General features: G+C 42.0%; 2 long non-coding RNA genes across 2 annotated transcripts; one reads left to right on the top strand and one right to left on the bottom strand.

Moving 5' to 3' along the window:
- The first annotated feature begins 11,097 nt into the window (after positions 1-11,097).
- LOC125455800 (uncharacterized) lies at positions 11,098-15,818 on the top strand. The gene is made up of 3 exons (XR_007248316.1): positions 11,098-11,196; positions 12,757-12,836; positions 15,401-15,818. It is a non-coding gene; the product is annotated as an uncharacterized LOC125455800 (long non-coding RNA).
- Positions 15,819-18,458: 2,640 nt separating this feature from the next.
- On the bottom strand, positions 18,459-50,109 carry LOC132210091 (uncharacterized). The gene is made up of 5 exons (XR_009446283.1): positions 49,860-50,109; positions 44,331-44,828; positions 34,019-34,135; positions 19,756-19,801; positions 18,459-18,479 (listed from the first exon to the last, which is right to left on the bottom strand). It is a non-coding gene; the product is annotated as an uncharacterized LOC132210091 (long non-coding RNA).
- Positions 50,110-72,089: the final 21,980 nt, after the last annotated feature.

The following is a 72,089-nucleotide window of genomic DNA, read 5'->3' on the forward strand; positions in this document are numbered from 1 at the left end:
AATAAATCATACGTACTACATCATATCAGTCATAAAATGTTGTTCTCTGTTTCATATTCACATTGGCTTTTTTCACCAACATTAGCAAACAGAAGACGATATCTGCTTAAAAACTATTTGCAGTACTTAATAGAGTCAGTGAACCAGTCTCAGTTCAGTTCAAACGAACTGCAACCCACTGAAGTGGAAGCAAGTTGGATTAAGCATATTAAAAGAAGATGACGCGCGCTATAACCCTTTAATCGAATACCGTCTACTCTTGGCAATTTAAAGTTGCTTTTTGCACTAGAAAATTGAATTCTCCAGTAACTTAAGTCAAGCAATGTAAATAACACACCAAGTAGGACTGTAAAGTTGAAATTAAATCATCATATGGTATGAAATAAATTTTGAATTAATCCTAGGCTGTGAAACTGTATTGACTATATATTACTGACATTTGTGGGGCTCTGTGATAGTCTCAAAGTATATAAGCATACACTATTTAGCTTTCTATTGTCCAGAAGGATTGAGGGCCATCGGGAATAATAAATTCCACTTACTTTCATTCCTGTGCAATCACTTTGAAAACTCAACCATGAAATGGCACTATGGGTTCCCATTAAATTCCATTCTCTGCTATTCTGTTGGCGATATTAACGAAACTACATTGGGCTAACACCCTCACTAAAATATGAAGGGATAAAACTTGAAACAAAAGTACTGAGCATTCAAGAGTTCACAGTGCAGAAAGTGGTTATTCAAATCACTCATCCGTAAATAACTCTTTGCTAGCATAATCATAAACTGGTCTGAGTCTCCTGTACTTGCCCACATTACATGGCAGCTTCCTTTGTGATTCTACAGCGTAATAGATTTATATAAAACTTTTCAAATTTTATTGACAAAATATTATTCTACAAGTTTGATGGGTCATTTTTTCAGATAAAATGTGTTGATGCCCTAATGTTTAAAATGATTACATCTTTGACTTGATACAAAATTTGGCTCTCACGTTGAAACTTCTGCTGATATTTACTGAGTAAAAAACATACTGGCAGATGAATAAGTTATACGTCTACTTAATAAAATCAATATTTAATTCAATAACAAGACTTTTCCCCTTCTATTCCATTTCCATCACGACCACCATATTCTGAAGATTAATGAGGTTTTACCACATTAACTAATCATCCTCTCTGCACCATGTCAGGTGCAGACAATAGTCATCTGCTGAGTGGAATTGAAGAGGAGGCTTAATTGCATTGCACTTACAGGGACGTTAATTGCTTAACTAAATCCTAATTTTCTCCACAAAATCTATCTCACCAATCATCATTTTGTCTTATCTCTGGAGCCTGAAATCGCTGTCTCTGATGCAATGTAGTATTGAATAGCTTTCTGCAGAAAGTCAACGTGAGTTAAGCACCAATGATTTTTGCTATATTTACCCCAATTTGTTTCTTTTTATCTCCCCTCTTGGACAGAATGGCTTGTGTTGAGCTATATTTCTAAGGATACAGCTGTTTACAATCTCTCATGAAAATTATCCATTTTTCTGTCCATAAAATGAGATTCCAAAAGGCCAAACTGCTGAAATAATTTTCCAGCAAGCAACTTGCTTGATGCAAATAAGCATTGGTGAGTAGCAATAAAGCTTCACTTCTGTGAATTGATGTCCTAACTATACAGCATGACCTTCAATTGTTTTGTGTTTGTTTGTGAGAAAAAGTATCGAGACCCCGTCTGATTTTGTCAGCAAGCAATATCTATACATAATTGTTAGAGCAATCAGTAATCCTTGGATGATTTTCCTTCTAGGCTAATTTGTCACTTTGCAAGCCCAGGGGTAGTGGGACAATTTTTTTCTAATTCAAGGTCAACCTGCCATCTCAGTGTTACAGCTACAGGTTAAGAATGACAGAACAGGGGCAAAAAAGAACCTGCAAGCAGAATTCTCACTGTCTCTGAACAACATGGACAATGGTAATTCATTCCGGAAAATATGGTGAGATCTGAAAAATGCAATTGTTGTCATCAAGGAAATAAATCCAATTTTTTCACTTAATGTTTGAAGAGTGAGGTGAAAATATAGCAAGTGAATGGTTGGAGGCTTGTTTGCATGCACGTTCCTCTAATTACCAGCTCCCCCCTCATTTGCTTGTAGTTTGCTATTTTCCCGCATGGTGGAGAGAAACTAGATAGTGAAAACGCCTGACATGGAAATCAGAAGGGGAACCTGTCAGTACCAGCTCGCTACCTCCTCTTCCAGGTCTCGGCATCTCAGGGCATGAGCAGTGACTGTGGGCATTCATCTGTAGAGATTGGCACTGGACACATATCATCTTCACCACATCATCATGGCGCATTTTTGAATCACTTGGAATGCAGTTCTACATTTCACTTCTGCAATTTGAATGCTTCACTCCCTGTTTTGCACATTGAGAAAGGCACCCAGCTCGTGGAATGCGGCAGCATGCTCCTCCGGGCTCGTTACTTGTTTTCTGGTTGCACACTCATTTTCTGCCTGATTGGCTGCTCATATCAGCTCTTACTTTATTTTGCCTTTGTGTGCTTTACTATCTCATTCAAAACTTATAGGCTCCCAGTATATCTGTGTTGCCTTTCCTTTTAGTGAAGACACAAAACTTTTCATGGATGTCAGCAGTGATCAGTCAATGGGGTGGACATGATGCTGCATGGCACCATGCTATGTCACTGGCACACCTAGAGCATATGCCAGCACCTTATACAGCAAACACACTGCACCAGCTTCAGCCAAAAGTTCATGTCTCAATGTCTGAGTCCTCATTCAAATTGTGGGGGACTGTATTCAGTCAATAGGTCAAGTGCATTGTGTGATATCACTGTCGGGAGTTGGGCCATGGTCAGTTCTGCAGATCCTGCATCACTAAGCCAGGGATTAGCTGCAGAGAGATAATGGAAACTGCAGATGCTGGAGAATCTGAGATAACAAAATGTGGAGCTAGGCCCAAAACATCAACTTTTGTGCTCCTAAGATGCTGCTTGGTCTGCTGTGTTCATCCAGCTCTACACTTTGCTCTCAGGGATTAGCAATAAATCAGTCAGAGATCTGCACCGAGATCAATCAGGTGTGCGCTTATTCATCACTCGGGCTGTCTTTATAATTTGGTCAGGGGTTGGGCCATAGTTAGCCTGGGGTGTTTGCTCAATGAAAGCCAAAGAGGAATGGTGGTTAGTAGGGTGAACTGCTGTGTTTGGCCCACTGGGGAAATCAATTGTGGCTATTGGAGGCTGCATGCTGGGCAAGGAAGTCAAGGATAATATAGAGGCAAAAACTAGGGCATATCATACTGCAAAAGTTAATGGGACTCTGGAAGATTGGAAGAACTTTAAATGTCAGCAAAGGCTTACAAAAAATGACATTAAAAGAGCTAAGATGACCTACAAAAGGAAACTAACAGAAAACATTAAACCTGGAAACCAATAGCTTCTATGGTATATAAAAAGGAAGAGAATAATAAAACAATTGTTGGCCCTTCAGAGGAAGAAAATGGTGAGTAATAATGGGAAATGCAGAAATGGCAGAGGCACTGTATCAATTTTTCACTTTCAAAGTGAAAAAAAAATTCTTCCCAAAAGCTGCAGCTACTAATGAGGAACTTAGCGAAATTGCTATTACTCGGGAGAAGGCATTAAGTATATGATGGGATTAAAGGCAAATAAGTCCCTGGGGCCTGAATACCTGCATTCTAAGTCATTAAAGCAGGTGGCAGCCGAGATAGTGGATGCATTAGTTATAACTCTGGAAAGGTACCAATGGGTTGGAAACATGCCGATGTGACATCCCTACACAAAACAGGAGATAGGCAAAAACTGGGAAACTAGAAATCAGTTCATTTGCCCTCTGTAGCAGGGAAGTTGCTGGAGTCAATCACGAAGGAGAAAAGGACTGAACACTTGGAAAAGCAAAGCTCAATTCACCAGTCTTAGCACAACTTCACAAAGAGAAAGTCATGTTTTGCAAACTTCATTGAACATGTAACGAGCTAGGTACATAATGGGGATCCAGTGGATGTGGTATACCTACACTTCCAAAAGGTATTTGAAAAGGTGCCACATAAAAATCTGATCCAGAAGGTTAGATCTCTGGGGGTTAAGTGTCAAGTGTCAGCTTATTTAGAGTATTGGCTGACTGACAGAAAGCAGAGGGTTGAGATGAATGTGTCCTTCACTGGACAGTGAACTGGAACTACTGAGATGTCACCTGGGTTCAGTTCCCAGATCTCAAATATTGACAATCTATATAAATGATCTGCAGACAAGGACAGAATGTAACATAGCAAAACTTGCAGATGATACTAAAAATGTTGGGAAAGCAGGCAGTGATGAGACATAAAGCGTTTTCAGATGGATGTTGATAGGCTCAGAGAATGGGCCAGAGTCTGGCAGATGAAGTTTAATGTGGATAAGCATGAGGATGTCCATTTTGGCTGAAAAAAAATAAAAGGGCAAATCATATTTGAAATCGGAAGCAGATTCAAAACAGTCAGTACAGAGGGATCTGAGCATCTTTGTGGATGAGCTGCAGGTAATGGGTTGGCTGGTGTAGTAAATAACAGGAAAGGCAAATGATATCCTGGCATTTATTGCAAAAGGACTGAATTATAAAGTGTTGTTACAATTACATAAGGCATTAATGAGACATCTGAAATATTGTGTTCAGTTTTGGTCTCCCTTCTTGAGGAAGGATGTGGTGTTACTGGAGCCAGTTCACAGGAAGTTCACCAAGTTGATTCTAGGGATAAAAGGGCTGTCTTATGAGGAAGAGTTGAATAGCTTGGGATAAGACTCCCTGGAATTCAGAAGAACAAGGGAAGGATCTGATTGAGGCTTATAAACTGCTAAGGGAATTGATAAGTTGGATGATAAATAGATGTTCCTCCTTGTGGGACAGTCTCGAACAAGTATCATAGATATAGAATGAGAGGAGTTAGGTTCAAACCTGAGATGAGGAAAAGCTAGGGCGGCACTGTGGCTCAGTGGTTAGCATTGCTACCTCACAACACTAGGGACACGGGGTGGATTCCACCTGTGGGCAACTGTCTGTGTGGAGTTTGCACATTCTCCCCGTGTCTGCGTGGGTTTCCTCCAGGTGCTCCAGTTTCCTCCCCTAGTCCAAAGATGCACAAGTTAGGTGGATTGGCCATGCCAAATTTCCTGTAGTGCTCAGTGTTGTGTAGATTGGGGATATGATTCTGGGTGGGATCCTCTGAGTGTCAGTGTGGACTTGTTGGGCCAAAGGGCCTGTTTCCACATTGCGGGGATTCCATATACTTCCCTGAGAGGGTGTGAATCCAAGCCCAGAGTGCAGTGGAGGCAGAATCGATCAAGAAAGAATTGGGTACATTTCTGATGAGAAGCAACATAAATCGCTAAGGGAGTCAGACAGAGAAGTGGAGTTGAGACCAGGATAAGATTAGCCATGATCATGTTAAATGGTGGAGTGGGGCTGAGGGGCTGAATTGCCTTCTCCTGATCCTAATTCCTACTTCCCTATGTTCCAATAAGAATGTTTCTTGCTGTTTATCATACAAACTCATGGGAGGTCTGAAGGCAGTTATTCTGGTCCTGAGAAGTGCACAGAAATAAAGTTGCTGGAAAAGCTCAGCAGGTCTGAGCAAGAGTCACTGCACCCGAAACATCAACTCTGTGTTTTTCTTCAAAGATGCTGCCAAACCTGCTGAGCTTTTCCAGCAACTTTGTTTTCGTTCCTGATTTCCAGCATCTGCAATTCTTTTGTTTTTTTTACTGAGAAGTGCATAATCTACTCCAAATTACCCTGGAAGGTAAGATAACACAAATGTTTGAGCAACACCTGAAGAAGAGGTTTCATGCTGCAGCTATGCTGTAGTAACATGATAGTAATTACCACCAATAAAATGCTGCATTCAAACCAAAAGATCAGTGTGTCTATTATGTGGTAAATGATGCCAAGTATATCGGCAGTGCATCTTAAAGCCTGGCATATTGTACTAGAGATAATGGGAACTGCAGATGCTGGAGAATCCAAGATAACAAAGTGTGAGGCTGGATGAACACAGCAGGCCAAGCAGCATCTCAGGAGCACAAAAGCTGACGTTTCGGGCCTAGGCCCTTCATCTAACCAGTTTATCCCTTCAGCTGTTAACAAACAAACAATGTACTGACCATATCCAACCAATCAGCACTTGCAATACTCTCAATGTAATGTGTAATATTTGATGGGATTTTTCAAATTGGATAACATTCACTGCATAATCCTGGGCAGGCCAAGAATTGCAGTGTTAGGGCCCATAATCTGGTAGACCTGCATGTACTGAAAACAATCTATATTGATAAACACAACCCTGTTCTTTGCAGACAGAATATGTGCATGCACTGTGTCTTTTCAACTCAGCAAAACAGGTGACAACCATTCACTGATAATAAAATGTGAGGCTGGATGAACACAGCAGGCCAAGCAGCATCTCAGAAGCACAAAAGCTGACATTTCGGGCCTAGACCCTTCATCAGAGAGGGGGATGGGGAGAGGGAATTGGAATAAATAGGGAGAGAGGGGGAGGCGGACCAAAGATGGAGAGTAAAGAAGATAGGTGGAGAGAGTATAGGTGGGGAGGTAGTGAGGGGATAGGTCAGTCCAGGGAAGACGGACAGGTCAAGGAGGTGGGATGAGGTTAGTAGGTAGCTGGGGGTGCGGCTTGGGGTGGGAGGAAGGGATGGGTGAGAGGAAGAGCCGGTTAGGGAGGCAGAGACAGGTTGGACTGGTTTTGGGGTGCAGTGGGTGGGGGGGAAGAGCTGGGCTGGTTGTGTGGTGCAGTGGGGGGAGGGGACGAACTAGGCTGGTTTAGGGATGCAGTAGGGGAAGGGGAGATTTTGAAACTGGTGAAGTCCACATTGATACCATTAGGCTGCAGGGTTCCCAGGCGGAATATGAGTTGCTGTTCCTGCAACCTTCGGGTGGCATCATTGTGGCAGTGCAGGAGGCCCATGATGGACATGTCATCTAAAGAATGGGAGGGGGAGTGGAAATGGTTTGCGACTGGGAGGTGCAGTTGTTTGTTGCGAACTGAGCGGAGGTGTTCTGCAAAGCGGTCCCCAAGCCTCCGCTTGGTTTCCCCAATGTAGAGGAAGTCGCACCGGGTACAGTGGATGCAGTATACCACATTGGCAGATGTGCAGGTGAACCTCTGCTTAATGTGGAATGTCATCTTGGGGCCTGGGATGGGGGTGAGGGAGGAGGTGTGGGGACAAGTGTAGCATTTCCTGCGGTTGCAGGGGAAGGTGCCGGGTGTGGTGGGGTTGGAGGGCAGTGTGGAGCGATCAAGGGAGTCATGGAGAGAGTGGTCTCTCCGGAAAGCAGACAGTGGAGGGGATGGAAAAATGTCTTGGGTGGTGGGGTCGGAATGTAAATGGCGGAAGTGTCGGAGGATGATGCGTTTTATCCGGAGGTTGGTAGGGTGGTGTGTGAGAACGAGGGGGATCCTCTTAGGGCGGTTGAGGTGGGGGCGGGGTGTGAGGGATGTGTAGCGGGAAATACGGGAGACGCGGTCAAGGGCGTTCTCGATCACTGTGGGGGGAAAGTTGCGGTCCTTAAAGAACTTGGACATCTGGGATGTGCGGGAGTGGAATGTCTTATCGTGGGAGCAGATGCGGCGGAGGCGGAGGAATTGGGAATAGGGGATGGAATTTTTGCAGGAGGGTGGGTGGGAGGAGGTGTATTCTAGGTAGCTGTGGGAGTCGGTGGGCTTGAAATGGACATCAGTTACAAGCTGGTTGCCTGAGATGGAGACTGAGAGTCCAGGAAGGTGAGGGATGTGCTGGAGATGGCCCAGGTGAACTGAAGGTTGGGGTGGAAGGTGTTGGTGAAGTGGATGAACTGTTCGAGCTCCTCTGGGGAGCAAGAGGCGGCGCCGATACAGTCATCAATGTACCGGAGGAAGAGGTGGGGTTTGGGGCCTGTGTAGGTGCGGAAGAGGGACTGTTCCACGTAACCTACAAAGAGGCAGGCATAGCTGGGGCCCATGCGGGTGCCCATGGCCACCCCCTTAGTCTGTAGGAAGTGGGAGGAGTCAAAAGAGAAGTTGTTGAGTGTGAGGATGAGTTCAGCTAGGCGGATGAGAGTGTCGGTGGAGGGGGACTGGTCGGGCCTGTGGGACAGGAAGAAGCGGAGGGCCTTGAGGCCATCTCCATGCGGAATGCAGGTGTACAGGGACTGGACGTCCATGGTGAATATGAGGTGTTGGGGGCCAGGGAATTGGAAGTCCTGGAGGAGGTGGAGGGCGTGGGTGGTGTCACGGATGTAGGTGGGGAGTTCCTGGACCAAAGGGGAGAAAATGGAGTCCAGATAGGTGGAGATGAGTTCGGTGGGGCAGGAGCAGGCTGAGACGATGGGTCGACCAGGGCAGGCAGGTTTGTGGATTTTGGGAAGGAGATAGAAACGGGCCGCGCGGGGTTGGGGAACAATGAGGTTGGAGGCTGTGGGTGGGAGGTCCCCTGAGGTGATGAGGTCGTGAATGTTGTTGGAGATGATGGTTTGGTGCTTGGGTGTGGGGTCATGATCGAGGAGGGGGTAGAAGGTGGTGTCGGAGAGTTGGCGTCTGGCCTCGGCGATGTAGAGGTCAGTGCGCCATACTACCACTGCGCCACCCTTGTCTGCGGGTTTGATGGTGAGGTTGGGGTTGGAGCAGAGGGAGCAGAGGTCTGCCCGTTCTGCGGGGGAGAGGTTGGAGTGGGTGAGAGGGGTGGAGAGGTTGAGGCGGTTAATATCTCGACGGCAGTTGGAGATGAAGATGTCGAGGGAGGGTAGGAGGCCTGGGGGTGGTGTCCAGGAGGAGGACTTGTGTTGGAAGCGGGTGAAGGGGTCAGTGGAAGGAGGGTTAGGTTCCTGGTTGAAGAAGTAGGCATGGAGGCGAAGACGGCGGAAAAACTGCTCTATGTCCAACCGTGACTGGTATTCGTTGATGTGTTGTTGTAGGGGGACAAAGGTGAGCCCCTTGCCTTCCTGGACCTCTCAGTCTCCTCCTCAGGCAACCAGCTTGTAACTGATGTCCATTTCAAGCCCACCGACTCCCACAGCTACCTAGAATACACCTCCTCCCACCCACCCTCCTGCAAAAATTCCATCCCCTATTCCCAATTCCTCCGCCTCCGCCGCATCTGCTCCCACGATAAGACATTCCACTCCCGCACATCCCAGATGTCCAAGTTCTTTAAGGACCGCAACTTTCCCCCCACAGTGATCGAGAACGCCCTTGACCGCGTCTCCCGTATTTCCCACAACACATCCCTCACACCCCGCCCCCGCCTCAACTGCCCTAAGAGGATCCCCCTCGTTCCCACACACCACCCTACCAACCTCCGGATACAAAGCATCATCCTCCGACACTTCCGCCATTTACATTCCGACCCCACCACCCAAGACATTTTTCCATCCCCACCCCTGTCTGCTTTCCGGAGAGACCACTCTCTCCGTGACTCCCTTGTTCGCTCCACACTGCCCTCCAACCCCACCACACCCGGCACCTTCCCCTGCAACCGCAGGAAATGCTACACTTGACCCCACACCTCCTCCCTCACCCCTATCCCAGGCCCCAAGATGACATTCCACATTAAGCAGAGGTTCACCTGCACATCTGCCAATGTGGTATACTGCATCCACTGTACCCGGTGCGGCTTCCTCTACATTGGGGAAACCAAGCGGAGGCTTGGGGACCGCTTTGCAGAACACCTCCGCTCAGTTCGCAACAAACAACTGCACCTCCCAGTCGCAAACCATTTCCACTCCCCCTCCCATTCTTTAGATGACATGTCCATCATGGGCCTCCTGCACTGCCACAATGATGCCACCCGAAGGTTGCAGGAACAGCAACTCATATTCCGCCTGGGAATCCTGCAGCCATATGGTATCAATGTGGACTTCACCAGTTTCAAAATCTCCCCTTCCCCTACTGCATCCCTAAACCAGCCTAGTTCGTCCCCTCCCCCCACTGCAACACACAACCAGCCCAGCTCTTCCCCCCCACCCACTGCATCCCAAAACCAGTCCAACCTGTCTCTGCCTCCCTAACCGGCTCTTCCTCTCACCCATCCCTTCCTCCCACCCCAAGCCGCACCCCCAGCTACCTACTAACCTCACCCCACCTCCTTGACCTGTCCGTCTTCCCTGGACTAACCTATCCCCTCCCTACCTCCCCACCTATACTCTCTCCACCTATCTTCTTTACTCTCCATCTTTGGTCCGCCTCCCCCTCTCTCCCTATTTATTCCAATTCCCTCTCCCCATCCCCCTCTCTGATGAAGGGTCTAGGCCCGAAACATCAGCTTTTGTGCTCCTGAGATGCTGCTTGGCCTGCTGTGTTCATCCAGCCTCACATTTTATTATCTTGGAATTCTCCAGCATCTGCAGTTCCCATCATCTCTGACAACCATTCACTGGTTCATTTTTCAGGACAATGCCTTAACTGATCAGAATCAACCCACACGGTTTAAAAGTTAAATAAAGTTGGTAATTCATAGTCAATCATCATCAATTGTTGCCTTATCAATGGCAATAAAACCAGTTCCCAACTTTTCTTTCATATAGTATATCTGCAGGTTTTCCCCCACATTGATATTCTTGTGAGTTGTCCTGATGGATGCAAACTGAAAAGCTTTTCTAAAAAAGTTGTCAAATTATAGTATAATTATTTCTCTGCCAAGAAAACACTGACTCTTACATTTATTTCCTTATGGTTCTAATTAAAAATTTACGCAGAAATTTTCAGTTGTAATCATTTAAGAAAAACAACTGTCATTTTTCAGAGAAATTCACAGTGGTGAGGATACACTGAATTTCCAACAGCAGTGTGCGAGTTACCACTTCTTAGGTGAAGATTTCAAACAGATCGAGCAACACTTCACAATAAATAGCATGCATCTTCCAGATATTGACATACTGGATTGTTCATTTTCCTACATTATATATACTGTCATATCACGAACATATGAGACGTTCTGCCTTCATTGTTATTTAAGCCTGATTCTTCTCAAATTTCTTGTGCTCTGGCTCAAATTAACTGCAAACAAGAATGTTACTTTTTTCTAATTCATTCACAGGATGAAGGCCTCATTGGCTAGGCTTGCATTTGCTGACTAGAAGAATTTGAGCAACAAACATATTCCTATGGATTTGGAATCACATGTAGGCCAGACCAGGTAAGGACAGCAATTTCCTTGCCCGAAAGACACGAGTGAACCAAATGGGATTTTCCTGACTACTGACAATAGTTTCATGGTCATCAATAGAGTCTTAACTCCTCATTTTTATTGAGTTCAAATTCAACATTCTGCCATGGTGGGATTCAAACCCAAGTCCCCAGAATAGTCCCTGAGATACTGGATTAATATTGTCATATTAATATTGCTAAGCCATTATTTTTAGTTTTAATCTTGTTTTAAAATTCAGTATTGCAAACAATTCTCATAAGTAGCCATCACTTTGTATTTCTAAAGATGATTTTCATTTTCCTAGACAGTTGATAATTCCCAAGATTTAACCATATTTTATCACTTTATGATATATGGTTATCCGTTCCTTTCAGCAGGGATACAATGGTTCATTAGGTTGAGGCTTACAGGTTCATCTCTAGTTAATCCACTCAGATGGTTAGCCTGTGTATCCCCATGATGCCAACTGTGTAAAAAAAATGTACTAAACAGTGAAAAAGTAAGCAACAGTCGTAATGACATGACATATTACAGCAGTTTTAAGCTTTAATATTTCCTTGAGAAAATTGACAATAATAAATGATCCAATCTGTTGTGCTAAGCTATGCACATTAGCATGGCCACTTTCTTTTAAAAGAAATTGATCACTCATTAAAATTATCTTATCTGACTATCATCATAAAAGCTTTCAGTAGGATAGAAGTGACAATAATTTTGACTTGGTAGAGGTCTACAAAATGATCAGAAGAATGGATAGAGTAGACAGTCAGAGACTTTTTCCTAGGGTGGAGGTAGCTATTACGAGGGAACATAGTTTTAAAGTGAAAGGAGGTAGATACCAGGGAGAAGTCAGAGGTAGGTTCTTTACTCAAAGAGTGGTCAGGGCATGGAATGCATTGCTGGAGAGGGTGGTAGGGTCGGCTTCATTAGGGGCATTTAAGCGGCTGTTAGATAGGCATATGGATGATAGGTAGCGGTGGAAGTTAGATAGACCTTAGGTTTAGCGTAAAAGCTTGGCACAACATTGCGGGCTGAAGGGCCTGTACTGTGCTGTACTGTTCTATGTTCTATGATATTCAATTGGATTGGAATCTACCAGACTGAACAATCATTTTCAAGTTAATCTCATCCAAGATCTCACTAAATCAAGAGTGGTTTGAAAGTTAAGGCATATTAGTGGGTGGCTACTCATTGAACTAAATTTACCCTGTTTGATCAGATCCTACAAGATGTTTGTGCTTGAATTAAATAACTTGGTCCCTTCCTTGGACAACTGGCTGGAGGGTATAACTAAAACTTGTTTTTTTTACAAAATAAACCAGGACATTTTTTGCTAATGAAACTGTTTACTTTATACTTTGTGTGTCATGGACAAAATTTGACAAGCCAGTAATGTGTACATCTAAGGAGGAAATGCTGCATTGCTGTCAAATCAGTTTCAAATAAGCAACATAATTTGATTTTTTGCTTTATTTCTAGTAAATTCTTACAATGAAGCATGTAAACTTGACAGTAATCTGATTTTGTTGAATGCATATATTGCTTCAGGTGCAGAATGACAGGGATGGAGATCAATTATAAAGTGGATCAATGCTGTGGAAAGAAACAGGACTACAATATTGTATAAGGTATTTGGAGTTAAACCAATTACAGCACGCTCACCTGTTTTTGCAACCACTAAAATGTCTGCAACTGCATGATACCTCAATAATTTTTTCAGTCTTATTTGGCTATTGTTTCAGTGTGTCGATCTGTTTCTCCAATAAAATGCCATTCGCACTAACACAGATCACTCTAAATGGCATGATGTTGCTCATACTCAAGGCTACAGCTGCTATTCAAAAGCATCGCTTCATTGTTGTCAAGCAAAAGCTGGAAACAGCCAACTAGCAATACTGCCAGTCTCTTTCTCTAGATGCTGCTTTGGGTTTCCTCCGCATGCTCCGGTTTCCTCCCACAGTCCAAAGATGTGCAGGCTAGGTTCATTGGCCATGCTAAATTGCCCGTAGTGTTCAGGGATATGTAGATTAAGGGGATGGTTGTGGGTGGGATGCTCTGTTGGTCAGTGTGGACTTGTTGGGCTGAAGAGCCTGTTTCCATGCTGTAGGGATTCTATTCTATTCTATTTGATGATATGCTGGTATAAGAGTAGTGAAGGAGTGGGAGTCTTGTTTGAGATCCAAGTGAGGTTTACAATTATTATCTTTAGCAGGATGCAAGCAGAAATATTAATCAAACAACTCAACCATATGGGAGAAGGTGAAGATCAAAAGTTAATAAACTCAGGAAATCATTCAGGAAATCAGGGATTCACTAAGCTAAGTAAATAAAAGGAAATGTCTTGTATTTCCATAAAATAAAACAAAACTGTAAATGATGGAGATCTGAAAAAGGAAAACAGAGATTGCTGGAGAAACTTATGTCTGGTAGAATTTGTGATGAAAAAAACAAAGTTAACATTTTGAGTTCAATAACTGGTCTTTAGAACCCTTCGTCATTGATAATCTTGCATTTTAATAGTGCCTTTCACTTGCATATACCCTAAAGTACTTTCCAACCAATGGAGTACTTTGAACTGTCATCATTGTTTAAATGTGTGAAACTTTTGCAACATAATATAAATGAAATTGAGTAGACTATCTCATTTAACAAGAAACTAATTTTCTTCTTAGAGTCATAGAGTAATACAGCATGGAAACAATACCTTCAGCCCAACTCCTCCATGCTGACCAAATTTCCTAGACTGACCAAGCCCCATTTGCCTGCATTTGGCTTTTATCCCTTTGAGCCCTTCCTATCCATATGTCTTTTAAAGCTTGTAATTGTACCCACCTTCAACACATCCTCTGGCAGCTTGTTCCTTACACACAAAACCCTCTAAATGAAAAAGTTGCCTCTTTTAAATCTTTTCCCTCTCATCTTAAACCTCTGCCCTCCAGTTTGGACTCCCCTACCCTGAGAAAAATACCTTGGCTGTCTACTCTGTCTATGTCCCTCATGACTTTGTAAGCATCCATAATGTCACACCTCAGGCTTGGAAGCTCCATGGAAAAATCTCCAGCCTCTTCCTATAACGCAAACTTTCCATCCTGGCAACATCCTTTTAAATCTTTTCTGAACCCTTTCAGGTTTAACAACATCTTTCCTGAACACAGTTTTTGAAAACTGGCCTAACCAACGTCATGTATATGATATCTTAACTGCTCTACTTAATGCACTGAGCAACGAAGGCAATTGTGTCAAATGCCTTCTTCACCATCCTGTCTACCTGCAACTACACTTGCAAGGAACGATGCACCCACAGCCCTAGAGCCCTTTATTTGGCCACACACCCCAAGGCCCTGCCATTAACTCTATATGTCTTGCCTTCTCAATACGCAACGCCTCACAATTATCGAAATTAAACTCCACCTGCCACTCCTTGGCTCATTTGTCTATCTGATCGATGTTCCCCACACCATCATTTTCTTCTTTCAACAATACATATTCCAACTTGCTGACCTGAGGAACTCATGTAACATACCCCTATCAGAGCAATCCCACTTGTTCAATAGCCATTGTTAAATCAATTTTTCCTAGCCCTTCAACCTGTTGATAAATAGATTGTTCATGATTTACAACCTGTTGATGTGTTTATGTCAGTGCATAGCCCAGGGAATTCAGGACATCCTAAACAGCTGTGCAGTCAATGCTTTGTAGTCTTTAATGTTCTAAAGAAAATACAGCAGCCAATCTGTACATATGATGATTAGATAAGCTGTTTTTGTGATGTTAGCACAGGAGTGAACATTGTAAGTGGATGGTACCCAAAGTGGCTCTCGTCTCACTTTGCTAACCCTGGCTAAGGCTAGAAAATAACTTATAAAACTATGCAAGCATGCTTCTGCTGCAAGATACACCTAACGCAAAGAATCTTGATGTATTGCCATTTAAAAACACAATCCCACAAAGCAACCACAGGTGTGATTCATGTCCGATTACTTGCACACGTATTGGTGCCATCTTGGGTACTATTCAAATTTCTAGTACATTATGGGAAGGGGAAAACGCTTAAATGAGGTGAACCCCTGAACCTAGATAAAGGAATCAATTTGACACATATTGATAATATACCACCTGACAACATGAACAGAGTGGCCAAGTATGAAGTTAAAGATATCCCTTTTCACTAAACATTTCTCTCTGTGAGCAGATCAAAGGATTGGTACCCACAGAAATGAAGATAATGAAGACTGTGCAACTATGAAGGGAACTGAGTCAATGTTGCTGCTGAAGATGTAAATAGTGAGGCCCTTCTGTAACTCAGGCTTTGTTATTGATGTATTTGAGCATTATAATTATATTTGGCTTTCTTCTTGGCTGCAAGCAAAACTCCTTCACGTCTCCTACCTCTTCCAGCTTTTCAGTTATTCAGTGCTTCTGAACTGCAAAATCGTACAGCATGTTTGAGATTATAAGAAAAATTAAATTCAGCCAACATTGCACTGTAAAGTAATCCTTGATCTTTCCAAGTATTTAAAATATTTCTCCTGTCATCGACTGTGAATTTGTTGCTGTTCATGGTGTCAAGACGGGCCTTGTAACTTATTTGATCTATGGCCTGTTGTGTTTCAATGGTAACCTTAGCCCCAGGCCCCTAGGAGCCACCTCTATTGGTTTTCCCTTCCTTCAGTTAGGCCTGAAATAAAATATCTTAAAATCAAAATGTCACGATTGTGGCCCAAAATGTCTATCTTGCTCTAGACGGCCCTACCTTCCTGAGGCACATTCTCATTCCCTCCCTCAGGATAAACTTGATAGAGGGGGTCATTTAATCAGGTAGAATGGTGGCAGGAAGGGTCTTCATCACTGTCCTCCCTCCTGCCCACTTGCAACCATGGACCAAAATCCTTTGTAGGTTTGCTTGCTGTATCTCAGGAGGGTCCTCATTCAAAAGCACTCAAAACATGATCAAGGAACTGAGTATTGGCAAGGGCTTGCTTAGAACCCCTCTCCAGCCTTTGATCTTAACTCCCCTACAGCTTGATGCCTTGTGCATGCCCACCCTGGAAATCCCTTCTTACCCAGTGCCCTGGGTCCTGGACCTCATTTAATTGTTCTACTAGAAGCAGCCTCCTTAGAGACACTGATCTCTGATTGGCCGGCAACTCTCAGTAGGTGGTACATTAACCCCCAGGGTTCTGATGCTGGGGAAAGACCCACTGCTGACTTTTCAACTGCCTGATTGGTGTAAGCCATTGGGGGCCATCTATAAAGAGGTTCTCCAGCAGGAGACCCCTATTGCCAGTACAAAGATCCACCACTGCCCATAGATAGGGTAGGGAAATCATCTGCTGGGCCAGCATTTATTTCTCAATCCGAGTTGGCCCTTGAAGGTGATGGCAGCCTGACTTTTTGAACTGCTGCAACCCGCTGTCTGTCAGTACACCCACAATTCCATTAGGAAAGGAATTTGAGGATTTTGAGCCAATGAGGCTGCAGAAATGGTGATATATTTTCAAGTCAAGATCATGAGTGGCAAAGAGGGGAACTTTCAGATGAAGGTGTTCCCATGCATCTGCTGTCCTTGTACTTTTAGACTGAAGCAGCAGCGGGTTTTGTCTAAGGAGTTTGTGAATTTATGCAGTGCATCTCATAGATGGTACACATGGCTGCTACTGAGCATCATTTGTGCAGGGGCTGGATGCTTGTAGAAATGGTGCCAATCAAATGGTGTTTGCTGATTGCCACTGCCTCAAATTTTGTTAAGACTCTTGATGCCACACTGGGTCGAATGTAGTCTTAATGTCAAGGGCTGACACTCTCACCTCACCTCTGGAATTCAACTCTTTTGTCCATGTTTGAAACAAGGCTGTAATGAGATCAGGAGGTGCGAGGCCCTGGCGGAACCCAAACTGAGCATCACTGAGAACATTGCTACTGATCAGATGCTTGATAGCACTGTTGATGATTGAGAGTAATTAGCAATAATTGGTTGGTTAGGATTTAACCTGCTTTTTGTGTGCCAGACACACCTGGGCAATTTCAACATTACTCATGAAACGTCAGTGTTGTAGTTGTTGTGGAATAGCTTGGCTAGGCAAGTTCTAGAACACAAATCTTCAACATAATTGCCTGCATGCTGTCAGGGACAATTGCCTTTGCAGTGTCCAGTGACTCCAGTAGCTTCTTTTCATCACATGGAATCAATCAAATATCCTGATGACTGGCATCTGTAATGTTGGGAACCACAGAATAAGGCCAAGGTTCTCAGAACATCTGGTTGAAAACTGTTGCAAGTGCTTCAGTCTTCTCTTTCACACTGACGCGTACAGGGCATGATGGCGCAGTGGTTAGCACAGCTGCCTCACAGCATCGGGTTTGATTCCAGCCTCGGGTCCCTGCCTGTGTGGAGTTTGCACATTCACGGGGGAGAATGTGTAGGTTTCCTTGGGGTGTTCTGGTTTCCTCCCACAGTCCAAAGATCTGTAGGTTCTCATGGAACCCCTGCAGTGTGGAAACAGGTCCTTCGTCCACACCGGACCTCAGAGCATCCCACCCAGAACCACATCCCTGAACACAACCGGCAATTTAGCATGGTCAATCCACCTGGCCTGTACCTCTTTGGACAGTGGGAGGAAATCCAAGCAAACCCGTGGAGAATGTGCAAACACCAGACAGACAGTCACCCGAGGGTGGAATCGAACCCGGGTCTCTGGCACTGTGAGGCAGCAGTGCCAACCACTGAGCCACTACTCTGCCTTTTATAAATCCTAATTCCCTGACCAGGAATCAATCCCAGGCCATGGCAGTGAAAGCGCAGAATCCTACCCATAAGACACTAGGGATGGCGGCAATCCATCAGGTTAGGGTGATTAAGCTGTGCTAAATTTCCCACAGCATCATGGATGTACAAGCTAGACGGATTGGCCATGGGATAAGCAAGATTGCAATGATGGCTTAGGTCTGAGAGGGATGTTCTTCAGAGGGTTGGTGTGGGCTCGATGGGCCAAATGGTCTGCTTCCACACTGTAGGGATTTCTATGATTCTCCATGAATTAAGCTCTTTCATCATTGAGGATGGACATGTGTGGAGCCTCCTCCTTCAGTGAATTGTCAAATTGCCCACCACTAGTCATGTCTGGATGTCAGGTCTGCAGCGCTTCAATCTGATTTGTTGGTTATGATATAGCTTTGGTCTATCTGTTACTTGTTGTCTATGCTCTAAAATAAAACAGAAGGCTGAATCAAAAGTAGAACATACTGGAATAGCTGTGCTCGTCTGGCAGTATCTGTGGAGAGAAAGCAAAGATAATGTTTCAGGTCCAGAGCCCGCTGAGACAGAGAAATAAAAGGGATAGGCGGACGAGGGGATTATTATGAGGGGTAATCCAGGAGGGAAGTTGAATGAGTGATGATGAGAGCTGAGCGAGAGAAAATGAGTAAGTAATGCTGAAACCAATGCTGAAAGCAATCCATATCATGACAGGTCTAGATGTGGGGGTGGATTAAAAAAAATGGAAGAATAGAATCAGATTCTAAAGTTATTGAGTGCTGAGTCCCTGAGTCTGGAGGATCCTCATGTAGAAAATGAGACAAGGTTCTTCGAACTTGCACTGAGTTTTACTGGAACACTGCAGTAAGCCTGAGACAGAAATATTTATGTGGGAACATGGTGGTATATTGAAGGGGCAGCAACTGGAAGCTCAGGGTCACTTTTGCAGACAGAGCATCGATGTTCTGCAAAACAATCACGCAGTCTGCGTTTCATCTTCCCAGTGTAGAGAAGACCAAACTGCGAGCAGCGAATACAGTAGAGCAAATGGAATTAAATGCAGTTAAGTTGCTGCTTTACCTGGAAGGCCTGGGGTCATGAACGGTGAGAAGACAGGAGGTAAACGGTCTGGAGTTACACTTTCTGCAATTTCATGGAATGATGTTGTGAAAGCGTGAGAAGGTGTGAGGACCCGTGGCGTCCCTCCAGCAATTTTTGTTTTTGACACAAATTTTGAATGATTTGCAAATGAACCAGAGGTGGCATGGGGATACTTTCCTCCGCACTAAGTGCTATTATCATTTGGAGCACAATGGTTCAAAGGAGTGGTGGCAGCAGATAAGGCAGCAACTTTCAAAAGAGAATGAATAACATAATTGTTTGAAAAAGAAAAAAAAGACAGGACTGTGGGAAAAGAAAAGGAGATTGAGATGAATTGGAAGCTCTTTCAAATTTCTAGTGCAGAAATAATAGACCAGATAGCTCCTTTCTGTGCTGACTCATTCTCTGATTCCATAGAAAATTCCCAGTACCTTCTCTATTCATAGCTCCCATCTATGAATGAAAACAGATACACTAAGTCACTCCACGATTAGAGCCAGTAGAAAAGTTAGCCTTATCTCACTACCCACTGTGTTGCTTGCCTATGATCAATCTCTACATCATAATACCCAGTGTGGGGCCAGAATTACTAGACTGTTTCATTTTATTTTATTATCTTTCAGCTTTAATATATATTTCAAACATCATTAATGTCACTTTCATTGCTGGAGAGAAACATATAAAATACTCACTTTATTGAATGGTTGCTCGTTCAGTTACACACATTATAAAGTGAACCTGCAGTAAATGAATTTATACAACATGTTATATTGTAAAACAAGTCTTTTTTATAGCTTCTTATCTATTATTCTATCAGTTACAGTGAAAAATCAAATAATTGTTTAAAATGAAGTATGATTATATGAGTTAAGGAAAAGCTACTAACTCAGTTGTATGTTACACTGTACAGTTAGTTCCAGTATCTATATTTAAACAGTGTAGACACTTGCTAAAAAAAAGCTAGCAATTCATCTACATCTGGTATTGTATAAATGCTGTGCTGCAATGGCAATATTTATTATATGTATACATATACCTACAACTGTAACAATCATTGACTGACATTTCTTTGAACAATTTCAACCACAACACTGAGGCAGATCTAAAGTAAGGATACCCACAAGAAACACTTGTTTAATTAAAACAAAGTGTAGGGCTGTTTTCAGATGCAGAGAAATCCTTGGGGGCTGCACAGTTGTTTCTAGTAGCAAGCACAAGTCTGCAGGCTCAGCTGTCAGAACCTCATCACATTCCAGTGTGTGAATTTGCTGCTAGGTGAATGAAATAGCACATTAGTAAATTGCAGCAGGCTTGTGCCTCCATTCAAGGGTAAGCTTGTAAACTCCCTTATGAAAAAAAAATCTATAACTGACATAGTTCAGTTCCATGGATAGGCAAGCAAACACTTGCGAATTAGACACATTCTTCTCAGCGAACCTGTGTTCCAGAAGACTGCAGGGTGATATTTACCCAAATGTCCTTTCAGTTATCTGTCAGTCATCAATGTTTGTCCCATAAGAGAGTGCGTTCATGTGAACAGCGACCCTTCAATCTTACTGCAGAACTAAAAACCTGTTAGAGCACACAAGTAGACTGATCATAAAACCATTTCACCGACTGTGCCTGCATCAGTTCTTTACAAAAGCAATTTAAAACCAATCCTTCTACCATCTTGTCACTGTTCTCTCTACTGCTCATTTCAAACCCTTAATGAGTTTTCCTCTAAAATATATAATAGCTTCTGTCTCAAACAATGCTTGTTATTAAACATACTATGCCCCGACTGCCGTATAAAGAAATACTTCTTAACCTCTCTCCTTTTGGGAGTGAGATACAAGATCGGCTGTGGATTTTTGATTATCCACTGTTCGTTGCTACAGAGAATACATTTCACCTGCTTATTCATTTGTGGTTTCACCAGTTATGATACCAAAAGTCTATAAGAAATAAGAATAGGAGTAGGCTGTTCAGCCTCTCTGCCATTCATTAGGAGCATGGCTCATCTAACATTCCTCATGTCCACTTTTCTGCCATTTCCTCATAACCCTTAATTCTCTACTTATCAAGAATTTATATTTCCCTGTTTTATTATTACACACTATTTTTCAATGTTTTCTTCAATACATCTCGCAAAGGAAAATTTTTAAAACAGGCTTCAATGAAGTGCGTTTTTGAAGAAACAGGAAAATGAATCAGGAAAATAACAGCACGATGCAAGACAAGAAGTGTGATGTTTTTAACGTTTCACCCTCGATTTGGCTGAATCAATGCATTTTACACTTTGTTGACTTGGACCAGATGATGAACTGCAGACCTAGGAGTTAACATTATGAGCAAACTGTCATTTAAGTAGTCCCATGTTTAACATCAAAATGGCATGAGCACCAGTTTATAGACAATGGGTGAATTTTTATTTGCTGGTGCAACTGGAACTCAGAGATCAGGAAATTCCATTTTTGATCCAATGGTTGTGCTTAGTATTCGAAAGGAATATTACTTTTGACCCAAGTGCTTTAACTAGGTGAAAAAAAATTTCGACCAGGCACTCTTATATTTCTTACTATTGAGTAACACCCCTGGGAAGTGCAAAAAAGTCAGCAATAGGGGTGAGGAGTGAGCACACAATTGGGCTCAGCTGCAAAATCCTTCATGTTTTAGTCACACACATGAGCTAGGCTCCTTAGGAGTGATACCAGACAATCCCAGGAGAGTTGATGCTTACAGGAGATGAATGGAGTAGGGTATTCGTGGCTGGAAATGCCACGTTTTATTTGACTGTGCCATTTGTGTTTCCAATTCCCAGCTGGCAAATCAGAAGTTGGTGTAGCACAGAAGGTACATTAACATTGCAAATTAAATTAAATAGTATATAATGAGCTCAGTTAGTTCTTCCACTACATTTAATTAGAACAGTAAAATGTCCAACTAATAAAACACACGTGAACCAAATACATTTTAAGACTTATAATGAAATTAAGGCTTCTCAGTTTTGGTTTTATAGCCATCGCTATTACCAACTTTTCTTATTCTTCAAACAGTAACTTCAATAACTAAAAATAAGGACTTATATTCTTAACGTGATTGGTCACGGATCCTTTTTGAAAGTATACTGTCAACTGCGATTTTGTGCTTGATAAATATTTCAATGTTAAAAAATGAATTATATTTTCTTGGGGTAGGGATTAGAGATACTGAATTTGTCTTTCTCATTGTTTAATTGGAATGGAAATTGTGTACCATAGTAATTGATGTTGTAACCCTGTGTGTCACGTGACCTGCTGAAAAATGACCAACACTGTTTCAGATAGACACCTAAATCCAGCGTTAGATCGCTTGCCAATAGACAATAGACAATAGGTGCAGGAGTTTATGCTGCAGCTGTACAAAACTCTGGTGCGGCCACACTTGGAGTATTGCATACAGTTCTGGTCACCGCATTATAAGAAGGATGTGGAAGCTTTGGAAAGGGTGCAAAGGAGATTAACGAGGATGTTGCCTGGTATGGAGGGAAGGTCTTACGAGGAAAGGCTGAGGGACTTGAGGCTGTTTTCATTACAGAGAAGAAGGTTGAGAGGTGACTTAATTGAAACATATAAAATAATGAGAGGGTTAGATAGGGTGGATAGTGAGAGCCTTTTTCCTAGGATGGTGACGGCAAGCACGAGGGGGCACAGCTTTAAATTGAGGGGTGAATGATATAGGACAGATGTCAGAGGTAGTTTCTTTACTCAGAGAGTAGTAAGGGTATGGAACGCTTTGCCTGCAACGGTAGTAGATTCGCCAACTTTAGGTACATTTAAGTCGTCATTGGACAAGCATATGGACGTACATGGAATAGTGTAGGTTAGATGGGCTTGAGATCAGTATGACTGGTCGGCACAACATCGAGGCCCGAAGGGCCTGTACTGTGCTGTAATGTTCTATGTACTTTCTATGGGTGATCGATATAGGGCAGATGTCAGGTTATTTACTCAGAGAGTGGGAAGGGCGTGGAATGCCCTGCCTGCAACAGTAATAGGTTCGCCAACTTTAGGGGCATTTAAATGGTCATTGGATAAATATATGGATGATAATGGAATAGTGGAGGTTAGATGGGCTTCAGATTGGTTTCACAGGTTGGCGCAACATTGAGGGCCGAAGGGCCTGTACTGTGCTGTAATGTTCTATGTTCTATTTTCTATGAGTAGGCCATTTGGCCCTTCGAGCCAGCACCATCATTCATTGTGGATGATCAGCCATGATCATAATCACTATCCTGTTCCTGCCTTATCCCCATAACCCTTGATTCCACTATCTTTAAGAGCTCTACCCATCTCTTCCTTGGAACTATCCAGGGATTTGGCCTCCACTGCCTTCTGGGGCAGAGCATTCCATATATCCACCACTCTCTGGGTGAAGAAGTTTCTCCTCAACTCTGTTCTAAATGGCCTACCCCTTATTTTTAAACTGTGTCCTCTTGTTCTGGAGCTCCCCATCAACAGAAACATACTTCCTGCCTCCAGATTGTCCAATTCCTTAATAATCTTATATGTCTCAATCAGATCCCTTCTCATCCTTCTAAACTCAAGTGTATACAAGCCCAGTCGCTCCAATCTTTCAACATATGATAGTCTCGCCATTCCGGGAATTGACCTTGTGAACCTACGCTGCACTCCCTCAATAGCCAGAATGTCCTGCCTCAAATTTCGAGACTAAAACTGCACATAACACTCCAGGTGCGGTCTCACCAGGGCCCTGTACAGCTGCAGAAGGACCTCTTTGCTCCTGTACTCAATTCCTCTTATTGTGAAGGCCAGCATGCCATTAGCTTTCTTCACTGCCGGCTGGACCTGCATGCTTGCTTTCATTGACTGATGTACAAGAATACCCAGATCCCGTTGAACTTCCCCTTTACCTAACTTGACTCCATTTAGATAGTAATCTGCCTTCTTGTTCTTGCCACCAAAGTGGATAGCCACACATTTATCCACATTAAACTGCATCTGCCATGCATTCGTCCACTCACCTAGTCTGTCCAAGTCCATAAGACCGTAAGACCAGAAGACATAGGAGTGGAAGTAAGGCCATTCGGCACATCAAGTCCACTCCGCCATTTAAATCATGGCTGATGGGCATTTCAACACCACTTCCCTGCACTCTCCCTATAGCTCTTGATTCCTTCTGAGATCAAGAATTTGTCGATCTCTGCCTTGAAGGCATCCAACGTCCTGGCCTCCACTGCATGCTGTGGTAATGAATTCCACAAGCCCACCACTCTCTGGCTGAAGAAATGTTGTCTCATTTCAGTTTTAAATTTACTCCCTCTAATTTTAAGGCTGTGCCCACGGGTCCTAGTCTCCCTGCCTAATGGAAACAACTTCGTAGCGTCACCACTTCTAAACCATACATTATCTTGTAAGTTTCTATTAGATCTCCCCTCAACCTTCTAAACTCTAATGAGTACAATCTCAGGATCCTTAGCCGTTCATCATACGTTAAACCTACCATTCCAGGGATCATCTGTGTGAATCTCTGCTGGACACACTCCAGGGCCTTCCTGAGGTATGTCCTTCCTGAGGTGTGGGGCCCAAAATTGGACACAGTATTCTAAATGGGGCCTAACTAGAGAATTATAAAGCCTCAGAAGCACATCGCTGCTTTTATATTCCAACACTCTTGAGATAAACAACAACATGACATTCACTTTCTTAATTATGGACTCTACCTACAAGTTAACCGTTAGAGAATCCTGGACCAACACTTCCAGATCCCTTTGCAGTTTTGATTTGCGGATTTTCTCACCATTTGGAAAATAGTCCGCGCCTATATTCTTTTTTCCAAAGTGCAAAACCTCACACTTGCTCACATTGAATTTCATCAGCCATTTCCTGGACCACTCTCCTAAACTATCTAAATCTTTCTGCAGCTTCCCCACCTCCTCAGTACTACCTGCCTGCCCACCTATCGTCACATCATCGGCAAATTTCACTAGAATGCCCCCAGTCCCTCCATCCAGATCATTAATATATAAGGTGAACAGCTGTGGCCCCAACACTGAGCCCTGCAGGCCATCACTCATCACCGGTTGCCATTCCAAAAAAGAGCCTTTTATCCCAACTCTCTGCCTTCTGTCAGATAGCCAATCCTCAATCCAAGCCAGTAGCTCACCTCGAACACCACGGGCCCTCACCTTGCTCAACAGCCTCCCCTGAGGCACTGTATCAAAGGCCTTTTGGAAGTCTAGATAGATAACATCTACTGGGTTTCCCTGGTCTAACATACTTTTTACCTCTTCAAAGAATTCTAACAGGTTTGTCAGGCACGACCTCCCCTTACTAAAACCATGCTGACTTGTTCTAATCTGACCCTGCACTTCCAGGAATGTAGAATTTTCATCCTTGACAATGGATTCTAGAATTTTACCAACTACCGAGGTGAGGCGAATCGGCCTATAATTTTCCATCTTTTGCCTTGATCCTTTCTTAAACAAGGGAGTTGCAACAGCAATTTTCCAATCATCTGTGACTTTCCCTGACTCCAGTGACTTTTGAAAGATCATGACCAAAGCCTCCGTTATTTCCTCAGCAACCTCCATCAGAACTCTAGGATGTAGCCCATCGGGGTCCGGAGATTTATCAATTTTTAGGCCTTTTAGCTTTTCTAGCACTTTCTCTTTTGTAATGCCTACCATACTCAACTCTGCTCCCTGACTCACCCTAATCGTTGGCATACTACTCATGTCTTCCACTGTGAAGACTGATGCAAAGTACTTATTAAGTTCTTCAGCTAATTCCTTACCCTGTATTCTCATAAGTCACCCTGTATTCTCATAACATCTTCCTCACATTTCACCCTGCCAGCCAGCTTTGTGTCATCAGCAAATTTACTAATATTACTTTTAATGCCTTCATGTATATAATTAATGTGTATTGTAAATAGCTGCGGTCCCAGCACCGAACCTTGTGGAACGCCACTGGTCACTGCCTGCCATTCCGAAAGGGACCCATTTATCACTACTTTGCTTCCTGTCAGCCAGCCAATTTTCAATCCAAGCCAGTATTTTGCCCCCAATACCATGTGCCCTAATTTTGCTCACTAATCTCCTTTGTGGGACTTTATCAAAGGCTTTCTGAAAGTCCAGGTATACTACATCCACTGGCTCTCCCTTGTCCATCTTCATAGTTACATCCTCAAAAAATTCCAGAAGATTATTCAAGCACGATTTCCCCTTCGTAAATCCATGCTGACTCTGACCTATCCTGTTACTGCTATCCAAATGATTCGTAATTTCATCTTCTTTAATCGGCTCTAGCATCTTCCCCACCATTGATGTCAGGCTAACCGGTCTATAAATCCCTGTATTCTCTCTCCCTCCTTTCTTGAAAAGTGGGACAACATTAGCCACCCTCCAGTCTGCAGGAACTGATCCTGAATCTATAGAACATTGGAAAATGATTACCAATGCGTCCACGATTTCCAGAGCCACCTCCTTAAGTCCCCTGGGATGCAGACCATCAGGTCCCGGGGACTTACCAGCCTTCAGACCTAACAGTCTATCCAACTCCATTTCCTGCCTGATATAAATTCCCTTCAGTTCATCCATTACTCTCGGTCCTTCAGCCACTATAACATCTGGGAGATTGCTTGTGTCTTCCCTAGTGAAGACAGATCCAAAGCACCTATTCAACTCTTCTGCTATTTCCTTGTTTCCCATAATAAATTCACCCGTTTCTGTGTTCAAGGGTCCAATTTTACTCTTAACCATTTTTTTTCTTGTCAAATACCTAAAAAAAGTCTATGCTAATGACAGGCAAAAAGGTAAAATAGAATATGCAAATAGTGATGGGAGAACTGATGATGTAACACTGAAACGAAGAAGAGAGATTGAGAGAAGACTTCAGACCAGAGAAAGCCTGTAAAGAAAAAGGTTTCTGACGCTGCACTGCAGCATTTAGAATCCTCTATATTTAGTAACTTGTACTAAATGAGACACTGTTATAGCACATCAAGGATGGGAGAGCCTCACTCAAGCATAAGGAACTTCCAGCCTGGCACAGAATGAATGTATGCGTAACCGAAACCCAGAAATATCAAGCAGAAGCATCTAAGTATGCTTTTAGTAGTTTTACATAATGCTGCGAGTAAAATATGGTGTTGCTCGGTAACCCTCCAGATTCAAGGTCTGAGTCCACGGGATACAGTGAAAGAAAATGGAAATCTCTTAAGTCAGAATAAGACCTCAGAAGACTTGAGTAAATATTTGGAAAAGGAGAAGCTTCCAAAAACAAGGGAAAGAATCTCTGAATCCTTGGAGCACAGGGCAACATAGCAGGGAGACTCCAAATGGCAGGAAAATAAACTTCAAAGACTTTAAAAGTCACAAGTTGACAATACACTGCAGAATAAAGTTATGGAACTGGAATACTTTGATGGAGTGAAGGGAAAACTCAAATACTCTGCCAGTTCAGCTAGTCGCAAAATTACAAAGAGAAAGCAGCTCCATTATGGTCCTTGTCATTACAACAAGTATTTAGAAATGTAGATGGTTCACAGTTAAGCCAGAAGTAGCAGAAGATCTGAAGTGGCAATTTCAGTTTTACAAACTGTATCAAGCTTGCCAGCAAAGCAGCATCATATTTTAAATGCTGTAGATCCAATGTCCAATGATATTCTGGTAAAGCTGTGGAAAAATGTAATGCAGATTGTGTTGAATTGTTCTTGGAAAAGCGAGAATTAATCAGTGACCTAAACAAACTAGGAAAATCTATAGCCATCATTTTTGACAGATCTGCACAATTTAGCAGGATGTTGTGAGTAAAAAAGTAATAAGTAAAGACAACTTTATGTGAGGGTAAAAAATTGTTAAACATTTTTTAATCCAAGGAAGAGTTAATGCAGAAATATCAAATAAATACAGTAGCATGGTGGCTCAGTGGTTAGCACTGCTGCCTCACAGTACCAGGGACCCGGGTTCAATTCCACCTCGGGCGACTGTCTGTGTGGAGTTTGCACGTTCTCTTTATGTCTGCATAGGTTCTCTCTTGGTGGTTTGGTTTCCTCCCACAGCCCAAAGATGTGCAGATTGGGTAGATTGGCCATGCTAAATTGGACATAGTTTCCTGGGATGTGCAGGTTAGGTGGATTAGCCATGGGATATGCAGGATTATGGGGAATAGAATAGGCGGGGGTGGTGGGGGGTGGTGTTGAGTGTGGCTGGGATGCTCTTCAGAGAGTCAGTGTAGACTGGTTGACCCAAATGGCCTATTTACATACGAGAGGGATTCCATGAACTCACTATGCTATGAGAAATCAGGGCACAAAATTCAGCCACTTCTACAAGGACATTTCAGGATTCTACTGAGCTGGTAATTGAAGGACATACATACAGCAGTCAAGGCAGGTGAAACTTTCCTTCAGTTTTTCTGTTCCATATTGGTTCAACCTGGTGCAATCTACAGCCTACAAGCTAGCATTTTCAGTTTCCTAAAATTCCATCAAAATACTAAATGAATGGAAGTCAATTTCATCGACCAAATTAACTTGTTTAAAAATTGTGTCAAAACAGAATCGTGTGCTCACTGAATATTCAGCAGAGGAAAACTGAGCACTATACAGGCAATGCAGGGTTGGGAGCAGTCGACTTGTATGCAAGTTGGGGCATAATGCAGGAAAATAGAAAGCAGATGCTCATAAATACAGGAAATATCAGGTCTTTAACTTTAAATTTTAAACCATGTGCGGAATCAGTTCATAAGTACTAGCATTCATACATAGAATGTTCATAAATTGAGGACCCTCTGTAGGTGTGATCACCTGGGCCACTATACAAAATACTGCAAGATAGCAGCATCTTTGTCACCACAGAAACAAAGGGAAAGGCTTGGAAAAGGAAAGTTTCTGGCAAAAATGGAAAATATGCAGCGAGGAAAAAAAATGAGAAATTAATGACAAGGACGAGAAAGTTGAGACAACATTCCTGGGTGAGGTCAAAAAGAGTGAATACAGATTTTGAACAAGCAAATTGATGGCTCAGAGGTTTAAAAAAAGAGTTTAAACTTGACACAAATGCAGATGCTTAAACACCAGCAAACAGCACACCATTGTTGAAATCTGAAATTTGGGCCAGCGAACATAAAACTCAAAGATCCAGGGAGCACAGAACTTGAGGTGTGCGAGCAAATCATGTCCAAACATTATCACAAAGGTCAATATATCATGGAATCTATATAATAGAATACTAATCATAGAAATATACCAACCAAACTAAATATTTCATTATTGAGTAAAAATGCATATATTCAGCTAGATCTATTTAGAAAGACTCAGTAGAGTGCTCCAGGATGGAAACGGAACAGAATTTTGGCAAAATTTTCTCATTATTCACAAATTAGGCCAATCTGATTCAGAAGTATCACATTACTTTGCAAGAAGATGCTTAAACGCTTCCAGGAAAATTCCTCATCCTCTGATGGGAAAGATGAAATCTCAGTTACACAGCATGATTGAAATTGGGATTATATTGTCGGTGACAGAATTGACACAATTGTGTTTAGGGCTAGTAACTGTTCTTAAGACAGATGAAGACAAAACCCAAATGTGTGAATCTCACTCAGTTCAAGGAGTTAGGAGAAAAATTCATCCCATTTTGTCTGTTGATAATAGCTTGTCAAAATTGACAATAAGCAAGCATTTCACGAAATTGGACATAGACAGTGGAGTCTGACAGATACCCATAGGCCACGAATCAGGATTGTTGCATTCAGTACGCTTTTAACAGTATTACTTCAATCCGCCACCACACTGAACTTCCTCTGCACTATAGAACATAGAACATTACAGCACAGTACAGGCCCTTTGGCACTCGATGTTGTGCCAACCTGTCATACCGATCTCAAGCCCATCGAACCTACACGATTCCACGTACGTCCATATGCTTATCCGATGACACCTTAAATGTATCTAAAGTTGGTGAATCTACTACTGTTGCAGGCAAAGTGTTCCATTTCCTTACTACTCTCTGAGTAAAGAAACTACCTCTGACATCTGTCCTATATCTTTCACCCCTCAATTTAAAGCTATGCCCCCTCGTGCTTGCCATCACCATCCTAGGAAAAAGGCTCTCCCTATCCACCCTATCTAACCCTCTGATTATTTTATATGTTTCAATTAAGTCACCTCTCAACTTTCTTCTCTCTGATGAAAACAGCCTCAAGTCCCTCAGCCTTTCCTCGTAAGACCTTCCCTCCATACCAGGCAACATCCTACTAAATCTCCTCTGCACCCTTTCCAAAGCTTCCACATACTTCTTATAATGCGGTGACCAGAACTGTACACAATACTCCAAGTGCAGCCGCACCACAGTTTTGTACAGCTTCACCATAACCTCTTGGTTCCGGAACTCGATCCCTCTATTAATAAAAGCTAAAACACTGTATGCCTTCTTAACAGCCCTGTCAACCTGTGTGGCAACTTTCAAGGATCTGTGTACATGGACACCGAGATCTCTCTGCTCATCTACACAACTAAGAATCTTACCATTAGCCCAGTACTTTGCCTTCCAGTTACTCCTACCAAAGTGCATCACCTCACACTTGTCTGCAATAAACTCCATTTGCCACCTCTCAGCCCAGCTCTGCAGCTTGTCTATGTCTCTCTGCAACCTACAGCATCCTTTGTCACTATTCATAACTCCACCGACCTTAGTGTTGTCTGCAAATTTACTAACCCATCCTTCTACGCCCTCATCCAGGTCATTTATAAAAATGACAAACAGGAGTGGACCCAACACTGACCCTTGTGGTACACCACTAGTAACTTGTCTCCACGATGAACATTTCCCATCAACTATCACCCTCTGTCTTCTTTCAGCAAGCCAATTTCCGATCCAAACTGCTATATCTCCCACAATCCCATTCCTCCGCATTTTGTACAACAGCCTACTGTGGGGAACCTTATCGAACACCTTGCTGAAATCCATATACACCACATAAACCGGTTTACTCTCATCTACCTGTTTGGTCACCTTCTCAAAGAACTCAATAAGGTTTGTGAGGCACAACCTTCCCTTCACAAAACCATGCTGACTATCCCTAATCAATTTATTCTTTTCTAGATGATTATAAATCCTATCCCTTTTAACCTTTTCCAACACTTTACCAACAACTGAGGTAAGGCTCACTGGTCTATAATTACCAGGGTTGTCTGTACTCCCCTTCTTGAACAGGGGAACCACATTTGCCATCCTCCAGTCATCTGGCACTATTCCTGTAGACAATGACGAGTTAAAGATCAATGTCAAAGGCTCGGCAATCTCCTCCCTGGCTTCCCAGAGGATCCGAGGATAAATCCCATCTGGCCCAGGGAACTTATCTATCTTCACCCTCTGAAGGATTTCTAATACCTCTTCCTTGTGAGCCTCAATCCCACCTAGTCTAGTAGCCTATATCTCAGTATTCACCTCGACAACATTGTTGTTTTCTAGAGTGAATACAGTTGAAGAATATTCATTTAGCGCTTCCCCTATCTCATCTGACTTCACACACAACTTACCACTACTATCCTTGATTGGGCCTAATCTTACTTTCATCATTCTTTTATTCCTTAAATACCTATAGAAAGCGTTAGGGCTTACCCTGATCCTATCTGCCAACAACTTCTCATGTCTCCTCTTGGCTCTTCTGAGCTCTCTCTTTAGGTCTTTCCTGGCTACCTCGTAGCCCTCAAGTGCCCTAACTGAGCCTTCACATCTCATCCTAACATAAGCCTTCTTCTTCCTCTTGACCAGAGATCCCACCTCCTTCGTAAACCATGGCTCCTGCACTCTACAGCTTCCTCCCTGCCTGACAGGTACATACTTTTCTAGGACACACAGGAGCTTTTCCTTGAATAAGCTCCACATTTCTAATGTGCCCATCCCCTGCAGTTTCCTTCCCCATCCTATGCTCCCTAAATCTTGCCTAATCTCATCGTAATTGCCTTTCCCCCAGCTATAATTCTTGCGCAGTGGTATACACCTATCCCTTTCCATCACTAAAGTAAATATAACAGAATTGTGATTGCTATCACCAAAGTGCTCACCTACTTCCAAATCTAACACCTGGCCAGGCTCATTACCCAGTACCAAATCTAATGTGGCTTCGCCCCTTGTTGGCCTATCTACATATTCTGTCAGGAAGCCCTCCTGCACACTCTGGACAACAACTGACCAATCTATAGTACTCGAACTATAGTGTTCCCAGTCAATATTTGGAAAGTTGAAATCCCCTTTGACAACTACCCTGTCTCTCTCACTCCTATCGCGAATCATCTTTGCTATCCTTTCCTCTACATCTCTGGAACTATTCGGAGGCCTATAGAAAACTCCCAACAGGGTGACCTCTCCTTTCCTGTTTCTAACCTCAGCCCATACTACCTCAGTTGACAAGTCCCCATACATCCTTTCTGCAACTGTAATACTGTCCTTGACTAACAATGCCACACGTCCGCCTCTTTTACCATCTTCTCTGCTCTTACTGAAACATCTAAATCCTGGAAACTGCAACAACCATTCCTATCCCTGCTCTATCCATGTCTTCGAATTGGCCACAACATTGAAGTCCCAGGTACCAACCCATGCTGCAAGTTCACCCACCTTATTCTGGACGCTCCTGGCATTGAAGTAGATACACTTCAAACCAACTTCTTGCTTGCCAGTGCCATGTTGCTTCCCTGAAACTTTTTTTCGGACCACCCTACTCTCAACCTTTTCTATAGTCGAACTACAATTTTGGTTCCCATCCCCCTGCTGAATTAGTTTAAACCCACCCGAATAGCCTTAGAAAATTTCCCCCCCAGGATATCGGTACCCTTCTGGTTCAGGTGAAGACCATCTTGCTTGTAGAGGCCCCACTTACCCCAGAAAGAGCCCCAATTATCCAAGAATCTAAAACCCTCCCTCCTGCAACATCCCTGTAGCCACGTGTTCAACTCCTCTCTCTCCCTATTCCTCGCCTCACTAGCACGTGGCACGGGCAACAAACCAGAGACAACAACGCTGTTTGTCCTAGCTCTCAGCTTCCATCCTAGCTCCCTGAATTTCTGCCTTAAATCCCCATCTCTCTTCCTACCTATGTCGTTGGTGCTAATGTGGACCACGACTTGGGGCTGCTCCCCCTCCCCCTTAAGGATCCCAAAAACACGATCAGAGACATCACGCACCCTGGCACCTGGGAGGCAACACACCAACCGTGAGTCTCTCTCGTCCCCGCAGAACCGCCTATGAATCCCACTAACTATGCAGTCCCCAATGACTAATGCTCTGCTCCTCTTCCCCCTTCCCTTCTGAGCAGCAGGGACAGAGTCTGTGCCAGAGACCCATGCCCCACTGCTTTCCCCTGGTAAGTCATCCCCCCCAACAGTATCCAAAACGGTATACTTATTGTTGAGGGGAATGGCCACAGGGGATCCCTGCCGATTCCCTTTCCGTCCCCTGACTGTAACCCATCTGCCTTTTTCTTGTACTTAAGGAGTGACTACCTCCCTGTACCTCCTCTCAATAACCCCCTCTGCCTCCCGAATGATCCGAAGTTCATCCAGCTCCAGCTCCAGTTCCCTAACGCGGTTTTCAAGGAGCCTGAGTTGGGTGCACTTCCCGCAGATGTAGTCAGCAGGGACACTAGTGGCGACCCTTACCTCCCACATTCTGCAGCAGGAACATTCAACTGCCCTGAACTCTGTTCCCATTATTCTAGATTTCCAAGACTGTTAAACATAAAGAATAAAAAATAAACTTGTTACCTTACCAATCAGGCACACAGAAATTTGTTTTGGTTAGAGGAGGAGGATGGGTGGGAGGCACTACCCGGGTAGTGTTTCGGGTAACGCAACTACACAAATATATTACCTCCCTCACTCACCAGTCCCGTGTCGGCTCCTGCTCAGCGTCCCTCCACCTATTCAAGAGGTAAGCTTTTTAAAGATTCAAAAACAGTGACTCACTGGCTTCCCGACAGGCTCCTGCTCCAAGCTCCCGCTCGCGCTGCTGCTGCAACCAGAAAATCAATTTTCCAAAGGAAAATGTCAAAAATTGTAGAAGGGAGGTTTTCCATATGGGCACTATCCGAATGCAAGGTAAAACAAAGAAAGAACATATCCAGAGCATCAGTAACTAAAGGCATTGTGCGTATTGCATCTCTTGAATTAAATGAGAAATTTCAGTTGTCAATGAATAACAATTACACTTTGAGAACACATAATGAAAGAGCAAAACATGGCCTATTTCTAAATTTCCCAGACTTTTGTAGGTTTGATACAAGGTCTCCATTGTCAGGGCAGTTGAAGTTAGATAATTAAATAAAGCAACTGAAACTGTTTTTGGGCTCAGTAACATCTTTGTTTCGGAAACATATAAAACCAGGCGTCTCAATGTGACTTGGCATAGGGTGTAATGTGAACAGAGTGCTGAGAGTTTCGTCATTAGGAGAATTTTGGAAGGGGGTGTTCTTTTGGCCCTGTTTTTTATATCATTTTCATCTTTTTTCTAGGAGTTAGTTCATAGTGCACTAAAGCTGAAGAAGTTAATTGTTTGGTGACTCTCTGGTAAATCGTTAAGTTTAATTCTAATTTTGAAGTTCAAATAGTACGAGTGGCAAGGTTCATAAAGTACATTTATGATCCAAGCTGATGTTATTGTTGGAAAACTGAGATCTCAAACTGAAATCAAGGTCGACAGATCATGTAGCATTTGAACAAAAACAGATGAACTGATAGCAGACATTTAAACAAATAAGTAAGATCTGGTACCCATTAAAGAGGCATCGTTGGATAGGATGACAAAGACTGGGACCCAACATTGAAAAATGCTAGGAAGGGGCAGAAAAAATGGCTATGCTAACTAATAGCATAATAGACAGGGATTACATGAGGTTAGAAACAAATAAGTAAAAGCAGTTTTTGTTGAGATTTAAAATGATAAAGGCAACAGCTTATATGTGAGAATGGTGTACAGGTGCCTATCAGTAGAACAGCGTATAAAGGGAGAAATAACGGGTGGTTTCAGAAAGTAATGGTGATGATCAAGGAGATTTAATGGACAACAAGAAAATCTATAGATATTTTAGAAAGATCAAAGCTAATAAGTTGGACATTGGTCCTGTAGAAAATGTGTCTGGTGAATTAAGCAGCTATTTTGTACCAATCTTCAATGTAAGGATATAAATAACATTCTAGACATAACTGTCGGTGTGTTTTTTAACTTATTCATTTTGTGGGATGTGGGCATCACTGGCTGGACAATATTTATTACCCCTCACTAGTTGCCCTTTAAAGAGGTGGTGGTGAGCTGCCTTCTTGAACATACACATGCACACACTCACTTTCTCTTTCCCCCGTCTCTCTCTCTCTCTCTCTCTCTCTCTCTCACACACACACACACACACACTTACATTCTATTTTGTTCAAAGAGTATACAATTTATAGACAATCAATGTGGTATTTTATAAATTTCTACTTTAGAAACAAAACAAATCTGACTCCAAACCAAAACACAAACAGATTCTAAACAAGGTCTCACACCCAATTTGCATTGCCTGACATAAAATGTTACTTCTTCTTTACACTAATAAAACCTTTAGTTCTCTCAGGACTGACTTGAAAGGAATTCGGGGATTTACATATATATACATTGTCTCTGAGTCTCTAACTGCCTTTACAGAAGTCACTGTTATACATGTTAATCAATTAAAACTTTGTAGCTGATTAATGATTTAACAGCATTGTAGTATTTGTTTAATACATCCTCATCAGTGGTGTGACCCTTTGAATTTTTACTTATAAATTCTGTCTCTGTACCACAACTCTCACTGACACCTGAAGAAAGAGTGAGGTTCCGAAAGCTTGAGTTTTCAAATAAACATGTTGGGCTTTAACCTGATGTCGTGTGATTTCTGAACTTGTCCACCCCAGTTCAACATTGGCACCTCCACATCATGGCTACCATCGACACCACCAACTGTTGGCTCAAAGTGGAAAGGATCTCCAAGAAGATCGCGCATAATGACATAGACAACTAGTTTCTACAAAAGTGCAAGAAAGCACAACAGATCCCAAAAGAACTACAGATCATGAACCCACTCAAGTTGACCTACAACACTGATTACGCTGAGAGACTTTGTCATCACACGTCTCGCAAACTCCTCAATCATCTCATACACCAACCCAACAGCAAGCGTTATAACCTTGAAATTGAGATAGAATTCATTGTTCTCAACTTGCACTCATGGTACTGCAGTACAGTTATGAGACACTGCCATGCAGACACAGCATTGGATCTACACCACCTACATGCACATGAAGAACAATAACCTGGTGAATCTTGACATCACCAGCAGAAATATCCAAGCCACCGTGGTACCACAGTTGAAAGCGGTACCACAACATGAAAATCCAGTGTCAAGTTATCTGACCACACCTTTCAACCAGACATTATCAAAGTTCTCAGCCAGGGCTAAATTTCTGTCCCACCACCAAACTGGACCCCATTGGTGCGTGGCAGACACAGAGGAAGTCATCAGATGAATGAGACTCCAGGAATTCTTCAAGTATGTCAGCAGCGAGCCCAATAATACAATCAACAAACTGATTCAGTTGACTTAGAGATCCATGGTGGAGGGGACAGCCAAAGAAGGAATAGAACTGGGCCCCTCTGGACTGCTGTTACCCAGGATTTAACAGGTCTTCACTAGCCATCAGAGAATGCGTGAACACCAGATTCATCAGCTGCACTCACAATGTAGGGCCATACGTCATCCAGATACAACACAATACCATCTGTGCTGTCAAGACCAATCGCAACATTGCCATTAAACCAAAGGACAAAGGAAGAGCCCAAGATAACAAAGTGTGAAGCTGGATGAACACAGCAGGCCAAGCAGCATCTCAGGAGCACAAAAGCTGATGCTTCGGGCCTCGACCCCGGTTCTAGGGGTCACAAAGGAAGAGCCATTATTATACAGAATAGAATGGACTACTGCAGGGAAGTGCATCAACAGCTGAACGGAACTCCACAGATCTGACCAAAGAACACCCCGTCAACTGAGCAGACTGGTCAAAACTTTAGATCCTGTCCATTAGAGTACCCTATACAGTCTCATCCTATGAACTTCCCACACTACTGCCTTCCAAAGATAGTCAAAGCCAACACACCTGGACGTCCCATCATATCAGGCAATCGGACCCTGTGTGAGAATGTCTCTGGCTATGTTGAGGGCATCTTGAAACCCATTGTACAGGGGACCCCCAGCTTCCGTCACAACACTACAGATTTCGTACAGAAACTCAGCATCCGTGGACCAGCCGAACCAGGAACATTACTCATCACATTGGATGTTTTAACAGTCTATCAACATCCCCACAACGGCACCATCACCACAAAAGCCTCAGTACTCAATACCACCAACTGCCAACTGTCACAGTGGCTCACTGGTTAGCACGGCTGTTTCACAGCACCAGTGACCTAGGTTCAATTCCACCCTTGGGCAACTATATATGTGGAGTTTTCACATTCTCCCTGTGTCTGCTTGAGTTTCCTCTGGGTGCTCCGGTTTCCTCCCACAGTCCAAAGATGTGCAAGTGAGGTGGATTGGACATATTAAATTGCCCACAGAGTTCAGGGCTGTTTAGGTTGGGGGATGGGTCTGGGTGGGATGTTCTAAGGGTTGGTGTGGACTTTTTGGGCCAAAGGGCCTTTTTCCACACTGTAGGGATTCTTTTAACAGCCCCAGTACTCAATACAACCAATTTCCCTATGCCGTCCTACAACTCATTTGTTTCATCTTCAAATACAACGTCTTTACCTTCAACAACCAGTTCTTCGTCTAGACACATGGAACAGTTATGGGGACCAGATTTGCTCCCGAATATGCCAACATATTCATGCACAGGTTTTTTCCTTGCTGCACAGACCATCCAATCAATGCTATACACTAGATACATTGATGACATTTTGTTCCTCAATGCCTCACTGCCACAAGCCTACAGATGACCTCATGATGCTGCCCTTCTCTCTCTTCCACCCTAAACATATTAAAACAGTCATCTCCTGTGGAGAAGCCCTACACATACACAGGATCTGTCTGGAAGAGGAGGAAGAAGATAGACACCTGAAGGCATTGAAGGATGCCCTCATAGATGCAGAATACGATGTTCAACTCACCGATCGTCAGCTCCAATGTGCCTCAGCGAAAAGCTGCAATGATTTCCTCAGAAGACAAACATGAGATATACTCAATAGTGTATTTCATTGTCCAGTACTTCCTGGGAGTGGAGAAACAATGCCATGTTCTTCACAGCCCTCAACACATTATTGCTGACAATGAGTACTCCGCCACGTGCTTCCCCACCCCTCCACTTCTTGCCTTCAAACAGCTGCCAAACCTTGAACCTTAAAAGTGATACCTTCCATCACTTTTCTGATGATCGACAGTAGGCTCATGGGGCAGTAATTGGCTGGGTTGGATTTGTCCTGCTTTTTATGCACAGGATACATTTGGGCAGCTTTCCACATTTTTGGGTAGATGCCAGTGTTATAACTGCATTGGAACAGCTTGGTTAGGGGAGCAGCAAGCTCTGGAGTACAAGTCTTCAGTACTAGTTCCAGAATGTTATCAAGGACCATAGCCTTTGCAGTATCCAGTGCCTCCAACCCTTTCTTAATATCATGTGGAGTAAATTGAATTGGCTGAAGAGTGGTACCTATCATACTGGGGGCCACTGGAGGGGCCTACTGGCTCTGCTGACATATCTGAAAGATTTCATCCTGGGATCTCAAAAGAAGCAGCTAATGAGATCGTTTATATATTGGTTTTAGTTTTCCAAAATTCCCTATATTCAAGGAAGATTCTACTACATTGGAAGACAGCAAGTGTAACACGTTTAATACTAGGGGGCATAGGGTTAAGGTGAGGGGTGAGAGTTTAAAGGAGATGTGTGAGGACAGTTTATTTTTTCACGCAGAGGGTGTTAGGTGCCTGGAACGCACATCTGGGGGAGGTGGTCAAAATAGATACATTAGCAAGATTTCAGAGACATTTACACAGATAAATAAACAGACAGGGAAAACAGGGACACAGACCATTTGTAAGGCAGATGGGACATGTTTGGAATGGCATCATGATTGGCGCATGATGGGCTGACGAACCTGTTCCTGCGCTGTACTGTTCTATGTTTTATTAAAAAAGAAATTGGAGCCAGAAAGCCAGAAACCAGAGGACAATTGCCTTAACATTTGCCAGAGGGAACATATTAAAGACATCATAACTGGAGACTTAGAAAAAAAAAACAATCAGGCAGAACCAACAATACGCTGTGGATAAGATGGAACTGGTGGATATATTGGATTTCAATTTCCTGAAGGCATTTGATAAAGTGCAACATCAAAGGTTATTGCAGAAAATAAAGGCTCATTGTAGACTAACATTTTGGCTTGGACAGAGATTCACTAACTCAGGGAGCTGTAGGCATAAATGGGTCTTTTTCAGGTTGCAAGGATGTAATGAGTGGCGTGCCATGGAGATCAATGCTTTCAATTCAACTGTTGACAATCTATATGACTTATGACGAGAAGATGGGCCAAAGATATGGTTGTTACATTTTCTGATGGCACAGAAATAGGTAGAAAAATCATGTCTGAAGAGGACCCAAGAGGCAACAAATTAATATGGGTTCAGTAAGTGAATAGAAAAAAACATATGTCAAATAAAGTATGTCAGAAAATGTGATTTTGCCCATTTCGCCAGGAAGCGGAATAAAAAATGACATATTATCACAATGGTGAGAGGCTTTAGAAATCTGAGGCGTAGAGGAACCTTGTTGTCCTAATGTATGAATTGCAAAATGTAGGTTTGCAGCTCCAGCAAGTAATTGGGAAAGCCAGTAGAATGTTGTTTATTGCGGGGGAATTGATTCCCAAAGTCAGGAGGTTAGACTCCAATTATACCGGGCACAGGTGAGACAATAATTGCAGTGCTGTGTCTCTGATATTCAAAGCATTGGGGTGCAGCAGGTTGCGGGATGATCTTATAGAGGTTAATAAAATCATGAGGGGTATAGATGAGGTGAATGGCAAGATTCCTTTCCCCAGCGTATGGAATTTCAAGACTTTGGGGGCATGTTTTTAAGGTGAGAGTAGAAAGATTTATAAAAGACAGGAGGAGCAACATTTTACACAAAGTGGTTCATGAGTGGAATGAACTTCTAGAGGAAGTGTGGATTTATTTGAATTGCCATAGTCATACTAGACTACAGGGCTGCTCTCTCAGTAGAGAGAGATGACTGGTGGTGATTTAACCTGAGGGCCACCAGGCAAGGGAGAGGTTTAGAAGTAGGATCCTTCATGGTCATCTCACCCAATGATAGGAATGAACCCACGTTGTTGGCGTTACACTGGTTCGCAAAACAACTGGCCAACTAACTGAACTAAACCTATCCTAAGGAGTGGTGAATGCGGAACAGAAACAATGTTTAAAAAAACCTTTGTATAAGTACATGCATAGGAAATATTTGGAAGGATTTGTATAAGTACATGTATAGGAATTATTTGGAAGGATTTGTATAAGTACATGTACAGGAAATATTTGGAAGGGTTTGTATAAGTACATGTATAGGAAATATTTGGAAGGATTTGTATAAGTACATGTATAGGAATTATTTGGAAGGATTTGTATAAGTACATGTATAGGAAATACTTGGAAGGGTTTGTATAAGTACATGTATAGGAATTATTTGGAAGGATTTGTATAAGTACATGTATAGGAAATATTTGGAAGGGTTTGTATAAGTACATGTATAGAAATTATTTGGAAGGATACGGGCCAAGCATAGGCAGATGGGACTAGTTCAGTTTGGGATTATGGTTGGCATGGACTGGTTGGATCAAAGGGTCTGTTTCCTGTACAGGGACTGTATGACTTTACGTTTCAATAACTCCCCATATAAACAAATATCTAAATGCGTTGGAAGCAGTTCAGAGAAGATTTAATAGAGTAATGCCTAGAATTGGTGAGTGGTCTTATGAAGCACAAACAGACAGGCTGATATTCTACCTGCTGGCATTCAGAAGAATAAGGTGATTTGATTGAAACATAAAATCCTGTGGAGCTTGTCAGATTGCTTGTGGGAAAGATATTGGCTGTACTGGGGGGAACCTGGAAGTTGGCGTGACTTTCATAGTAAAGGGCTGCTCATTTTAGAGAGATGAAGCAAATTTTTCTCTAAAGTTCAATGTTCTTTTGAATATTTTTAAGGTAGCGGTGGATTGATTCTTGGTAAGTAAGGTGTCAAAGATTTTCAGGGGTTGCCAGGAACGTGGAATAGTCAGATCAATCATGAGCTTAATGAGTGTGAAACCAAATACAATTATCAGAATATGCAGAACAAATACCTCTATATTATGTCTAAATAATATAATAGTAATGAGAATAATGTTAATGATACAATGACTATGTAAATAAGCAAAGAAAATCATTTCGCTGACATAATTCCTATAAAAAGAAACTTGGTGATAGATGGTTAGAATGGAATGTGCACATTATGATGGTGTAATATAACAGCCAATAAGGGAAATTGAGAGGTGGTGTCAAACTAGAAAAATCATGTCAACAGAGAAATCTTCAAAACTATACCAGAGAGCTACATTCCTTCACTTGTAATCTATCAATTAAAATAAGAACTTTGCAGTATATCAACAGGTGAAGACTTAGTCAAGGACTAGAATTCAGACAGAGTGTTTATATTGATACCTGGAGATACTAAAGAGAAGTATCTAACTATTCTGGTCACAGTATAAGCCTAAAGCAGGCGTAGCATTGATTATGGATTCCCTTACGAGTTAATGAGCTTTCTTGAATGGAGCCAACCTGGATCAGTTTTGTTTTGATTTTGCCATTGTGGCTGTTCCACATCAAGCAATCGCCACTAAAATGTCAATATGTTTTAAAAAAATTCAACGTAAGGCAGCTTCCACCTCACATGATTGTAGCTCCCTTACACTTTGACCTCACGCTGCGCCACACCTACTCTTCACCACTGATTTAGCTGACAGACTGAAAATCTAATCCTCTTGAATGGTGAGTTCCTACGGAGTTATGACAAGCACCAACCGCCCACTTAGACTGTTCTCATAAAGCCCAGGTGGGCCTAAGGCTGCATTGGTAGGCGTGATGTTAACATAGCACTGAGTCAGTGCCCAGAAACAGCCCAAGACAAAAGAGTCTCTGTTGTTAGGAAATGAATTGACTTTATTGTTCATCAGCATCACATTGAAGAACTTGCCTGGAAGGGAAACAGTGTGGCTCTAGAAATCTGATATTACATTCCTTTCTTAAACCAGTAGGGAAGATATAAAAACACATTGAATTAGTTTAGACACACAAATGTAGGAATTAAGAGCAGAGTAGGCTATTTTGATCCTTCAAGCCTGCCAGCCATTCAATAAGTTCAGAGTCGATCTGTTTCAGTTCAGACATTCGCATTCCAACTGACTTGCCTTCCCTCTTCCAACTAGAATCTACCTACTGCCACTTAATAATCAATGATTGACCACCAGCATTATAAAGGTTTGTAAGGTTTGGAAAGATTTCAATGCAGTGAATGAGGAAGAAAAGAATTGTGCAATTACTCTTTTGTCAAGAAAATGGACTTCACAGGACCAAGCTTCCAGAATCACAAACTTGGCATTGGGCCACCATTCAGCTTTTATAATAAACTCAGTAGATTAGATTAGATTCCCTACAGTGTGGAAACAGGTCCTTTGGCCCGAAAAGTCCACACCACCCCATGAAGCATCCCACTCAGACTCATCCCCCTATAACCCACACACCCCTGAACACTACAGGTAATTTAGTATGGCCGATCCACCTAGCCTGCACCTCTTTGGACTGTGGGAGGAAACCGGAGCGTCCGGAGGAAACCCACGCAGACACAGGGAGAATGTGCAAACTCCACACAGATAGTCACCTGAGGCTGGAATCGAACAGGGCCCCTGGTGCTGTGAGGCTGCAGTGCTAACCACTGAGCCACCGTGCCACCCATAAATCTTTCATGGCTCCAGAGAAAAAAGGCATGAATGAGAAAAATCAATGGACCCTTTCCCAAAGGGATTCCCAACATTCAAGTCTCTTCTGAATTGTCCATGCTTTCCGTCATTGTTTTTACTGTGCCTGATTGTGCCATGTTATTATTGTTAACTCACAGTTCAACAACCCCAAGCAACAACAATCTCCATGGATGTTCCATTTTCACGGCTTCTGGAGAAATCCAGCTATTAATAGAACTTCCCAGAGTAGGAGCTACTAGCAAGACATCAGTTTTATAAAAAATGCATCAAGAAACACAACCAGCAAATAGAAGATCAACAAAAAACAGGCCTGATTTGAAATTAGCTTTATAAACGGTGGTATTTTCTCTCCAGTTATTGCTGATTATACTCCAGAATGCTTTGTGTAGCAAGAACTAATTAAAAGTATTTAATTTGTATCAACCGATTTTCATTAACACACTCACTTCTCAAGCTGTTTATTGTGAAAGAGATCAAACACAGAGAAGATAAAAATAAACAAAATACAGTGGGCACTGGAAATCTGAAACAAAAACAGGAACAATTGGAGAAATTCAGCAGGTCTGACAGCATCTGTAGAGAGAGAAAAACAGAATTAATGTTCTGAGCCCAGTAACCCTTCAGCAGAACTAAAAGTAGCTGGGAAAGGATAGCATTTATGATGATGACATATAGAACAGGAGATTTTAGAATTCGTGGAGACGGTACTGAGAGAAAGAGAGAGACAGACAGACAGACAAAGATAGAGAGAGACAGAGAGAAAGGAGAGGCAAACAAAGGCTTGCTGATGTTAAGCCTAGAGGGGGAGAAAAGGTGACTAGGGTGCTAACACGAACTGAGAACAGTTGAAAATGGGTTGACTGTGCTGCGACCAACTCACATTAACCCTAGCCCTAGAGGCTTGAGAGTCTGTACTGAGCCCAGGGGAATGTGTTCACAGTCTGAAACTGTTAAGTCAAGGTTGAGTACAGTCAGTTCTGCTATAATACGATAGCTGCATTCCTGTGCAATATCGCGTTATAGAAAATCATGCTATAGAAATAACTGCACCTTTGGGAAAAGCAGGGTTAAGGACAGACCACAAAAAAATCACTCAAAATTACTCAAAAATCACTCAAAAGCTTAACACTAAGATAGCACAGTTTGAACAAATATTAAATCACATCTAATAATGAAATGAAAGTACATTTAACATCTTACTTCGAAAAATTGTCAAGATAACTTTTTGGGGGAGAACATTTTAAGGTTGCTCTGTTGTTAATTTAGGGACTGAGTGTCGTCGTCATCATCATCATCATCATCATCATCATCATCATCATCATCATCATCACCTCCATGTGCAGTTGTGATTGCAGGGTTAGGGTGAAAAATAGTTAATCCAGAAGTGGATGGCTGTAATTCATTGTCTTCTGACTGTTTTGGGGTTTGACTTAATAAAAGGCATCCAGTTTTTGCTGCTTCACCCTTTTTTCTTCTTTCATGAAGATGCTGTTCATAGGGTGCCAAATAAGATCTTATTCCATGAACTGCTACCGTGCTGCATTCTGCATTGTTACTGTTGTCCTCTAAAAGCTGCAATTGCTTCTCAATATCCCTCAGGATAGAAGACTAAACTGAAGTGGAAAGTTCTTGTGGTACTGCATTCTGGACTACTCCATCTTCATCTCCAACTTTATAGCAGAAAGTACTGTACTGAGGCTGTAAGGTATCAAAATGAAAGATGAGATGCTGTTCCTTCAATTTGTGTTGAGCTTTGCTAGAGGGCTGCTAAAATCTTAGGATATTAAAGTGTTGCCATGGGAACATCGTGGTGGAAGTAGATACCCATTTTTAGCCATTCATGCTTCAAATTAGCAGCCTACTCAGCATTTAGATAAGATGGTAAAGAAGGCGTTCAGTATGTTTGCCTTTATTGTTCAGAGAATTGAATACAATGGACAGGATGTCATGTTGCAGCTACATAAGGCTTTGGTAGGCCATAGTTAAGAGTTGTGCTTTCAAATTTGGTTGCCGCATTACAGGAAGGATGTAGAGGCTTTGGAGAGGGTCCAGAAGAGCTTTACCAGGATGTTGCCTGGATTCGAGGTTATGGGGTATTAGCAGAAGCTAGAAAAACCCAGATTGCTTTCTCCAGAGCAGCAGGGGCTGAGGGCGACTTGTAGAAGTCTATAAAATTATGAGATAGATAGAGCTGACAGTCAGGATCCTTTTCCCACAGTTGAAATGTTTAATATTGTGGGCCATGCATTTAAAGTGAGGAGGGGGGATATGTGAGGGGCAAATCTTTTACTCAGAGCGTGGTAGGAGTCTGGAACATGCTGCCGGGGTGGGGGTGGGGGGCAGACATGATAGGGATATTTAAGAACTTCTGGATAAGCACATGAATATGCAAGGAATTGAGAGATATGGGCCGAAGGCAGACAGAGGGGTTAGTTTAATTTGGCATCATGTTCAGCATAACATTGTGGGCTGAAGGGCCCAATCTTGTGTTGTACTGTTCAATGTTCTATTTACCTTCTCCCTCTCAACTTATCATTAGCAATTCCTGTTTTCATCTCTTTTTTGTTCTCTGTCTTTCTTTCGATACCAGCTCCATGTATTCGATTCACTTTTTCCCCAAAGCCTATCATCAGCATAAATACTACTCTTCCCAGCTGTTTTCTGTTTTGATAAAGGTTCACCAGACTGAAAATATTACCTCTGTTTCTCTCTTTACAGATGCAGACAGACCTGCTGAGTTTCTCAAACACAGACAGCTATTGAGAATCATTTGGTACTCACTTTGCAGAATACATTGCTGCCTTCTATCTTACCTGCCTCCTATCTTGGCCTAATTCACAGAATCATGGAATTTTATGGTGCAGACGGGAGCTGTTTGACATCTTGTTCCTGCACCAGCTCTTCAAACCAGTATCATTACCTAGTACCAATGATCCCCTTTTGCCCACACTACCGAATACTATTTCTAGGCAAATAATTATGCCATGCCCTCTTGAATGCCAGAATGCCAGTCTCCAGCACATTTCCAGGCAGCAAGCTCCATACTCTAATTGTTGTGAAAAAGTTTTTATCTCATCACCCTTAGTTCTTGTGCACATCAAATTTGCCCTCTTATTCCTGTTCCTTTTAAAAGCAGAAGCAGCTCCTTCCTGCCTGCTGTATCCAGAAAGCTTTATCAAATCACCTCTCAGTCTTCTTCTTTCAGACGAGTACAGTCCCAACTTTTCCGACCTGTCCTGATAACTGAAGTTTCTTATAAAGTCATGGTGTCATAGAGGCCATTCCACAGCATGGAAATAGGCATTTCGGCCCAACTTGCCCATGTTTCCACAATTAAACTCGTCCCGTTTGTCTGCATTTAATTCATATCCCTCCATGGTTATCCCATCCATGTACCTGTTTACATGTTTCTTAAATGTTCTTATTTCTGGAATCATTCTCATAAATCATTTCTGCACTCTCTCCTATGCATTCACATCATTCCTACAATGTGGCATCCACAACTGTACACAGTTCTCCAGCTGAGATCCAACAGATGCCTTGTAGAAGTACAACATCACTTCCCTGCCTTTATATGCTATGCCTCTACTAATAAAGCCGAGGATACACTATGCTTTATCAACTGTACTGTCCGGTCCCTCCACCTTCAGTGATCTATGCACATCTGTGCTCAGGTCCCTCTGCTCCTACATCTCCTTTGGAATTGTACAATCTTATTTTATATGTTCTTTCTCTTAATGAAATGTATCACCTCACATTTCTTTACATTGAGCCTCATCTGCCACCAAATCATCCGCTCCACCAACTTTGGTGTCCCTTTTGTGTTATCTGCGCACTTTGAAATTGTCTCCAGCAGAAAATGATCCAGATCATATAAATCAGAAAAACAGGGGTCACAATAATGATCCCTGAGTACCTCCATTGCAAACTTTCCCACAATCCAAAAGTTATCCATTGACAATTGCTCGATCTTTCCTGTCACTCAGCAAATTTTGTAGCTATGTTTCTACTGTCCTCTATATATCGTGATCTATAACTTTCTTCACATATGCCTTTTCTTTTAGTTTACTACTATCCTTGACTATTTAGATGGTACTTCGATAAGAGGGCAAATTTGATGTAATCTGGTAGAAAAGGCATCTCTTTGAAGATGCTGACATGAACAGCAGCAGGAAGATACTACATGCCCCGTCAGACTCTTCACACTATTTTAAATCAGGAACACATCAGAACTAACCACAAGGCTCCTACAACCGCTGGGCATCAGAGTGGCACACAAACCCACATCAACCCTATGACAACTGCTCACCTGAGCCAAAGACCCACTCCCCACTATGGACACGGCCAATGTTATCTATAAGATTCCCTGCAGAGACTGTGAGAAACACTATATCAGACAAACAGGAAGGAAGTTAACAACAAGGGTGTACAAACCCCAACTGGCTACAAAAAGACACGACCATTACTCACTCATCTCAATCCACATGGACAAGGAGAACCACCAATTCGACTGGGGCAACACTAAAATCCTGGGGAAAGCTAATCAGAGACAGGTACAGGAATTCCTAGAAGCCTCGTACTCCACGAAGAAAGCCAACAATAAACACATAGAACTCGACCCAAATACACTCCACTATGAAGGAAAACCGGAAGTGAGGCAATCCAGCTCAACAGCCTCCAGCGTTTAAAAACCAGACAGAGAAACGCACCGGCTCTTCATCGGAGCCTGCACTGATGATGTTACCAAAGATGGTAACAAAACGTCAGCAGAACAACAAACCAGCTTGGCGAGCTAACCAACCACAATATCTTTTAGATATTTTCTAATGTATCTGTTCAGGGATGTTATTACGTATCTTAATAAGGAGGCCAGTCTTGAGCCTTGATCTCCTGGCTCAGAGACAAGGAAATTGTAGTTGCAAAACAAGAGCCTTCCCACATGACTTTATCAAAAGGAAATGATGTTCAACAATTTTTTTTTTGCAGTTTTTCGAAGAAATAACTTGTGCTCTGGATAAATTCTATCCAGTTGATGTGTTGTAATTATATTTCCAGAAGGCATCTGATAAAGTGTCACATCAAAGGTTATTACTGAAAAAAAAGCTTGTGATGTTGGGAGTAACATGTTGGCATGGATAGAACCTTGGCTGACCAACAGGAAAAAAAAGGGAAGGAGTAAATAATTTATTTTTTCAGGCTGGCAGGAGGCCATGAATGGTTCACCTCAGGGATCAGATAATGGAGCCTCAACATTTTACAATTTGTATAAGTGATTTGGTTGATGGCATGGTAGCTAAATTTGCTGATATCACAAAGTTAGGTAGGAAAGCGAACTGTGAAGAGTACTCAAGGAGCCTACAAAAGGATACAGATTAGTTAAGTGAAGTTGGAAAATGAACTAAGATGTAGGAAAGTGAGAAATTATCTACTTTGGCAGAAAAGATATAAAATCAAACACATTATCTAGATGGTGAGAAGTTGTAAATTTCCGAGATGCAGAGAGATCTGGATGTCTTAGTGCATGAAAGAAAAGGTTGGCACACAGGTACAGCAATTAATTAAGAAAACTAATAGAAAGTTAAGTTTTATTGTGAGTGGAATTGAATTCAAGATTTGGGAGATTATAGAGTTATACAGAGCACGAGTAAGACTGTATCTAGAGTAATGTGTACAGTCGTGGTCACCATCCTTATGGAAGATGTTAATACTTTGGGAGAAGTTCAAAGAAGATTCACTACACTTATAACTGGAATGAGTGCATTGACTTATGAGGAAAAGCAGGACAGGCTAGGCTTGTACCCTCTGAAATTTAGAAGAGGCAAAGGTGACTTGATTGAATCTTATAAGACCCTGATGGGACTTGACCTTGTGGATATTGAAAGAATGTTTCCTCTTGTTGGGGAATCTAGAACTTGGGGTCATAGTTTAAAATAAGGGTCACATGTTCAAGACAGTGATGAGGAAAAACAAAAAAAAACCAGGACTCTCAATGAATTGTGAATCTTTGGAATTTGTTTCTTCAAAAGGCAGTGGTTGCAGAACCTTTAAATATTTTGAAGGCAGAAGGAGATGGATTCTTGACTCCCAAGGGATGGGCAGAAATATAGGGCTGAGGTTAAAATCAAATCTGCTATGGCTTTGTTAACTGGTACTGCAGGCTCAAAGGGCCAGATGACCTTCTCTTGTTCCTAGTTCATACGTTGTATACTTGAATGTTTTACTTTTGATTCTGTACACTATTAGAAACTGTGACAAGTTCATTCTAGTCCATCTCATCTTTTTTTTTCTTACCTATAACGTCTGCATTCAGAGATATCTGATTTATTTGGCAACGAGTTGATGTGCTTTGGGCACACTGGAACTACAGCTCCTTATCAATTAACTTGACTACTGAGTTTCACAAGGTCATTCACGTGCAATCAATCATATTCATACCAATCTCTCATAAGTCATTGACTGAGGAGTGTCACACGAAAGATTGCATTGCTGCCTTCCCAAACAGCTAAGCTATTGAGCATCATGATTCATTATGACTTGGTGATTCACTAACAGCTGTAATGCAGGGAACCAGAAGTAACATTATTTGTTGAGCTGTTCAGCAGGATGTTAACTTTCTACAGACACACCCAAAGGAGTTCAAGTTATGGAACATGAAAGTCTTGCATATATGAAGTGCCTTTTATGACCAAGGGATTTACAACCAAGAAAATATTTTTAAAGTGTACTCACATTTGTAATGTAGCAAACACACTCAGTAAGATGTCCAAACAGTAATAACGTAAATGAACAGATTATCTGGTTGTTGATTGAGGGTCAAATGTTGGCTGCAAATGAGGCGAATTCCCATGCCCTTCATCAATTACAGCCGTGGGAACTTTTACACCAATATGTGAGGGCAAAAATGCTTGTAGCTTGACAAATCATCTGAAAGACAACATGCTGACAATGCAACACTTCCTCTCGACTCGAGTATCTGGAATGAGACTTAAATTCTCAACCTTTGGATTCAGACGTGAGAGTGTTGCAAACCTGTTTAAAATAAATGATTCAGCTGAAATGTATATCCAAGCTCTTAATACAGTTTTTAATAAGAGCAATGTGTAAATTTGATGCACTACATTGCTTGTTCGGCCAAACACTAAGCAATGCAATGAATCAAATATAATTTTCATTCAGGTTCCTCAAAAATACGATCTCTGACTTTTCCCCTTCTATTATCTTCTTCTACTTTATATTATCATTGTCACATTTAAATATTGCCATGGCCCCCAGTGCAAATACATCAATGTGTAACAGGCACAAGACATCTGTGTTTCATTTTTTTTGACCAGAAAATTAAAATGTCAGCGAGTAGGCTGCAATTTTACTGAATAATAGAGCAGAATTTAAACTAAATTATACATTTTACTTAGGATTGATTAGTTGTCATGCTCTGTGGTCTGAGTCATTAGTCATTCACTTATCATCCTCCATCAGCTACCCTTCAAGGCACCGCACTGTCAACTTCTCTTTTACTTAAGAGTTCACCGAAGATATCTGATTTGTTCATGTGTGGCAGAAGGCAAGCAGATAGTTGCTCATGGGCATCTGTCATGTTTTGACACATGAATCATTTAATTGTCATCATTAGTGGCTTGTGTCTCTCGTAAACATCTAATGTAAAATATTTATGGACGCAGTCCTGTTTAAATCCCTTATTTTCCTCGAAGAAAGCTAGATTTTAAAATACTTATCTCTTCCTCTCCTGAAGGTTTCAGTATGGAATCCTTTTGCCATAATTGATTCAGGCAGTAATCCAAATAATCATTATGCATGACTGCAGTATCACACAGACACGGTCGATTCTTAGCAATGTTCTGAAGTGGTCTAACACATTATTCAGTTGCAACTAGGGCAGACAGTGATGAGGAATGTTTTCTGGTCTTGGATGCAATGCCTGTGTCTGAATGTAAGCAGTTGTTTCTTCTGTATACAAGGCACTCCAGTGGGTTAGAATCATAGAATCTCTATAGTGTTGAAGTAGGCCATTCGGCCCATCAAGTCCACACCTACCCTCTGAAAAGCATCGCACCCCCTCCACTCTATCCCTATAACCCTGCATTTCCCATAGCAAATCCACCTAGCCTGCACATCTTTGGACTATGGGAGGAAACCAGAGCACCTGGAGGAAATCCATGGGAGAACGTGCAAACTCCACACAGAAAGTTGCCGAGGCTGGATCAAACCCAAGTCCCTGGTGTTGTGAGGCAGCAGCACTAACCAATGAGGCACCGTGCCACTCCAAACCCATTTTCAAAGATCGCAGGAACTGTAGATGCTAAAGAATCTGAGATAACAAGGTGTTGAGCTGGATGAACACAGCAGGCCAAGCAGCATCAGAGGAGCAGGAAAGCTGACGTTTCGGGCCTAGACCCTTCTCCTGAAGTCTTTCTTTGAATCCTCTCATCATCACTGCCTAGTCCACTATGCTTTCCCCAAAAGGTAACTGAGCCAGCTTCTGGCAGAGGTCCTACAGTCATGTTCTATGAGAAGAGTAAGATTCTGGGTGAAAGCCACCGCTGCCTGAATGTGTGAGTGATATTGGGAACTGCAGATGGTGGAGAATCCAAGATAACAAAATGTGCAGCTGGATGAACACAGCAGGCCAAGCAGGATCTCAGGAGCAGAAAAGCTGACATTTCAGGCCGAGACCCTTCATCAGAGAGGGGGACGGGGAGAGGGAACTGGAATAAATAGGGAGAGAGGGGGAGGCGGACTGAAGATGGAGAGAAAAGAAGATAGGTAGAGACGAGAGTATAGGTGGAGAGGTAGGGAAGGGATAGGTCAGTCCAGGGAAGATGGACAAGTCAAGGAGGCAGGATGAGGTAGTAGGTAGGAAATGGAGGTGCGGCTTGAGGTGGGAGGAAGGGATGGGTGAGAGGAAGAACAGGTCAGGGAAGCAGAGGCAGGCTGGGCTGGTTCTGTGATGCAGTGGGGGGAGGGGAAGAACTGGGCTGGTTTTGGGATGCAGTAGGGGAAGGGGAGATTTTGAAGCTTGTGAAGTCCACGTTGATACCATTGGGCTGCAGGGTTCCCAAGTGGAATATGAGTTGCTGTTCCTGTAACCTTCGGGTGGCATCATTGTGGCACTGCAGGAGGCCCATGATGGGCATCTCGTCTGAGGAATGGGAGGGGGAGTTGAAATGGTTCGCGACTGGGAGTCTGAGGAATGGGAGGGGGAGTTGAAATGGTTCACGACTGGGAGTCTGAGGAATGGGAGGGGGAGTTGAAATGGTTCGCAACTGGGAGGTCATCTCCCAGTCGCGAACCATTTCAACTTCCCCTCCCATTCCTCAGACGAGATGTCCATCATGGGCTCCTGCAGTGCCACAATGATGCCACCCGAAGGTTGCAGGAACAGCAACTCATATTCCGCTTGGGAACCCTGCAGCCCAATGGTATCAACGTGGACTTCACAAGCTTCAAAATCTCCCCTTCCCCCACTGCATCCCAAAACCAGCCCAGCCTGTCTCTGCTTCCCTAATCTGTTCTTCCTCTCACCCGTCCCTTCCTCCCACCTCAAGACGCACCTCCATTTCCTACCTACCACCTCATCCCGCCTCCTTGACCTGTCCATCTTCCCTGGACTGACCTGTCCTCTCCCTACCTCTCCACCTATACTATCCTCTCTACCTATCTTGTTTTCTCTCCATCTTCGGTCCGCCTCCCCCTCTCTCCCTATTTATTCCAGTTCCCTCTCCCCGTCCCCCTCTCTGATGAAGGGTCGAGGCCCGAAACGTCAGCTTTTGTGCTGCCTGAATGTATTTCCCACTGGGTCCTTTGGAGTACCATCTGTTGATAGTTGCCACATTAGTCAAGCAGCAACTCACCTTTACAGAGTCACAGAAGTGTTATGATGCAGAAGGAGACCCTTCAGACCATTAAGCCTGCACTAGTCATCAAATGGGCATCACTATCTCCTGCTTTTATTCCATATTATGGCTCATTATGTTTCTTCAAATAACCACCCAATGCCCTCAATCCAACCTGCCTCCACCACAGTTCCAGGCAGTGCATTTGATCCTCTTAATTACTCACTATATGAAAAGTTTTTCTTTCTCCTGTCACTTTTGTTTCTTTTGTGCATAACTTTGAAATTTATGCCCTCTCACTCTTGTTTCTTTTTACATGTAGAAACAGTTTCATTCTACCTATTCTATCCATCCTACTGATAATTCTGAAAACCTCCATCTGAGCTCGAAATAAAGAAAGTCACTGTTTTCCTCTTTAAGTGGATCATACAAGGTACTTTGATGATCACAAGAAATGGGAGCAGAAGTAGGCCATTCAGCTCTACACGCCTGCTGAGCCATTCCATAAGATAATGACTGCTCTGCCAGTTTGTCGTAGTCCACAACTCCTCAATATTTCAAAATCCGTCCAACTCTTTTAAAAAATTTACTTAATGGTCTAACCTCCACAACCATCTAGGGTAGAGAATTCCAGGCATACATAATTTTCTAGCAGATGTGTTGTAGCAGTGTGATGTGGGAGCTGCTGGACCCAGTGTGTTTCATAGTAATCACATTTGTAGCAAGTTTTGGTTGCTTGAGGAAATCCAGCTCAGAGTTGATGAACTGAAGCCTGAGCTTCAAACACATCAGAGAGGGGGAGAGTTACCTGGATGCCATGCTGCAGGAGGCAGTCACATTCCTTAGATTGACTCCCTCAAATTTGGTCAGTTGTCAGGGAGAGAAGGGTATGACTATGAGCAAGGCAGATAGAGGAATCTAGGTGGTAGTGCCAAGGGAGCCTTAACACTTGAGTTCGTCTAACAGGTTTGAGATTCTTGCTCCCTGTGTGGATGACAGTGTGTGCTGTAAGGAGGATGATTAAACTGACAGTAGCACCATGGCACTGGGAACCATTCAAGGTGGGAGGGGGGAAATGTGGAGAAAACAGAAATGTAGCTGTAATCGGGGATAGCATAATGGGGTGAATAGATTCTGATTTCTTTGGCCAGGATTGAGAGTTTTGAAGTTTGTGCTGCCTGTCCAGTGCCTGTGTTCAGGTTACCTTGCCTGGGCTAGAGAGGAGCTGAGAGTAAGAGGGGAAAGATACAGTTGTCGTGATCCATCTAGGTGTCAATGACAGATGGAGAAAGAGAAAATAAGTTCTGCTGAGAGAATATGAGCAGTTGGGGCTAAATTAAAAAGCAGAACCAAGAAGGTAATAACCTCCACAATACTACCTGAGCCATGAGCAAATTGGCACAAGGTCAACAAGATTAAAAGGTAAGCACCCGGCCCAAAGATTTTGGTGGGAGAAACAGGTTCGAATTCACTCTGTGAGAAAAGCAATAATTCAACAAATATCAATGCATGTAAAAAGAATACAGTAATAATTGCGGGTGACTCTTAATCTTCATGAAAAGAATAGCTATGTCAATGAATTAAGAGACTACATTAGGGATAGTTTCCTAGAGCAATATGCCATGGAGCCAACCAGAATGCAGGCTGTCTTGGATCTGGTAATAGGTAATGAGTCAAGTTTAGTAAATGAGCTCCGAGTAAAAGATCCTCTTAGATGTAGTAATCATAACCTGATAGAGTTTAATATTCAGTTTGCGAGTAAGAAACTTGAGTTGGAAACCACTGAGTGTAACTTAAGGAAAGTGACTGACAATAACATTAGGATAGACTAACTAAAGTGAACTGGGCAGAAAGAATAGCAGGAATGGCTGTAAGCAAGCAGTGGCAGACATTGAAGGAGGACTCTGAGCAAAATTACATCTAATTAAGGAGAAAAGAATCTTAAGAGAAAGAAAAACTAACCCTGGCTAACCAAGGAAGTTAAAGACAGTATTAAATTGAAACAAAAAACATATAAGGAGGCAAATGTTGGTCATAGCCCAGAAGACTGGCATCAAATCAGAATTCAGCAAAGGAGGCTAAAAAGATAATTGAGAGAGAAAATACAACTCAAGGGCAAATTAGTTAGGAATGTAAAAACTGACAATGAGATCTTTGTTAAATACATAAAAAAGGAAGAGAGAAGTCAAAGTGGACAAAAGCCCCATAAAAAATTGAGCTATGGTACAAGGAAATGGCAGGGGAGTTAAACAGATATTTTCTGTCAATCTTTGTGATGAATGAAACTTCGAACATTCCATTAAATTTAAAAACAAAATTACAGGGAAAGAATTAAGTACCATTACCATCAGTAAAGATGTAGTATTACATAAACCAATGGGACTCCAAGCAGATATGTACCCTGGTTCTGATGGCTATCATCCTGGGATCCCAAAAGATGTAACTTTAAAGATAATGGATCCAAAAATTCTGGAGAAATATCGGAGGATTGGAAAACTGCCAATGTGGCACCCCTGTTCAAAATCTGAGGGAGACAAAAAGCAGGTTATAAAATGTTGATGAGCAAAACATTTATTGTTGGAGAAGTACTTGAATCAATTATTAAGGATGTAATAGCAGAACATTTGGAAGATCACAGCCTAATCAGGCAGAGTCAGCATGGCTTCGTGAAAAGGAAATTGTACCTGAGAGTTTAACAAAATATTAAAGGCTAGAGCTTAACAAGAATAAATAAAGTTTATATCATAAGATGAGTCCATGTTTTAGGGGCAGTATTTTGGCATGGATGGAGAATTAGCTCATGGACAGGAAACAGGGAGTGGCTATAAGGGGCTGTTTTTCGGGTTAGTGACCTAAGACCAGTGGGGTTCCGTAGGGATCAGTACTGGGACTGCAACTGTTTACAGTATATATCAACGACTTGGAGGAAGGAAGTCAATGTGCTATACCCAAATTAGCAGATGACACAAAAACAGGTGGAAAAACAGGTTGTGAGAGGATTACAAACAGTTTACAGAGAGCTAAGTAAGTGGGCAAAACTTGGCAAATGAAATATAATGCAGGGCATGTTGTTCATTTTGAAATGGTTAGCATAAGACCAAATATTATTTCAATGGAGAGAAACTGCAGAAAGTTGCAGCACAAAGGGACATGAGGGGCACTAGTGCATGAAACCCAGAGAGCAAGCACACAAGTGGACTATGTAAATAGGAAGGCTAGTGGAATATAGATTGTTATTTCAAGGGGGTTGGAGTATAAGGGTATGAAAGTCTTATTGTAACTGTATAAGGTGCTGGTGAAACCACATTTGGAATAATGTTAGTAGTTTTGGTTCCATTATTTAAGGAAAGATATAATTTCATCGGAAGCTGTTCAGAGAGCGTTCGTGAGGATGATCTCTGGTATGGAGGGATTGTCACATGAGCAAAATTAAACAGTTTGGGACATTACTTGCTGGTGTTTGGAAGAATGAGAGGTGATCACATTGAATCAAGTAGCATTCTTAAGGGCCTTGACAAAGCAAATGCCTCTTAAATTAGAGATTGCTATGAGATCTTTACTTCCATTAGCACCTTGCTTATCTATTATTCTGAAGTCTTTGGCATTCTTTAATAAACTCACAGAGAACTGTGGGGCACAGAGTCCTTATATATATTTAAGGCTGAGATAGGTAGGTTCTTGATCAATAGGGGGATGAAGAGTCATGGGGAACGGGCTGGAAAGTGGAAATGAGGAATGTCAGATCAGCCATCATCCAAATGAGTGGTGGAGCAAGCTTGAGGGGCTGAGTGGTGTACTGCTGATCCTAAATTTTTTGGTCTTGTGGTCATTGGGGAGTTTAAGGTGCTCTCCATGTCAGGGTCTAAATAATCTGCATTTCCTTGTTCGCTCATTATTAATTCCCCAGTTACATCCGCCAAGGATCCCACACTCCTGTAGACACTCTCTTTCATTTTACATATCCATATACCCTTGTTAAACCAGCTAAACTGAAATAAAAAAAGTCTCTACTTCCATGCTCTCACAGATTGTCGAAAAGATGCAAGGAACAATTGATGAACTCCAGATATTGCTCAGAGCCAACCAGTTGAACTTTACACAGAATAGGTAACCCATAAGCTAATTTGGACACAGAATCTCACACCAAGTTACAACATGATAATAGCCAGATAATCTGCTTTTGATTAGATTAGATTAGATTCCCTACAGTGTGGAAACAGGCCCTTCGGCCCAACAAGTCCACACCACCTCTTGGAGCATCCCACCCACACCCATCCCCCTATAATCCTATGAGAAATTTAGCATGGCCAATCCACCTAGCCTGCACATCTTTGGACTGTGGGAGGAAACCGGAGCACCCGGAGAAAACCCACGCAGACACAGGGAGAATGTGCAAACTCCACACAGACTGTTACCCGAGGCTGGAGTTGAATCCGGGTCCCTGGCGCTGTGAGGCTGCAGTGCTAACCACTGAGCCACCGTGCTGCCCTGAGGGCAAACCTGATTAAAAGATTAATTAATAGTGGCCATCTTATAGGATCATCCTCTGCTACTCATCAAAATATTGCCATTAGATTTGTACAGCTCCTCAAGAGAAGAGATGGCATCCCAACAGCTCATCCAAAAGACAGCACCTCCAATGGCACAGCTTTGTTCAGTATTGAACTGAAGTCTCAGCCTAATTTTATGCCCAGGTACTAACAGTAGAACTTAAAGTCAGAACATTTTAATACTATGACAAAACAATTACCAAATGATGGTCATCATCATCTTAGGTCATTCTGTGGGCTTGAAGTCACATTAGGCTAGACAGGATAAGGAAGATAGATTTCTTTCTCTGAACTGGGTGAGTTTTCAGACTAATCAGGCAGTGACATAATTATTAGAACATAGAACAGTACAACACAGTACAGGCCCTTCAGCCCACGATGTTGTGCCGAACGTTTACCCTAATCCTAAAGTCTATCGAACTCCTCTCCCTACCTTATACTGTCATCCATATGCCTATCTAATAGCTGCTTAAATGTCCCTAATGAGGCCAACTCCACTATCGTCTCCGGCAATGCATTCCATGCCCCTACCACACTGTGAAGAAAATTATTGTTACAGTTTATTGCTTCATTTTTCAGATATCCAGATACCAATTATCTTGGTCAAATTTAAGTTTAATTAATCTATTCGGATTATAAAATGATTCCAGATATCTTTATGTGGAACAAAAATATTTTAGATATCATCCTTAGTGCTCCATGTCAATACTCTGGCTACAAGAGCAGTTCAGAGGTTAACAATATTGTAGCGAGTGACTCAACGTTTGGCTCCCAAATGTGTAGAGGAGTTCAGGAGACCAAGCATGAAAGTGGAGTTGAGACCAAGGTGAGATCAGCCCTGATTATACCGAATGGTGGAGCAGGTTCCAGGGGCTGAATTGCCTCCTCCTGCTTCTGGATCTTATGTCTTAAAAGCCTGTTCATCATCTACAAGGCACAAGACTGGAGTGTGATGGAATACACTCCACTTGCCTGGTTGAGTGCAGCTTCAACAACACTCAAGAAGCTTGACATCACCCAGAAAAAAAGGCAGCCTGTTTGATTGCCGCGGCATCCAAAAACACCCACTGCCCCCAGACCAGCAATGCTCAGTGGCTGCAGTACACCCAATTCAGAAGAAGTACAACAGAATTTCACCAAAGCTTTTGAAACGGTACCATCGAAACCCACGACCTCTCCCATCTAGAAGGACAAGGGCAACAGACACATAGGAACATCCCTGCGTGCAAGTTGTCCTCCACTCACCATCCTCAATTACATTTCTATTCCTCCAGTGTAACTGATTCAAAATCCTAGCACCTCTCTGTTCGTCTACCCACACCCGAAAGACCACAATGGTGCAAGAATGCAGCTCACCACGACAAAGACTACAAGGGCAATAAACATTGGCTCAGCCAACAAAGCCCATATCCCCTGCATGAATAAACAAAAAAAGAAACTGATTAAATTAAATCAAATTACTGACGTGATGAGAGTCCACAAGTCTCAGAAGGATTTAAGGTTGCTTGTAGACACTACATGCTTAGCACATGGATGTAACAACAAATGAGAGGCAGCCAGTCAGGGTGAATAACCCCCAAGTGTCTCATATAAAGTTACATTTAATTAACCTGTTCAGGCATGTTATGACACATCTCTGAGGTAGATGGGACTATAGGCCTAGATGTAGGAACATCTCAAATGTGTCACATTTTGCAATTTCTGTAGAAGTATTTTTATTGAATGTGCTTACGCGTGATATGAAATACACCGAGGAAGTTAAGATTTGGACCCAGCACTTTTGGCTTAGGACCCATCAGATAAACATGCATGTTTTCAGACTAACAATGTGGCTTTTAACTTGTGCTTGAGTAGAACCCCGGTTAATGACAACCACGGTATGCACCCAGACACAATTAAAATACAATTATTAGCAGGAGGAATGGGGTTGGATACTCTGGTAGTGTAGCTGTAGTGTCCCAACGTCTGGAGCAGGAAGTTTGGGTTCAAGTCCCACCTGCTCCAGAGGTGTATAATAACATCTTTTGAACTGATTGATTGGAAAATTCCTGGAATTACCGGGGGTAGCTGCTTAGAATTACAACCTATTCACTGCTTTCAATTGGCAATGTTAGCTCTGGAAAGCCCTTTTAAAAAAATTATTCACAGGATGAGGGCGTCGCTGGCCAGGCAACATTTATTGCACATCCCTAATTGCCCAGAGGGCAGTTAAGAGTCAACCATATTGCTGTCACTCTGGAGTCACATGTAGGCCAGACGAGGTAAGTTGCCCTCCCTAAAGGACATTTGTGAAGCAGATGGGTTTTCCCCAACAATTGACAACAGATTCATGGTCATCATGAGACTCTTAATTCCAGATACTTATTGAATTCAAATTCCACCACCTGACATGGTGAGATTTGAACCCAGCTCCCAGAACATTATCTGGGTATCTGGATTAACAGTCCAGCATTAATACCGCTTGGTCATCACCTCCCCTCTGTTCAAGTGCAAAATTGCAAAGGCCTCTGACAGAAAACAATTATGTCGACATATGTTTAAAGACAAATATATGCTTATTTATTTTCAGCTGTTACCTGTAAGTGGGTATTAATGCTTTTGACGTATTCCAAATGCTAAGGTTCTGGTCTCTCATTTATGCCTTGTCAGCAGAATGGTGTCCTGTGAAGGCACACTTTAATGTTGTCATCCCATTGTGTTTTGGGTCTGCCCTATGGTCTCTCCCAGATGACACCAGATGACATGGATAATGATCAACTGACTAAGATGGCTCATGGTTAGACTCCATTTGCAGTACTGTGAGCAGATCCGGTCACCACACCTTGGGAAATATTTGCTTAAATGCTTAGCTTGGCAGAAATATTACCTTCAATGTTGCCCTTTTTAATCACGATGCAAATTTTCAAGCAATTGAAAATTTTGCTACCCATTTAACAAACTGAAAGCTGCCCTGTTGTCAAAATACATGTCCCCCACCCCTAAATCCTACCATACCAACCCTCTGCATTAACAATGGTAAGTTTCTGTTAGTTAGTGCATTGCCTGACTGTACACCAGCCAGCACATGTACAGTCAACTTTTAGTTTCGGGGCCTTCACACAATCAAGCTAATGCTATAATTAGAAAGTAAGACGCTATGTGAACTTATTCTGTTCCCACCTTCAGACATTAATTACCCCATATAACTGTTTTTTCAAATATATCTGTAAAGAAGTTACTCTCTTGGTCAGGTCTCACTATAAATGGGAATATTGATCTCATCTAGGTCTTCTCTTGCCAATGTAACAGAAGAAAACTGAATCAGTGATAATGGGAACTGCAGACACTGGAGAATCCAAGATAATAAAGTGTGAAGCTGGATGAACCTCTCTGATGAGGGGTCTAGGCCCGAAACATCATCTTTTGTGCTCCTGAGATGCTGCTTGGCCTGCTGTGTTCATTCAGCTTCACACTTTATTAACATAAGAAAACATTCTCTTTTCTGTGTTTTCTTTGCCTTCCCCATTAAATGCTAAATGTACTTTGAGACAGAATAATTATTATGATACTTAATGGAGTCAGAAATCTTTTGTGCCCCACAATTGTTTCTGTAAAATGAAAGTTCTCTGCTGGGTATGTTTGTAAGTTAGAGTATAGACTTTTCTTTAAAAGAAAGGTGTCTCTCTCTCTGAAGGTTGTAGAGTTAGTTTGGGGATCAACAATAAAAGAGGAAAATATTTGATTCACTAAGTTACCTGCTGGGTGACTGCACTGGTGCTTTGTGTGTGCATGTGATTTTTTTCCATTTTTTAGATCATAGAATCCCTACAGCGCAGAAACAGGTGCTTTGGCCCCATGAGTCCACACTGAACCTCAGAGCTTCCCACGCAGATCTATCCCCCTCTAACCCACCTAATATACACATCCCTGAACACTAAGGGCAACTTCGCATGACCAGTTGACCTAGCCTGCATATTCTTGGACTGTGGGCGGAAACCCATGCAGACATGGGGAGAATGTGCAAATTCCACACAGACAGTCACCTGAGGGTGGGATTGAACCTTGGTTTCTGGCACTGTGAGGCAGCAGTGCTAACCACTGAGCCACCTCTCAGCCGGGGTCTGGTGTAGGCAGATTAAAGAAGAGATGGGCTTTATAAAGATACATAAAAAGATGAGACTGTAAACTCAGCAAGAGAGACCTCTGGCTTCAGCAGAGGCTAATTCGACCTGCAAAGGAAAGGATTGTTTACAGAATATGTCATGGCCAAAGCACATGAGAGACATCCCAAAGGAAACTACATTCTCTCCCTTATTTTCATGTTTAAGTTCTATTTCTCATTTTAAAAAAGGGGAACCTTGCAAAACACGAGGCTGAAGATGATCACATAGTTGTATTTCTAATACTTTCTGAATGCCCTTCATTGTATAGATGGTTCAGCTAAATCTGATGCAAAGGAGTTGCAGATGAGCTGTGTGCTTCTAGCTAGTGTGAACACAGGAAAACATCAAATCCATTATGTTAAAGTGGGTGTTAATGTTTTTATAGTTATCTCTTCTTGCTATGGAAATTTTCAAGGAAAGAACTCTAATGGGGGAAGGTAAATCTACATTTTTAGTTTAGCAATCTTCTGATTAATCCTCTAAGTGGGTCTCTAATGACAGCAGGACAATAGGCTGTGTTGGCAGCCTGCCTTGCTTCATCCAGCTCAATCTCCAAATTTCTTGATGGAAAGAGACTAAACCTGCCTGCAAGATGGAAACCATTGGCCCTAGGTCACTGAGGAAAATATTACTGCAAACTAACTTTCCGAGAGCTGTAACTCACGTGAACCGATTTCATACTTCTGGATTCATTAAATCCTAATTTGCCCTCTCCTGTTCTATCATCCCTAATTTCCTGAGTATTTGTGTGTGCAGAGGGTGTGGTGAAACATTTCCCTGTGATTTAATTGTTTTGTTAAAAGATATATTTATTTCATCTGAAAGGATTTTACTATGATTTATTCCAAAAACTGGAATCCAAAAGAAAGGCTTTGGGGCACAGCCATTGTCCGTCAGATTAAAGATGGGAATAAAAGGGAAAATAGTAAATTGATCAATATTTTTGCTGCTTTGAGCTAAAGAGTTGATTAACAGTCATTATTTAAATTCAGTCCATTCACATTTTTCCATTATGGCCTTTAGTAAAGCCTTTGACAAAGTTCCACATGGTAGGCTATTGGAGAAAATGCGGAGGCACGGGAGTGAGGGAGATTTAGGAGTTTGGATTAGAAACTGGCTTTCTGTAAGAAGGCAACGAGTTGTGGTTGATGGAAAATATTCAGCCTGGAGTCTAGTTACGAGTGGTGTGCCTCAAGGATCTGTTTTGGGACCACTGCTATTTTTCATTTTTATAAATGACTTGGACGTAGGCATAGGTGGATGGGTTAGTAAGTTTGCAGATGACACTTACGTCCGCGGAGTGGTGGACAGTGTGGAAGAATGTTGTAGGTTGCAGGGAGACTTGGATAAACTGCAGAATTGGGCTGAAAGGTGGCAAATGGAGTTTAATACGGATAAATGTGAGGTGATTCACTTTGGGAAAAATAATAAGAAGGCAGAATACTGTGTCAATGGAAAGATTCTTGGCAGTGTAGATGTGCAGAGGGATCTTGGTGTCAAGTGCATAGATCCCTGAAAGTTGCCACACAGGTTGATAATGCTGTTAAGAAGGCTTATGGTCTGTTAGGTTTTCTTGGTAGAGAGATTGAGTTCTGGAGCCGTGATGTCATGCTGTAACTGTACAAAACGCTAGGGCAGCCTCATTTAGAATATTGCGTGCAGTTCTGGTCGCCCCATTACAGGAAGGATGTGGAAGCATTGGAGAGGGTGCAGAGGAGATTTACCAGGATGTTGCCTGGTCTGGAGTGCAGGCCCTATGAAGAAAGATTGAGGGACTTGGGTCTGTTCTCATTGGAGAGAAGGAGGCTAAGAGGGGATTTAATAGAGACATACAAGATGATCAGAGGATTAGATAGGGTGGACAGTGAGAGTCTTTTTCCGAGGATGATGACTTCAGCTTGTACGAGGGGGCATAGCTACAAATTGAGGGGTGATAGATTTAAGACAGATGTCAGAGGCAGGTTCTTTACTCAGAGAGTGGTAAGGGCATGGAACGCCCTGCCTGCCAATGTAGTTAACTCAGCCACATTCGGGGCATTTAAACAGGCCTTGGATAAGCATATGTGTAATGATCGGAGAGTGTGGGGAAGGGGCTTAGATTAGTTCACAGGCCGGCGCAACATTGAGGGCCGAAGGGCCTGTTCTGCGCTGTACTGTTCTATGTTCTATGTTCTATGATGTACGTATTCTATAGAAGGAATTAATAATAATATATACGAAGAATAAAATTAATACACCTCTCTTGTCTGTAAAGTTGAACGCAGTCATGAGATTACTGAACATCTTGTTGCACTTCTAACAAACTGAACTGGACATGGGGACACTCTGTCCCATCTACTTTACCTTTCTTTTTGATGTAATGTGGACATCACTACAAAGATAGCATTCATTTTCCATCCCTAATTGTTTTTGAGTGAGCAGCTTGCTCGTACAGTTTCACAGAGTGAATGGTATGTTATGTCTCATCATCAGCTTGTCATTATGCCTTTAAAGAACATGCCCATGATATCATCACTGCCTCATGGCATGTGACCTGACTCGACTCCATCTTACTCCAGGAGGATTTGAATCATGGTATACAACCAGAAAAATGGACTTCAATTATAGTATATTAGCTAATATTAATAAAATAATAGCTAATGATGTTCTGTCATGACTATCAATGGTGATTATAACAACTTGCTAGATCATAGCCTGGAAACTTATGTGGCTGTTAATGGAATGCTTCTATAATAGCTAGCTGTAATACCCAGTCAGTTGGATTCATCCATTCTAGGCTATCTACACCCAGCTTTGAATGTTATAGCAGATGATATAAATATTGCCGTAATAAATAAATTATCCTTCTGAAAGCAAAATCCGTACTAACAACTAAGAGTAAATTATGTTGCCAAACTCCTGAAGTCGCTTGCAGGTTAGTATGGGTAAAGGTGGCAAATTTCCTTCTGAAAACAACATTGATGAACAGGAGATAGCAAGAACTGCGGATGCTGGAGTCAAAGACAACACCGTGTGGAGCTGGATGAACACAGCAGGTCAGGCGGCATCAGAGGATCAGGAAAGTTTATCTTTCCCTTGCCATGTATTCAATCATCATCAAAACACTGCCCCTTGAAATAAAAAGTGGAATTCATATTCACTGTCAATGATCCAATGACCACTTTGGAGTGCTTGAGCACTAGACACTGAAATGCTTGTTGTATTAGAAAGCCTTCCAGAAAGCCTCCTGTCACTGTCAAGGAGCAGAGTGGAATTTGGCTAAAACTTGCATCAGAGCTTCATGTAGACTTTGGAGCCGTTTATTTATCATTACATCTTCATGTACCATGTTCCACGCCACTGGTTAGGTCTATGGCTCTAGTACTGGGCTATTCGGTCACCGCAGAACCTATGTCCTCCAAGGGACTGCCAAAACAGAAGGTGGTTCTCTTGGTGGCTAGATTCTACCAATATACATGTGACCAAATGCAATTGGATGAAGGAGGGAGATTATGCGCCAGAATATCAAGTGCATGGCCTCTGTTGCCTACAGTCACTCTCTGTTTGCTTTTACTTTGGGAGTAGTATAATTTTCAACTTGAAGCAAACCTTATGTCAATACTTCACAATTTCACTGAGATATTCATTAAATAGTGGATTCCTGTTTGAGATTAATAACACAGAACAGAGTTTATCAGTTGTCACAGTGTTAACCATTGTCTGTAAAATATAGCACTAACACAGATCTCATAGTTCGACACTGTCATTTGAACCTCAGAATATGAGATTTATAGATTAAAAATCACATCTCTGGAATCTTTTATTATAATTTTTACAACACTGAGGTTTATGGGACTCATTTTATTTGACGTTAAATGTGTACTTATATGGCTAGAGCTGTCAGTTTGATTGGTGACAACTAATATCTCCTATCTCATTGAGCTCGAAGATGTCCATGTTGAAGCATTAGCTTCTGGGGTAGAATTGATAACATTGTTTGAGTAATCTGTTACAGGTTGCTGGGAAACAATCGAACATCATCTGAACAAATACTGTACAATGGTTTTCTGTACCAATTGTAAAAGATGTTTATTTTATAATCTCTCTTTATCTCTCTCTCCCTGTATCTCTCCCTCCCTCCCCACATTCCAAGGAATTCCTTCATGCCCTCCTATCTTGTACAATGGTACTTCTTTATCCTGCTTGCGAATCCTCCAATCACAGGCTGTTTCTCACGTGTTTTATTGTGCTGACAGGCTTATTATGAGCCTATCCACAGCAAACACGGAGAGAGCAAGGCTGTGATTGGAGTAACAGGTCCTCAACCAGTTCTTTCCATTCTGTTTACCGGGATGAACTTTCCCTGATTTTTGGTCCACAAATGGATATCCTTGGCATTCTGGGAATTTTGCGGTTGGATTCAATGATCATCCCCATGTATTTTAAGTTTTAACTTTAGATTAATCTCATAATGCTGCATCTGCTTCCCTCCCACTCCTCCAAGTTTCCTCCTCCATGATATAAATAATTGGACAATATATGCCAAGTTCGCCAATCTGATCTTCATGGGACAATCTTGCCATTCGGACAGGTATGTGAATAGGAAAGTCTTGGGTCGATTTGGGCCAGGAGCAGGCAGGTGGGACTAGTTTAGGTTAGGATTATGTTTGGTATGGATTGGTCAGGCTGAAGAGTCTTTTTCAATGCTATATGGCTCTATGACTATGCCTAAGTCTAGTGAACCTTTCTTGTACACCCTCTATGGTAGGAATATCCTGTCTGAAGTAAAGAGATCAAAACTGCAGACAGTACTCTAGGGTCAATCTAAACAAGTTTCCATGCAATCTAAAACAGGACTTCACCATTCCTTTACTTCAACCCTTCTGTAACTGAAGACTAACCCTCCATTGCCTTTCCTAATTGCTGCACTTGCATATTGACTTCAGTGACTTATTGACAAAGATATCTAAGACCTTTTGTATATCTATATTCTCCAACTTCTTACCATTTAAAAACTACTCTGCAAATCGGTTCCTCCTACCTAAGTGGATAATCTCATGCTTTTCCCCATTGCATTCCATCAACCCTGTTTTTGCCCCCTCAATGGGAAAATCAAAGTTGCCTTCCATCTTCCTTGCAACTCAAATTCCCATTTAGTATTATATTTACTCCCCACACCCAGATTGTTGATACATATTGTGAACATCTGGGGCCTAAATGCTGATCCCTGCAGTATCCCAGCAGTCATAGCCTGTAAGCAGAAGAATGACCCATTTATTTATGTAATTATGAATTTGCTTATTTGTTTATTTATTTATTTACTCAATCCTTGCCAGTACATTACTCCTATCTCATGTGCTTTTACTTAATTAACTTTGAAACCTCATCAAAAACTTTCTGAAAATTCAAATTCACTTTATTAATTTTGTTAGCACCATCCACAAAAAACATTCTAAGTTTGTCAAACACAAGTTTCCATTTTGTAAAAGCTATGCTGATATGTGAAATCAGATCATTATTTTCCAAGTGTTTATTTATTATCCTTTAGAATAGATTTTAGTAGTTTTCTCAGAACTGATATAAAGCTAACAGGTCTGTAGGTCCCTCTTCCCTTCTTGCCCCTTTGTTAAATGCAAGGTAACATCTTTGGACTTCTAATATACAGGTATCTTTCCAGAATCTATGGGATTTTGAAAGATGATCACTGAGGATCGACCATCTTTATAGTCACTTCCTTCAACATTTTAGCTTGTAGAATATCAAGCCCCAGGTATCTATTATCTTTAGGTCCCATTAATTTATTCAGTCCAACCATATTTTGCCAATACTAATTTCCCTCAACCCTTCATTTTCCCTAATCATTTGGATCTCCAACTCTGAGACATTTCTTGTACCTTCCTTTAGCATTTCTACATCAATTTGCTATTCTGCCATTTCTCTATTCCCCCTTAAAAAATCTCCTGATTCTGTATTGGGCCCACATTCATCTTATTGAGATATTTCCTTTTTACGCACCTATGGCAGCCTTTAAAGTCCTTTCTTTTTGCTAGGTTTAATCTATTCTCCCTTTCCTCATCAATATTTTGGATCTCCATTATTATATTCTAAAAACATTCCAATTCTTACTACTATTTTTCGCGCGTTTATAGGATATAAAATAAATTAAATAATTCTAAATTACCCTCAGGCATGATTTCGTGAGGTTTTACACTTTGAAGGAACGTATAGATTCTGTGGGCCATACCAAGAACAATGAATAGGCTTTCAAGAACCAGGTATTGTCTTGCCAATTGATGAGTTTTTTTTCAATTTGACTTCAGCCATTTTTTTCTGTCATGCCTTTGTAATGTCCTTTATTCAAATTTAACAGCCTTGCTTCAGACTGAGCTACCTCCCTTTAAAATATATTGTAAAATTGTACCATGTTGTTCTAAGTCATCCTTACATGTTATTTTTACATGAAGATTATCAATTCATCCTTTTCCATTACGTAATATGAGATCTAAAATAGCCTATCCTAGTTGACTTCTCAACACACTGATCTAGTAAACCATCCCCAATATACTTCAAAAACAGCCCCTCCACAAATTTGTTGCTCAATTAGTTTATCAGCCTTGTCACAGATTAAATTCAGTCATAATTACTGTGTTGCCCATGCTACATTCTACTCTCATCTCCTAATTAGTGCCATGACCACACTATATTTACTGTCTGATAGCCACCTGCTGCCTCCTGCTGTTTTTTTAAGTTCATTCACACACATTGTTCTTGCAATCGGAGATCCTTCCTTACCAGAGCACTGATCCCATTCCCAACTATTGGCAAAACTCCAATTTTGTTTTGCCAGTCTTCCAGTTTCCCATGCAGCTCTTTTCTTTATTTCCTGTTAACCAACTTTACTTCCTTCCAATCTGGGTTCCCATTGCCCCCACAAGGTAGTTTAAACCTACACTGCCGCACTCGGAAATTTTCCTCTGAGCTATCAGTCCCATTCCTGTTATCCTTCCAGCTTGTACAGGTCCTAGCTGTCCCAGAATGGTCCACTGCCTCAGAAATATGACGTCCATTCTCTTACAAAAGTTCTCCAGCTTTGTTTTCAATCAGTCAATCCTCCTCCTTTTGTGCTTCGTGGCACATTACACTGGGAGTAATATGAGGTTACTGCTCTTGATTTCCTTTTTTTTTACCTAATCCCCTGAATTCTGCCTTCAAAACTTCATCCCTCTTCCTCCCATTGTCACTGGCACAAATGTGGACCAAAACTTTTGGCATTCACCCTCCCTCCAGAAGGATGTTCTGCAGTATCCTGAATAGTTAATATTTTTGCAAGCTAAGTTGAGACAGCCTGAGACTACGAAAGGAACCATGTAGAGGTAAGGGCCTAGTGGCTCGACTATTGATCCAGATACCCTGGTAATGTTCTAGGGCCCCAGGTTTGAATCCTGCCATGTCAGATGATGGAATTTGAATTCAGTAAATATCTGAAATTAGGAGTCTAATGAAGACCATATAATCATTCTTGATTATTGGGGAAACAAAAACTTCTGGCTCCCTAATACCCTTTAGGGGAGGAAAATGCTTTCCTTAACTGATCTGGTCTACATGTGACTCCAGACCTGCAGAAATGTGGTTGACACTTAACTGCCCTCTGGATAATTAGGGATGCGTAATAAATGCTGGCCTGGCCAGTGACACCCACATCCTTTGAATGGATACAAAAAAAGTCAATACAAGACCTCTTCCTTCATTAGGACTTTATTCAGAAATCCATTTACCTTCAAAGGCTATTTGCAAAAGAGTATTTCTATTGAGTTTACAGTCATTAAGGTTGATTAGATCATGAGGATGTTTGGGAAAAGAAAAAGTCTGTTAGCAGTTTGAGACTATTCCTCCTGCAGACCAGGTACATTGTAATGGGCTACACAGACTCAAATAATTTCCTGGAAATTATCTTGCTAAAATTTCTTTCCTCATTCTGCTACTCTCATTAAATCTCTCATTCTTTGTTAAACCTTAAATTGAAATGCTCAAAATATTTCAACCTTAACCTTTGTATGGTCATTTTTTCACATTGCGTATTTCATTGTTTATTTGCCTATGATCTTTGACAATATTGTTAACCAGGTTTTTTGGTATTCTTCCAATGTTCGCCACTCCACTCCATACACCCATCACTTTTCGGCCCATTCCTTTCAGAAAGGGTTGATTCTGACAGGGTGGCAGTCTCATGGGTGCTAACAATCCACTAGTGCTTTGATAAATGAAGTCAGTGTTCACCTTTGGGTTAAGCAGTAAGTGTTGGAATCATTGGTGGGCAGAGGTTGAACCCAATTTATTGTCACCTATTATAAATGCATAATTTTGAAAAATGCTGGTTGGGCTTGAGTAAGAGCAGATATGAAGGGAACTGAAGGCAATTCCCAAGACCATCAGCTAAAATCACATATCTTACTTCTGACAGAAGAGTGCTCAATGCTACAACTTGGATTTTCTTCAAACCTCTTTATTCCTATGAGGCAGCTCGATGACAGTCAATGTAAACAGTTCAAGGCTTCAGTGAACTCTGAAAAGCATTTTCATTCTATGGTTTAGCTTTATCTAGCTTTAAAATTCAATGTCGAATGCAGTCTTTTTTTTTATTTAACTGTAGAATACATGGCATGACAATTTGTATAACTGAAAAATATTGCAACATTAGGTTATGCCATGGAGAGATCATATTGATTTCCAGATTGAATTACAGTTTTGAAAAGATTCTCACAAATGAAGAAATGTGTAGTTTGTGATGACAGTGCGTTGTGCCCTTTTAGAAACTTGTCTTTTTGTTACTTGGTGAGTATAATAGTTTATTTGAATGTATCCACATCATTTAACCTATACTAAGTCTGTAAGTATCAAAATTCTAGAACAGTGATTGTGGCAGAGGTGCTATTTCAACTCAATTGTGATGTCAATGTTATTTGACAACGTCAGAATCTGCAGGGTCTGTGGAAGTATGGATATTTTGTTGAGGCCATCACTATTTTGTTTTATTATAATTTTTGTTTGGAACTAGACAAGTGAGAATTGATCTTTGAACTTTGAATGTCATTTGAATGTCAATAAGAGAGAACAAAATGCAGATGCTTGCTGCCAGGACCTGGCCTGGATAGATAATGCAGGTTAATTACTCCTCATTGTACACTAAAAATGTTCCACATTATGATGTTGCAAGGCTCAGGAATTGGTAGCCGTTTAGATGTCAAATTGGTCAATATAGGCTGGACTAGTGTTGGCCAGGTAACGACCGAGAATGTCGGTAAAAATCAAAAAGTGAACTAGCTCTGACTGGATTTTGGGCAGGAGGCAGTTTTGGCTTGTAAGCTTAAAGAGTGGATGTTTATTTTTCTTTTAAATTATGTTCTTTCTAGTTATTCTGCAGTTATCAACTTGTTCAATGTCCTGAGTAAATAATTTCAGTCTGTAAGAAGCAATTAAAAGTCTCCAGATTACTGTATATCAGCCAATATTAAGTTTTCCTGGATTTGGATACCTCCATGATTCCCTTTAGGACGGATGGCCTTAAATATTGGCTTTGGTATTGAGCCTGCGTTGAGTCTGTTCGGTAGCTGTGTAAATCTGCCCTATGGCCATTCTGTCACTGAAGTAATCTATGACTGAAAAGCTAAAATTTCCATTTATACGTAAGGTGAATTGAATAACCAAATAGAAAGATATGATCAAATTTTAGACTCTTTAAACATAATTTGAGCATTTTGCACAAAAAAAATCATATGAATTTAAAAAGACAATAGACAATGATTTTCCAGGGCAAATCATTATCTTGTTGGGTGTAAGATATTGCAGCAATAATTTGGATACTGTACAGTCTACACACGTAAAGAAACTCACTCAATTTTTCACGTCTCTTAATTAGTTGACAGAACATCAGACTGGTTGTTTGAAAATTTCCATAAATCTCTCCATGGTTTTAGACATCCTCATCTCTGAAACCTCCTCCAGGCAAACAAGCCTTTTGAATTCTCTGCTACCACAGTTTTGACCTTTTAGTATCCCTGTTTGTCATTGCTTCACCTTTGACAGCCATGTATTCGACCTTCAGCTGCCTAAAGACCACAAGTTCTGGCATTGTAGGAAAGTAGGAATTAGGAGTGGGAGTAGGCAATTCATGCCTTCAAGCCCGCTCTGTCATTTAACATGGTCATGGCTGATCTTATCCTCGTCTCGACTCCACATTCCTGTCTGTACCCCCCCAGCGATTTATCCCACTTTTCATCAATAACAAACCCATTGCTTTCTTGAACACATTGACTGATTCTGCCTCCACTGCACTCTGGGGCAGTGCGTTCCACAGCTTCACAACCCTCAAACAGATCCCCCCCATTCTTCTGAACTCCAATGAGTCCAGCCTAATCTCTTCAACCATTATTCATTTGA

This window comes from Stegostoma tigrinum, chromosome 10, assembly GCF_030684315.1.
Source record: "Stegostoma tigrinum isolate sSteTig4 chromosome 10, sSteTig4.hap1, whole genome shotgun sequence".
Taxonomy (NCBI): Eukaryota; Metazoa; Chordata; class Chondrichthyes; order Orectolobiformes; family Stegostomatidae; genus Stegostoma; species Stegostoma tigrinum.